This window comes from Hordeum vulgare, chromosome 3H, assembly GCF_904849725.1.
Source record: "Hordeum vulgare subsp. vulgare chromosome 3H, MorexV3_pseudomolecules_assembly, whole genome shotgun sequence".
Taxonomy (NCBI): domain Eukaryota; kingdom Viridiplantae; phylum Streptophyta; class Magnoliopsida; order Poales; family Poaceae; genus Hordeum; species Hordeum vulgare.
The window spans coordinates 605,446,136-605,518,224 of record NC_058520.1 but is presented as its reverse complement, the minus strand read 5'-3'; the positions used below and the strand labels follow the sequence as shown (position 1 = coordinate 605,518,224).

At 46.4% G+C, this 72,089-nt stretch overlaps 1 protein-coding gene and 1 pseudogene across 2 annotated transcripts; one reads left to right on the top strand and one right to left on the bottom strand.

Annotated features, from left to right (window-relative positions):
• Nucleotides 1–38,263: 38,263 nt before the first annotated feature.
• Nucleotides 38,264–41,705, bottom strand: LOC123441045. Of its 2 annotated transcripts, XM_045117570.1 has the most exons (6): nt 41,257–41,705; nt 41,101–41,170; nt 39,844–40,017; nt 39,145–39,336; nt 38,795–38,927; nt 38,264–38,562 (listed from the first exon to the last, which is right to left on the bottom strand). In XM_045117570.1, exons 3-4 carry the CDS (start codon nt 39,988–39,990, stop codon nt 39,220–39,222), a joined length of 264 nt encoding a protein of 87 aa, XP_044973505.1. In that variant the 5' UTR covers nt 39,991–40,017; nt 41,101–41,170; nt 41,257–41,705; the 3' UTR covers nt 38,264–38,562; nt 38,795–38,927; nt 39,145–39,219. The 2 variants fall into 2 exon arrangements, with proteins under 2 accessions (XP_044973505.1, XP_044973504.1); XM_045117569.1 differs by lacking the exon at nt 38,264–38,562 and having other exon boundaries at nt 38,593–38,927; nt 41,085–41,170; nt 41,257–41,281.
• A 4,081-nt stretch (nt 41,706–45,786) lies between these two features.
• LOC123441044 lies at nt 45,787–49,046 on the top strand (annotated as a pseudogene).
• Nucleotides 49,047–72,089: the final 23,043 nt, after the last annotated feature.

The following is a 72,089-nucleotide window of genomic DNA, read 5'->3' as shown; positions in this document are numbered from 1 at the left end:
GGGTCCCCACTAAATTAATCTGATTAAATAATAGTTAATCTTAAATAAAACTTGTGCCTATGACGTTCGGGACCCGCTGGTCAGTTGACCAGTCAAATGTTGATGTCAGCGTGACATCGCGATGATGTCATAATGGGATTTTATTAAATCTTTTAAATATGTTTTTAATTCCTAAATAATTAATAAAACTTTGAAAATTAATATAAAATAATCCGTAAGTCAGATCAAAATAATTTCAACATGAAAGTTGATCAGCAAAACGAGACGAACCCGGATGCACGGCCCGTTCGTCTGTCACGCGTCCCTAGCATAGCAAACATGGAACTTTTCCATCGTTTCCAGTATAACCGGTAGTAGCCCGAGACCCGGAAAACATCGTCAGATATTCTTCCGACCCGTCTATGACGGATGTTGCTGCGTTAGCTCATGTCTAGCCTGCATCTTGCCATGTCATGCTTTGTGTTGCATCGGTGCTATTATTTATTGTTTCTTCCCCCTCTTCTTACCGGTAGACCCCGAGACTGACCCTGCTGCCGGGTACATCTACGACCCTGCCGATCAGTCCTTTGCCGCAGAGCAGCAAGGCAAGCAAATTCCCCTTGATCATTCCTATATCGCCTATGTCTTTCTTCCTACTGCTTGCATTAGTATTTTGCTACTGTTGTAGTTAGCTCCTATACCTGATGCATAGCCTATTTTTGATGAACTGCTAGTTTCAGTCCTGTACCTTTAATCTGCTTATTATAGGTGGAGCAGTCATCCCCTCTGACCCCGTAGTTCAGTTGCCCCGCGTGTTTTCAAATCTCGATCTCTGATCGACGAGCCAGACCCGACACAGCACATTCACCCCCCCTTCGTTGTACGACGCTACAGAGATACTATCGGGTACCGAGGGTGACACCTCACTAAGTACTCCTGATGATATCTCTGTAGTATAGCTAGTCGGTCGTGGTTATCGAGGGTGATTCCTCTTTCACCATTCCCGATGACGTCTCTGTCATGCCCGCCTCAAGTGTGGGACCCCCGAGGGTGATTCCTCTAAGCCCACTTTGACGGGTACATCGTTCGGAATCCAACGAGGGTGATACCTCGGATTCCCCCGATGTTACAATCACACAGTTACTCGACCATGTTACTGGGATCATTGGTGATTAGTTGTAATATGGGTGGATTCCCGTGAGACAGTGTTGCTGGCCTAATTAAAATGCTAATGGATTTGGGTATTTGATCTGGGTTGGTCGGAGACATTTTCGCACTAACCGGCTACGCGGGAAGAATTATGGGTACTCGGCGTCGCGGTATCAGCCGAAGCTTTTCAGATGCTAGCAATGTAGCGGCGCGCGCCCGAGTGGTCCCGAGATGCATCGCGCTTGTGATTAAGGGATGCTAGGACTGACGTCGGCCGCCCACGCCACGTGCAAGAGCGTGAAGGGGAACTGGGCCCACGAACCCTTTGTGCTTAGGATTTAGACCGGCGGGCTGGCCTCTCTGATTAGTCTTAGGTGGGGCTGCGACGTGTCGATATTCCGAGCCCGGGCAGGACCCAGAAAAGTATGTCCGGCCAGAGTGTTATCGAGCGTGACGGGACATGTGGTGCACCCCTGCAGAGATGAAAATTAACTATTCGGATAGCCGTGTCCACGGTTACAGGACGACTTGGAGTTGTGCCCCGATCTTTTACAACTACAGTTGTTACTTAACTGGAATTAGTTTGCCTCGGGATTGCTTCCTCGCAGGGAGTCGAGGGAGGATCTTTAGGCATGACCTCACTTTAATATTGGTGTAACAATATGACTATTATTGTGTTACCCCCTGTTCTACTCTCGTCTATTGCTGCAAGACCCTGAGGATGCTAGTCTTCGATAGGACTAGGCCTTCTCTCTCTATTCTCGCATTGCTGCAGTCAGTCCACATATAAACCCCCTTCTTTGATACTGATGCATAATTAGAATAGTTCTGATGTAAGACTTGCGAGTACTTTGGATGAGTACTCACCGCTGCTTTGCTCCCCCCTTGTCCCCTTGATCCGTTTGCTGCGACCAGATGATGGAGCCCAGGAGATGGAGGTCCCCGCCGCCGACGACTGCTACCCCGACGGTGCCTACTACTACGTGGAGGCCGCTGATGATCAGGAGTAGTTAGGAGGTTCCCAGGCAGGAGGCCTCGCCTCGTTCGATCGTTGTATCTTTTGTGCTAGCCTTCTCTAAGGCACCCCATGTTTTATGTCTGTACTCAGATATTTGTTGCTTCCGCTGACTCGTGTGTTTATCGAGCTTTCGTATTCTAGCCCTCGAGGCCCCTGGCTTGTAATATGAAGCTGATGTTATTTTATTTGTGTCTAGAGTTGTGTTGTGATATCTCCCCGTGAGTCCTTGGGTTTGATCGTACGAATTTGCGTGTATGATTAGCGTACGATTAAGCCGAGGGCGTCACAAGTTGGTATCAGAGCCAACTGCCTGTAGGTAGCCCCCTTTCCAACTCCTTGGCCGAAGTTGAGTCTAGTGTTTAAAAAACTTTACTAACACTGATGTTGTGGCTTACAGGCCCACATCTCAATTGGGTGGTATTAGTATCTTTTACTCCTTTCCTATACTCTGGGCTCTACTTTCTCTTCTCTTTCGGGTCAAAGATTTTACTAACTCTAACATTAGGTTCTCGAATCACATCGATCCGGAGCGCTGGACTATCTACTCTTTTTCTCCTGAATATGTATTACACACACTGTCATTGACATCCGTCAATCTTATTTTCAGATGCGTCCCGCAAGACAGCACGTGCGCCTGACACAGGCCACTGAGACGACTGGGTTCCCGGCCATTTTGGTCGATCTCCTGACCAGGCTGGGATATCGCTGGTACCCCGAGTACACTGTGTTCGAGGATTTCCACGAGTACAACCAGTACCAGTACCAGGCTGAGGTGCGCATCTTCGACCAGAGGGGCGGCGAGACCCTCGAGCGCCACGTGTTCTGTGGTATTGGAGTGTCGGTCGAGATGGCCGTCCATGATGCGGCCTACATCGCCATCACCCGTCTCCGTGGAGCGTACCCTCACCTGGAGGAGAGCCCTTTCAGATACATCCCGCATGCTCCTGCGGGGGATGAGACTGGGTCTGATCTCACTGCCTACGCTTCTGACGTTCGGGAGCGCAGCGACCGTTCCTACGTCGCTGTCTGCGCCCCCTACGTGACGCGTCGCTACGACGCGCGGATTCTGGTGCAGTACACTGAGGCAATGGATCGTGCTTTCCGAGCTCTGACTGTGGAGTTGTATGCTACGCGCGCTCGTCTTTACGACGCGTTGACAGAGCTACAGCCATCACACTGTCCGAGGGTTCCTCCTATGCGCATCCGCGAGCCGAGCAGGACAGAGCTACCATCAGCTCTTGAGTGGACTGATGTTGGGGGTAGAACCCCTGCACTTGGACCTCAGCTGCTCGACTGGATGCGTTACCCTCACCAGAGTCACAACGGGACACAGGGTCCTGTCCCTACCTTCTATCACCGCCAGCTACCAGGATTCGATCGTCCTCTCCGACGTTGATGTAGTCTTATCGCTACATCTCATTGTGGTACTCTTCCACCACGTGCCTGCGCGCCGCCTAGTGAGTCCAGGGTATCGTCAAATGCGTCCGGGCTATCGCCAAATTTCGAATTTGTAATCGTTAGTCTGTAATCGAACTTATGTATGGGTCTGTATGTCGAACTCAACTACTATGGAGTATCTATCGCATTTCCCTTTCATTATGCTTGATTACTTCATGAATGTGTGCGATGCCTTTCAATTACTTTAAGCTAAACTACCCCTGCTAAATATTTAACAGGATGGTTAGACCAGTTGGCCGCCCGCGTGGCCCTACCAACGATGCACCACCCCCGCCTCCTGAGTATATGGCGGGGATGATCCAACAGTTTGAGCTGAACCGCCAGTTTATGCAAGGGCTCATGGATCAGTTCCAAAGGCCGAACCTGAACCAACCGCAAGGCGTGACACTGCAAGACTTCTGCCGTCTCAACCCTGCGATCTACCGCAGCTCAACTCAGCCTCTAGATGCTGATGACTGGCTCTGTGACATTTCTTACGAGCTAGAGTCTGCCAATGTGCCCCTGGCGAGCTATGTCAACTTTGCTGCCTACTTTCTGAAGGGTCCCGCTGCTCAATGGTGGGACAGCCACAGGTGCTCTCAGCCCGATGGAACTATCATCACTTGGGCAGAATTCAAGGCTGCTTTCCGTGCTTGATACATTCCCCAGGGAATCATGGACCGGAAGAAGCGTGAGTTCCGCAACTTGGTCCAGGGCAACAAGACTGTGGATGCTTATCAGCGGGAATTTCTGGAATTATCTCGCTATGCTGAAGAAGACATTGCGACTGATGCACGCAGGCAGGAGAAGTTCCGTGAAGGCCTCCACCCTGATATCAAGCTCACACTCCTCGTTCAGGACTATGCTGATTTCGCCACCCTCGTGAACAAGGCTATTCAGGTTGAGACTGGTCTGCAGAATACAAAGATAGCAGCAAGCGCAACCGTGACATGGGCTCATCTTCGGGCTCATCTGCACAGAAGCGGAAGATCTGGATTCCCAACAACATGTACCATGCACCTGCTCCTACTCCGAGGCCGTCCTATGCTGCACCTCGCCTGCCTCCTCCACCACCTAGGCAGCCGAGGCTCCCAGCTCCACCGCCTCGAGTTCCTCCTTCCCTCCCTGAGGACGGGTTGTGCTTCAAGTCTGGCCGTCCAGGTCACCGTGCTAGAGACTACAGGCAGAATCCGAATCAGCTGGCACTTCCCGCAACTGGCAGAGGCAACAACCAGAACCGCAACTTCAACACTAAGCCTGCTTATGTTCGTGGTCAGGCCAACAACATTGATATGGGTCAGGCTCAAGACCAGCCTGCTACCGTGATGGGTACACTTCTCGTTAACTCAGTACATGCTTCTGTATTGTTTGATACAGGAGCATCGCATTCCTTTATGTCGGAAAATTTTGCATACATGCATGACATTAGGAGCGAAGAGATGAACATCCCGATAGTGGTAAACACCCCTAGGGGCGAATGCCGAACCTCTGTGGTTTGCCCCCATGTTCCAGTTGAAATTGAAGGATTAGAATTCCTTGCCAACCCCATCCTACTAAAGTCATCCAACATTGATCTCATATTGGGGATAGACTGGTTGAAAGCTCATACGGCATCGACCGTTTGTGCCACCAAAACCGTCCACCTCCTACACCCTTCAGATGAACTAGTAAGCTACCATGCGCATCTCGTCCGTAATGCTGAGGCACGACTGTATGCTTTGAATGCATTAAATGCGTCGCCTCTTGAAGGGATTGAAAACATTCCGGTGGTCCGAGAATTCCAAGATGTCTTTCCAGAAGAACTTCCGGGAATTCCCCCTGCTCGAGCTGTCGAGTTTGTCATTGACTTGGTACCCGGTACCACTCCTATTGCCAAGCGTCCTTATAAAATGCCACCACATCAACTCCTTGAACTTAAGCAAGAAATTGACAACTCGCTCCGTCTGGGTTTCATCCGTCCGAGTTCCTCTGCTTGGGGAGCACCTTCTCTCTTTGTTAAGAAGAAGGATGGGACAAATCGATTGGTTCAAGACTATCGTCCTATCAACCAGGCCACTATTCAAAACAAATATCCTCTCCCTCGGATAAATGATTTGTATGATCAACTTGCTGGTTCCACCGTTTTCTCTAAACTCGACTTGAGATTGGGATACCACCAGATCCGTGTTCTCAAGGAGGATATTCCAAAGACCGCCTTTGTTACTCGATCTGGATCATACGAGTACACCGTCATGTCCTTCGGCTTAACCAATGCACCGGCAACCTTCTCCCGACTGATGAATTATATATTCATGGACTACCTCGACAAATTTGTCGTGGTATATCTGGATGATATTCTGGTGTTTTCGAAGAACAAAGAAGAGCATGCTGAACATCTTCGTCTTGTACTGGATAAGCTTCGGGAGCATAAACTCTATGCGAAGTATTCCAAATGTGAGTTCTGGCTAGACGAAGTGACTTACCTTGGTCATGTGATTTCCAAGGATGGTATTGCGGTCAACCCCGAACGAATTCAAGCTATTCTTGACTGGACTCCCCCGAAGAATGTCAAGCAAGTCAGAAGTTTTCTCGGACTCGCCAGCTATTTCCGTCGATTCGTCGAGAACTTCTCCAAGATTGTGAAGCCCTTAACCAACCTGCTTCACAAAGGTGTTAAGTATGAATGGACTGATAAATTTCAGGAAAGTTTCCAGGCACTCAAGGACAAACTGACGTCCGCTCCAGTACTTGCTCCTCCAGATACAAAAAGGGATTTCGTCATATACTGTGATGCTTCTCGTCAAGGAATAGGTTGTGTCCTAATGCAGGATCGCAAGGTGATCGCTTATGCTTCACGTCAACTGCGTGCTCATGAAGAGAACTACCCAGTTCATGACCTCGATCTTGCCGCAGTCATTCATGCATTGAAGGAATGGCGACAATAACTTGTCGGTAATCGCTGTGAAATCTACACCGACCATCAAAGTTTGAAGTACTTGTTCACTCAACCAGAGCTGAACCTGCGTCAACAAAGATGGATGGAGCGTATAGCAGATTTTGACTGTAGTATATCATATACCCCTGGCAAGGCTAATGTAATGGCTAATGCCTTAAGTCGCAAGTCATACTGCAACCACCTCCAGGTTCATCAGGTTCACGATCGTCTGCAAGAGGAATTCCATAAGCTGAACCTCCACATTGTTCCTCAGGGTTACCTTGTCCCCCCTCCTGAAGAGTATCAAAAGGTGAACCTTCGTGTTGTTAATCAGGGATCCCTCAGTAACCTAGTGGTCGAACCAGATCTTGTGAGCTCCATAAAGAATATACAAGACTTTGACTATGATGTCGACAGGATTAAGAGCTATATTGCGAAGGGTAAACCCTCCTTTTTCACTGTTGATGAAGGTGGCGCCTTGTATTTCAAGGGTCGCCTATTCGTCCCAAATAAGAAGGAAAATCTCAGGATGACTGGGAAGGTGATGGAAGAAGCTCATGACACACCACTGTCTATTCACCCGGGTAGTACCAAGATGTACCAAGACATCTGGCAAAGATTCTGGTGGCCCAATATGAAACAAGACATTGCACGCTATGTGGCAGAATGTGATATATGCCGGCGTATCAAAGCAGAACACCAAAAGCCTGCTGGAACTCTGCAACCTATCTCTATTCCCGAGTGGAAATGGGACCACGTTGAAATGGACTTTGTCACTGGTTTTCCCAAATCTCAGAAAGGTAATGATGCTATTCTTGTCGTCATTGATCGACTGTCTAAAGTTGCACATTTCCTGGCCGTCAAAGAAACGATTAATGCTAGTCAGCTGGCAGATCTTTATATGTCAAGAGTTGTTTCACTTCATGGTATTCCGTTGGTAATCAGTTCGGACCGTGGCAGCTTGTTCACTTCAAAATTCTGGGAAAGTTTTCAAAAGGCTATGGGGACTCATCTGTCCTTCAGCACTGCATTTCATCCTCAATCCCAGGGACAAGTTGAACGAGTCAACCAAATTCTCGAGGACATGCTTCGAGCTTGTGTCATTTCTTTCGGTAAGAAATGGGAGGAATCTCTCCCGTATGCCGAGTTCTCTTACAACAATAGCTATCAAGCTAGTCTGAAGATGGACCCTTTCGAAGTATTGTATGGGCGGAGGTGTCGAACTCCTCTGAATTGGTCGGAAACTGGGGAACGATCACTCTTCGGTCCGGATATTATTCAACATGCTGAAGATCAAGTCCGCATTATTCATGAGAATCTGAAGGCTTCTCAGTCTCGTCAGAAGAGTCAGTATGACCGTCATCATCAAGATATGGTCTATCAACCTGGCGAAAAGGCTTATCTTCGTGTCACACCAATGAGAGGTGCACACCGTTTCGGAATCAAGGGCAAGTTAGCTCCTCGTTATATTGGTCCTTTCACTGTTCTCGAAAGGCGTGGAAGAGTGGCTTATCAATTGGAACTGCCGGCGAACCTTTCTCAGGTTCACGATGTCTTCCATGTTTCTCAGCTCCGTCGCTGCTTCAAGGACCCTATTCGAGCAGTGGATCACGATATGCTTGAGATACAACAAGACCTCTCTTATAAAGAGCATGCGGTCCGCATTCTCGACCAAGCTGAACGTAAGACTCGTCGCAAGGTCACCAAGTTCCTTAAGGTGCAGTGGTCAAATCACTCTCAAGATGAAGCCACTTGGGAACGCGAGGATCATCTTCGTGATGAATACCCCGGACTCTTTCCCTCTACCTCTTAATTCTCTGGACGAGAATTCTTGTTAGTAGGGGAGAATTGTGACATCCTCGACTTTTGCAACAGTAATTATTGTAATTAAGCTACAGTGATCAACCGCTAATGATGCCACGTCATCGAATTCCCATCTCAGACCCGCGTTGATTCGAGTCTGTCCGGATCCAAAATTTGAAAGCAAGGGAAAAATACTTTATAAGTTCATTACAAATATTAAGAAGGATATATATAAAAAAGGAAAGTATTACAAATAATAATGATAAAATAAAGTATAATAAAAGAAAGTGTTTAAAAAGAAAAAGTCAAATAGTAAAATAAATAATAAAAGAAAGGAAAGAAATTAGAAAGAAAAAAAAAGAAAAAAGAAAGAAGCAACCCCCCACCCCGTGGTCGAGCTGGGCCAAAAGGCCCAGCTGGCCAGCCCACCCGCGCCCTTGATCCAAACCCTAGTCCCCCCTGGCGAGCAGCCTCTCCCCTCGCTACTCCCTCCCCCTTGAGCGCCGCCGCCAGCCTCCCCCTCGTGGGGGGCCCCACCCTCACCCCCCACGAGAGCCCCCCTCTCTCGGTCCTCTCCCCCACCCCCACCGACACTCCCTCCCGCAGCCCCCATCTCCCTCCCACGACAGAGCCCCTCACCCCCACGACCCTCTCTGCTCCCGCCGCCCCTCCCCCTCAGATCCACCCTCCCTGGTCGGCGGCCTCTCCTCCTCCCGCCGGCAGCCCCCCTCACGGCCTCCCCTGCCTCCCTGTCCGGCGAGCCCCCTCCCTGGCCGGCGCGCCACCTCCTCCCGCCGGCGAGCCCTCGGCCTCCTTCTTCCCGCGGCGAGCCCCGGCCCCCCCTCGGTCTTCCTTCCCGCGGCGAGCCCCGGCCCCCGTCGGCCTTTCTCCCGCTCGGTCCGGGAGGGACCGGGCAGGGAGACGTCATCATCTCGCCGGATCCGGCCGGCTCCCCCTCGCCGGCACGTCACCACCGTCATCACCGTCCCCTTCACCACCGGAACCATGCCGTCTCCTCCGCCCCTTCCCGCGAACTCTGGCTTCATCGGGCCGTCTCGTCACCGTCGGTGAGCCCCTCCTCGGGCTCCTCCCACCATGTCGATCTCCTCACCGCCCCGGTTCCGTTCCGGCAAACAGGGCCTCGATCCGTCGACGGTAGACTCCGGTAGGAAGGATTGAATATTTGGTTCCTCTAGGTTGAGTTGGAGCAGAGAGAGTTCTCTGTCTCTGTGTTAACAGAGAGGGAGATGAGAGTTTTGAGAGAAAATAAAAAAAACAAATGATGTATTAGATGCGTATGTATGTATGTATGTATGTATGAGATGTGATGTATGTATTTGCGTATATGGATATTTAGAGGAATACGGTATTTGCACGGTTAGGTATCTAATAAGAAAATAGATGAGTAAATAGCCTTGGGTCACTTACCGGTGGGGCCAACGCACCCGCTGTCTATGACAGGGAGGCCCCACGCGATAGTTAAAATAAAAATAACAATAATGTTTTTATTAAATAAATAAATAAATAAATATATTAGTTAAATTAATTAATTAGAATAATTAGAGTATGACACGCCGGTCCCCCACTAAATTAATCTGATTAAATAATAGTTAATCTTAAATAAAACTTGTGCCTATGACGTTCGGGACCCGCTGGTCAGTTGACCAGTCAAATGTTGATGTCAGCCTGACATCGCGATGATGTCATAATGGGATTTTATTAAATCTTTTAAATCTGTTTTTAATTCCTAAATAATTAATAAAACTTTGAAAATTAATATAAAACAATCTGTAAGTCAGATCAAAATAATTTCAACATGAAAGTTGATCAGCAAAACGAGACGAACCCGGATGCATGGCCCGTTCGTCTGTCACGCGTCCCTAGCATAGCAAACATGGAACTTTTTCATCGTTTCCAGTATAACCGGTAGTAGCCCGAGACCCGGAAAATATCGTCTGATATTCTTCCGACCCGTCTATGACGGATGTTGCGGCGTTAGCTCATGTCTAGCCTGCATCTTGCCATGTCATGCTTTGTGTTGCATCGGTGCTATTATTTATTGTTTCTTCCCCTCTTCTTACCGGTAGACCCCGAGACTGACGCTGATGCCGGGTACATCTACGACCCTGCCGATCAGTCCTTTGCCGCAGAGCAGCAAGGCAAGCAAATTCCCCTTGATCATTCCTATATCGCCTATGTCTTTCTTCCTACTGCTTGCATTAGTATTTTGCTACTGTTGTAGTTAGCTCCTATACCTGATGCATAGCCTATTTTTGATGAACTGCTAGTTTCAGTCCTGTACCTTTAATCTGCTTAGTATAGGTGGAGCAGTCATCCCCTCTGACCCCGTAGTTCAGTTGCCCCGCTTGTTTTCAAATCTCGATCTCTGATCGACGAGCCAGACCCGACACAGCACATTCACCCCCCTTCATTGTACGACGCTACAGAGATACTATCGGGTACCGAGGGTGACACCTCACTAAGTACTCCTGATGATATCTCTGTAGTATAGCTAGTCGGTCGTGGTTATCGAGGGTGATTCCTCTTTCACCATTCCCGATGACGTCTCTGTCGTGCCCGCCTCAAGTGTGGGACCCCCGAGGGTGATTCCTCTAAGACCACTTTGACGGGTACATCGTTCGGAATCCAACGAGGGTGATACCTCGGATTCCCCCGATGTTACAATCACACAGTTACTCGACCATGTTACTGGGATCATTGGTGATTAGTTGTAATATGGGTGGATTCCCGTGAGACAGTGTTGCTGGCCTAATTAAAATGCTAATGGATTTGGGTATTTGATCTGGGTTGGTCGGAGACCTTTTCGCACTAACCGGCTACGCGGGAAGAATTATGGGTACTCGGCGTCGCGGTATCAGCCGAAGCTTTTCAGATGCCAGCAATGTAGCGGCGCGCGCCCGAGTGGTCCCGATATGCATCGCGCTTGTGATTAAGGGATGCTAGGACTGACGTCGGCCTCCCACGCCACGTGCAGGAGCGTGAAAGGGAACTGGGCCCACGAACCCTTTGTGCTTAGGATTTAGACCGGCGGGCTGGCCTCTCTGATTAGTCTTAGGTGGGGCTGCGACGTGTCGATATTCAGAGCCCGGGCAGGACCCAGAAAAGTATGTCCGGCCAGAGTGTTATCGAGCGTGACGGGACATGTGGTGCACCCCTGCAGGGATGAAAATTAACTATTCGGATAGCCGTGTCCACGGTTACAGGACGACTTGGAGTTGTGCCCCGATCTTTTACAACTACAATTGTTACTTAACTGGAATTAGTTTGCCTCGGGATTGCTTCCTCGCAGGGAGTCGAGGGAGGATCTTTAGGCGTGACCTCACTTTAATATTGGTGTAACAATATGACTATTATTGTGTTACCCCCTGTTCTACTCTCGTCTATTGCTGCAAGACCCTGAGGATGCTAGTCTTCGATAGGACTAGGCCTTCTCTCTCTATTCTCGCATTGCTGCAGTCAGTCCACATATAAACCCCCTTCTTTGATACTGATGCATAATTAGAATAGTTCTGATGTAAGACTTGCGAGTACTTTGGATGAGTACTCACCGCTGCTTTGCTCCCCCCTTGTCCCCTTGATCCGTTTGCTGCGACCAGATGATGGAGCCCAGGAGATGGAGGTCCCCGCCGCCGACGACTGCTACCCCGACGGTGCCTACTACTACGTGGAGGCCGCTGATGATCGGGAGTAGTTAGGAGGTTCCCAGGCAGGAGGCCTCGCCTCGTTCGATCGTTGTATCTTTTGTGCTAGCCTTCTCTAAGGCACCCCATGTTTTATGTCTGTATTCAGATATTTGTTGCTTCCGCTGACTCGTGTGTTTATCGAGCTTTCGTATTCTAGCCCTCGAGGCCCCTGGCTTGTAATATGAAGCTGATGTTATTTTATTTGTGTCTAGAGTTGTGTTGTGATATCTCCCCGTGAGTCCTTGGGTTTGATCGTACGTATTTGCGTGTATGATTAGCGTACGATTAAGCCGAGGGAGTCACAATTCTACGCTCCGAAAACCCGGGGAAGGCTCACCCTTCGATTAAAGGGGAACACGAGAAGACTTTCGGCAGTTGGTTGCAGACACATCTCATGAATGACGACACCGTTGGAGATCAGCTGTACTGTTTGGCCAGGCCACCATCTTTGACTATATGTACTTTCCAAGGGTATGAGATAAATGGGAATACATTTTACACGGTTGCCCAAGATAAAAAGAGCACCAACCAAAATAGTGGTGTCCGCTTTGATGCAACAGACGAGAATGGGCACTGTTTGGAAACATATTACGGGTACATAGAGGAGATATGGGAACTTGACTATGGACCTACTTTTAAGATCCCTTTGTTTCGGTGCAAATGGGTGAAGCTGACAGGAGGCGTGGTAGTTGTAGACTAAAAGTACGACATGACAACACTGGATCTCAACAATCTTGCGTACATGGACGAACCATTTGTCCTAGCTAATGATGTCGCTCAGGTTTTCTATGTGAAGGACATGTCTACAAAAACGAGAAAAAGAAATCAGCAAAAGAAGATATCGTCCGATGAGCGAAAACGCCACATAGTTCTTTCAGGGAAAAGAAACATCGTGGGAGTAGATGACAAGACAGACATGTCAGAAGATTATAATAAGTTTCATGAAATTTCGCCCTTCAAAGTGAAAACTGACCCAAGCATCCTACTGAATTATGAAGATTCTCCATGGCTACGACCCAGAAGAAAACAGAAATAATAGATAGGAATATTGGTGCAATAATGTAATAATGTATTAAACCTTTTATGTAATGCATGTATCGAATGTATTAAATTTCAAACACTTTTCATTTTCATATTTTTGTCAAATTCTCAAATATTCAAAAAGAATTTTAATAAACCTTTGTAAGAGATGAGTTCTCGTTCGAAACGCTGATACTTCGAGAGAGATTGTCCGTTTTGTACACGAAGTGCATCCAGTTTTTTTCATAGCCCTCTCAACTTTTTAACACATGCTATGTGGGTGAAATGATGAGAGCATGCCAACTTTCAACATTTTCAGAGTTCATTTGTAGTGCTTTTCAATTTCAGGGTCAACTAGCTCAAAAAAAATAAGTAAATGCACGAAAAATACCAAATGAAGTCAGAAACTCTTGAAATTTTGTGATGTGCCTTTGAATGGTGCATTTTGAACACACAAAAAGTATGGAGTTCAAATAAGTTCAAAAAAATGAAATCCCATTCTAAGAGATGAGTTCTCGTTCGAAACCTTGATACTTCGGGAGAGATTGTCCATTTTGTACACGAAGTGCATCCAGTTTTTGTCGTAGACCTCTCAACTTTTTAACACATGCTATGTGGGTGAAATGATGATAGCATGCCAACTTGCAATATTTTTAGAGTTCATTTGTAGTGCTTTTCAATTTCAGGGTCAACTACCTCAAAAAAAAATAAGTAAATGCACGAAATATACCAAATTAAGTCAGAAATTGTTGAAATTTTCTGATGTGCCTTTGAATGGTGCATTTTTAACACACAAAAAGTATGGAGTTCAAATAAGTTCAAAAAAATGAAATCCCTTTGTCAGAGATGAGTTCTCGTTCGAAACGCTCATACTTCGAGAGAGATTGTCCGTTTTGTACACGAAGTGCATCCAGTTTTTGTCGTAGCCCTCTCAACTTTTTAACACATGCTATATGGGTGAAATGATGATAGCATGCCAACTTTCAACATTTTCAGAGTTCATTTGTAGTGCTTTTCAATTTCAGGGTCAACTAGCTCAAAAAAAATAAGTAAATGCACGAAGAATACCAAATGAAGTCAGGAATTGTTGAAATTTGGTGATGTGCCTTTGAATGGTGCATCTTGAACACACAAAAAGTATGAAGTTCAAATAAGTTCATAAAAATGAAATCCCTTTGTAAGAGATGAGTTCTCGTTCGAAACCGTGATACTTCGAGAGAGATTGTCCGTTTTGTACACGAAGTGAATCTAGTTTTTGTCGTAGCCCTCTCAACTTTTTAACACATGCTATCTGGGTGAAATGATGATAGCATGCCAACTTTCAACATTTTCAGAGTTTATTTGTAGTGCTTTTCAATTTCAGGGTCAATTAGCTCAAAAAAAATAAGTAAATGCACGAAGAATACCAAATGAAGTCAGAAATTGTTGAAATTTTCTGATGTGCCTGTGAATGGTGCAGTTTTAACACACAAAAAGTATGGAGTTCAAATAAGTTCAAAAAAATAAAATCCCTTTGTAAGAGATGAGTTCTCGTTCGAAACCCCGATACTTCGAGAGAGATTGTCCGTTTTGTACACGAAGTGCATCCAGTTTTTGTCCTAGCCCTCTCAACTTTTTAACACATGCTATATGGGTGAAATGATGATAGCATGCCAACTTTCAACATTTTCAGAGTTCATTTGTAGTGCTTTTCTATTTCAGGGTCAACTAGCTCCAAAAAAAAAAGTAAATGCACGAAGAATACCAAATGAAGTCAGAAATTGTTGAAATTTTGTGATGTGCCTTTGAATGGTGCATTTTTAACACACAAAAAGTATGGAGTTCAAATAATGTCGGGACCCCGATCCTAAGCCATAGGAATACAGCCTGTAACACATCGCATCTCTTTGTGGTCTCACGCACAGTTAACTCCACGGCTGCAGCCTTAGCTTAGCCGGGACCGTTTGTGTCGTCTGACTCACGTATGCGATAGTGTCCATATCCGCGGACGCGGCTATTCGAATAGATCATAACCCTGCAGGGGTGTAGTTCGTCACACACGCTTCCGCCACTTATCGCCATGTGCACGTCATGCACCTCGGCAACCTTCAAGCGGAAGCCCAGCGAGGGAGTCGGCCACGACCGTTAACCACACTAGTACCTAGTCCAGGTTTATCGCCTATCTGAGAGTAACCCGTACGGAAGTCCGGCCGAGGTTTCCGCCACGGCCTCAAACGATGTGCGCAGGGTTCCCAAGCCCACCATCCGGGTGCCACTTGGTACACCGTGCCACTGCCTACCGCATCACGGTCCACCTCTCAGGTCAGCACCATGCACGGCCTCCAGCATTACTATAAACACCAGAAACTACTTGCAACTCCTGGACCGAGTACTACGCGATTAATAGGCCGAGCGGGGTCATATTTCAGGGCCCAGCATGTGGTAGTATCTAGTCTTGGATTACATACACGGAACTCAGTTCCTAAGGATGGTTCCAATGAAACAACCCGCCATGTACTCCTACACAGCCTTTCACCGGTACCTTTACCAAATCAAGTTTAACACCCGACCTTTGCTCACCGAACACATTCCACATTTCTGCTCATCTCCCAGATGACAGACCATACACAACTCTAAGCATAGCATGCATAGCAGGATAAGGCACATCATAGCTCAAGCAACTACCAGGTATGCTAGGTTGCAAGGTTCGGCTATTTATTGTGACAAGGTTAAGTCATGCAAAGGAAGTGGGTTTAACTATCGTGGCAAAAGCAGTTGAAGCATTTGATCCTAATGCATTAAATAGGTGCAGGAGCAAGAACATAGGTGTTATCGGAATGATCAAAAGGTTTGCTTGCCTTGTTGCTCAGAGGAGGAACGATATCCGTCGGACGGATATTCGGTGGAATCCGGGGGTGCGGAGCCTACCGAAATGAATGGCAACATTCAATAACAATCATATGCAATCAAAATGATGCATGATCAAGGCATGAGAATGCAAGTGATAAGTTATTATAATCAAGATGTTTTAGGTTTAGAGTTGATTTGAATCACGTTCGAATAGCAACTCAAACGGGTATTCTCGGATACCGGTTTAATTGATTCGACCTGATGCTCAGATCAACTTAATGTTAACATGCATGAAATGTCATGTTATGGTACTGATTTATATCTAGGGCAGTGTGTGATCATTGCATTTATAATGAAATTTGGATATTTTTGCAATTTCCATTTATAAAGTGATTAAAAGAATTGAATTATTCCTTATTTCACAATTTAGGGTTCTGTAACTTTTTCAAACATAGTTGAAAATAGCATAATCAGAATCCTTGAATTTTTCTGATACTTTTTCATATATAAATTATTCTCATTGGAGTTACAGATTAATTTCTATGATTTTTGCAATTTTTAGCAATTTCCTGAATTAATTTTATACTGGAAATTCCATTTATTGCATCAGGCTGACGTCAGCAGGTCAAACCTGACAGGGGGGCCCCACTGGTCAGCCTCTCTGGGACTAATCCCGCGCTGACCAGCCCCTAATTGGGGTTTGACCAGGCGTGGGGCCCTCTGGCAGCGACTCAGGGGAGGGCGATTAGGCCCTAATGGTCGGCCACGTCGACGGCCACTGGAGGGTGCTCGCCGGCGACCAAACCCGCTGCGGAGGGCTCGCCGGAGGCGACCTAGACGGTGCTGCACGACACGAAAACGCACGCGGTTGGCAGCTACAGCAAGCCCGCGAAGTGGCCGATCTGGCAGGACCATCTGGGGACGCTAGGGTCGCCGGAAGAGGCGTCGGCGACGAGCGGAGCGGCGGCCTAAGCTCGGGCGTCGTCGGGGGCTTTGAATCAGAGGGATCCACGCTTAGATCTTAGCTGCTACGGCATCTACGCGTCGTCCTGGAGCTGCTGGTGCTCTCGGGAGGACGAGCTGGACATCGGAGGGCTACCGGCGACGAGCGGCAGCGGCGGTGCTCGTCGGGCTCCGGTGAAACTAGGGCTAGAGGAGGGGATCGACGGGGAAAACTTAGGGAAAACCACCGCATGCTCACAGGGAGTGCAGAGAAGAGCTCAGACGGCTCGGGGAAGGCCTGGGGGCGACGAATCGACGGGAGAGGTCCGGTGGCCGGAGGAGGAAGACGACGGCGTTGCGGGCGTTGCAGGGCTCGAGGAGGCTTCGGCTTCTGCAGAGATGACCAGGGCGACGAGGCGGATCTAATGGCATGCTCAGGGAGGGGTTCCTATGGCCAGGGGCACGGCCAGCTCGAGCTCAAGCTCGGCTCTAATGGCGGCAGCAGGGAGAAGGAGGGGATCCGGGCGGAGGAGGAGAACCGAGGCGGGGAATGGATAGGGGAGGGTCTGGGGAGCTTATCCCCGTCGTCGCCAGCGCGAACCGGCGGCCAGGCAGGCACGCAGGTGTGTGGCCGCGCCGGAGGAGGCGGCGGCCACCTCCTGCTGCCTACTAGCGCGGGAAGGGGACGAGCGGCGAGATGGGCTGGGCCTGGCTTGGGCGACAGGTAAGCTTTTTCCCATTTTCTCTTTTTTGGTTTTTCTGTTTTACTATTTATTGCTTTGCTAATTATTTCAGCTCCAAAACAAAAATTAAAAACTAATTTTGACCTCCTGAAATAATTGTTATAATATCCCCACTCATTTCCAAGACTTTCAACATTTTTGGAAAATTATAGTTTCTGATTTCAAAATTTTAAATTTGAAACCAGTGGCTTTTGCATTTATTTAAAATGCTTAAAGCGTCAAGAAAATAGTTTTCTCCAATGCTCATTTACTTTCATGATTTATCAGAAAGTTTGAACATTTCTTGAGGCCATTTTGGGTTCATTGATTTGAACTGGGTTGAATTTCCTTTAGTTGAAATGGTGGCTAGGGTTTTTGAGTTTTTCCTTTGCCACTTTGTTGGTTTTGTTGAAACTTCTTGGATGCAAATGCAAAGAAGACATGAGCACAATGATATCTTGCTTAAGGGTTAGGGATGTGACAACTCACCCCCACTCAAAAGAATCTCGTCCCGAGATTTAGAAGTCGTCGGGAATAACGCGGGATATTCAAGTCGGAGACGATCCTCTCTTTCCCAAGTTGCCTCCTTTTCAGAATGATTTGACCATTGAACTTTAAGAAACTTGAGGTTTCGACGTTGAGTGGTACGCTCAGCTTGATCAAGAATACGCACGGGGTATTCTCGGTAAGAAAGGTTATCTTGGAGATCAAGCGTTTCGTGGTCCACTTCACGGATAGGATCCGAAAAGCAACGCCTGAGTTGCGAGACGTGGAAAACATCATGAACCTTGGAAAGATGCGGAGGAAGTTCCAACTGGTAGGCAACTTCTCCTTGTTTGGCAAGAATGCGAAAAGGACCAATGTAACGAGGAGCCAACTTGCCCTTGATACCGAAACGATGGGTACCCTTCAAAGGTGTAACCCGAAGGTAAGCCTTCTCGTCAACTTCAAAGGTCACAGCCTTATGATGACGATCATATTGGCTCTTTTGACGAGATTGGGCTGTTTTCAACTTTTCACGAATAATGCGAACCTGCTCTTCTGCATCCTGGATCATGTCCGGGCCAAAGAGTTGCCTCTCTCCGGTTTCTGACCAATTAAGAGGTGTTCGACATCTTCGTCCATAGAGAACTTCAAAAGGGGCTTTGCCCAAGCTTGATTGATAACTGTTGTTATAAGCGAATTCGGCGAATGGAAGACACTTCTCCCAATTCAGACCGAACGATATAACACAAGCTCGGAGCATATCTTCTAGAATTTGATTCGCTCTTTCTACTTGACCACTTGATTGAGGATGGAAAGCAGTGCTAAAAGATAAGTGAGTCCCCATGGCATTCTGAAAACTTTCCCAGAAACGAGAAGTAAAGATACTTCCACGGTCCGAGTTAATTTCCAGGGGAACACCATGAAGAGACACTATTCGAGAGATATATAACTCTGCTAGCTGGCTAGCTGTTATACTCTCACGAACAGGAAGAAAATGAGCCACTTTGGAAAGACGGTCAATGACCACAAAGATAGCATTATTTCCTTTCTTGGTCTTGGGAAATCCGGTAATGAAATCCATGCTAACTTTATCCCATTTCCATTCAGCAATAGCTAGAGGTTGAAGGGTGCCAGCAGGCCTTTGATGTTCTGCCTTAACTCGACGACAAACATCGCAGTTAGCAACGAACTCAGCAATTTCTCTCTTCATCCTAGTCCACCAGAACCTCTGGCGTAGGTCCTGATACATCTTAGTACTACCGGGATGAATGGTGAGAGGGGAGTCATGAGCCTCCTTAAGGATTAACTGCCTTAGATGTGGGTTCTTAGGAACCACTAAACGATTCTGAAAGAACACCACACCTTGATCATTCTTGGAAAATTCTTTAGCGTTTCCGCTAAAAATATTCTCCTTGATCCGTGATATACCCTTGTCACGCTTTTGGCCAGCTACAATTTGATCCTTAAGAGTAGGCTTCGCCACCAGGGTGGAAAGGAATCCTTGAGGAACAATATGAAGATTCAACTTCCGAAAGTCCTCATGGAGAAGTGGTTGACCTTGTTGTAGCATCAAATTGTTACAATAAGATTTACGACTTAGTGCATCGGCCATAACATTGGCCTTCCCCGGGGTGTAAGTTATCCCTAAGTCATAATCCGAGATCAACTCAACCCACCGTCTTTGCCTGAGATTAAAATCCGGCTGGGTGAAGATATATTTCAGACTTTGGTGATCAGTGAATATTTCGCAACGATTACCCAGAAGGTAATGTCGCCAGGTTTTTAGTGCATGGACCACAGCTGCAAGCTCAAGGTCATGTGTGGGATAATTATCCTCATGTGGACGCAACTGTCGAGATGCGTATGCGATCACATGGCGATCTTGCATGAGAATGCAACCTAATCCTTGTCGCGAGGCGTCGCAATAGATAACAAAGTCCTTAGAAAAATCTGGTGGTAGCCACACAGGTGCGGAAGTCAGGCGTCTTTTCAGTTCCTGAAAACTATATTCACACTGTGGTGTCCACTCGAACTTTTTATCCTTCTTGAGGAGTTCAGTCAGAGGCTTGGCAACCTTGGAGAAATTCTCGACGAAGCGGCGACAATAGCTCGCTAGACCAAGAAAACTCCTAACTTGCTTAACCGATTCAGGTTGAGTCCAATCAAGGACAGCTTGAACTCTCTCGGGATTGACAGCAATACCCTTACCAGAGATTACGTGGCCTAGATAGGTCACTTCTGGTAACCAGAATTCACATTTTGAAAATTTGGCATAAAGGCGATGCTCTCGAAGTTTCATCAATACCAGCCTTAGATGCTCGGCATGTTCTTGTTCATTCTTGGAGTATATGAGAATATCATCGAGGTATACTACGACGAATTTATCCAAATACTCCATAAAGATTGAATTCATCAGTCGAGAGAAGGTGGCTGGGGCATTGGTTAAACCGAAGGACATAACGGTGTACTCATATTGGCCATAACGAGTAACAAAGGCCGTTTTAGGAATGTCCCCGTTCTTAATCTTGATTTGATGGTATCCCAACCTCAAATCCATTTTGGAGAAGACTGAGGATCCAGCGAGCTGATCGTACAGATCGTTGATCCTGGGGAGCGGATACTTGTTCTTTATGGTGACCAGGTTAACTGGTCGGTAATCTACAACCATCCGATCCGTTCCGTCTTTCTTCTTGACGAAGAGGACGGGACAAGCCCAAGGAGAAGAGCTAGGACGAATGAAACCCTTGTTCAAGGCCTCATCTAATTGCTTTTTAAGTTCGGCTAGCTCCAGGGGTGCCATCTTATATGGTCTTCTGGCTATTGGGACAGTTCCCGGAACAAGATCTATTACAAACTCTACATCTCTGTCAGGTGGAATTCCTGGCAGTTCCTCTGGAAAAACATCCGGGAAGTCACGGACTACCGGAATGTCTTCAAGTTCCGGAAGAGGGTTGGCATTTAGGGAATAGAGCTGGCATTTGGCAACTCGAGTAGAGACATTTACTATCTCACCCGAGGGATGGGTAAGCTGGACATTTCTAGATTGAGTATCAATCTTGGCATAGTGAGCTGACATCCAGTCCATGCCCAAGATGATATTAATATCCGAAGATTTCAACGCTATCAATGAGGCTAGAAAAACTAGCCTGTCTACTAGAATTTCATTGTCATAGGTTATCCTAGAGGTTTGCCATTTACTACCAGGGGTTTGAACAACCAATGGGATTGGCATATCACAAAATGACATGTTATGCAACTGTGCATAACTTTCTGAAATGAAGGAATGAGAAGACCCAGTGTCAAAGAGAACGGACGTTGGGTGATGATTAACAAGAAGCGTACCCAGCATGACGTCGGGATCCTCTGCAGCTTCTTCTGCTGACACATAGTTCACACGGCCACGTGCAGGAGTTGGCTTCACATAAAACGCTTTGCCCGACTTGGCCTGCCCGACGGACTTTCCGGGTTGCTTGGCACCCACATTCTGAGGACACTCACGGGAATAATGCCCTGGTTCTCCACACTTGTAGCATATCACCTGGTTGGCACGTGGTGCAGCATTGCTAGCTGGACCACCATAAGCTTTTGCGGGAGGGTTGGCCTGATTCGTCTGAGGCGCCACGTAGGATGGCCTCGGAGTGTATCTTGGCGGCAGAGAACTGTTTGGAACCCACAGCCTGCGTTTTGGAAACGCGGAACCAGAAGACGAGCCAAAGTCACGGGAGTGCATCCTTGTGGCTTCGAAGTCAGTATGACCAGTCTCCGCACTGATCGCTTTGTTGACCAGGGCTTGAAAGCTTGCACACTCATGGAGGCGCAGGTCTCGACGGAGCTCAGGGCTCAGACCCTTACGGAATCTTGCTTGCTTCTTGGTGTCAGTAGACACCTCCTCTGTTGCATAGCGGGCGAGGTTACCGAACTCGCGGCTATAGGCATCCACAGACAACTTGCCCTGAGTGAAGGCACAGAACTCCTCTCTCTTTCTGTCCATCAGGCCCTCTGGAATATGGTGCAGACGGAAAGCTGCGCTGAAGTCTGCCCATGTGGCCACTGGTTCAGCGGGACGCATAGCTTCAAAATTCTCCCACCATAGATTGGCGGGTCCCTCCAGGAAATACGCCGCAAAGGTCACCTTGTCGGCCTCAGACACATTCGCAGAGCGAATCTTGCGTGAAATGTTGCACAGCCAGTCATCAGCGTCGAGGGGATCGACGGAATGATGAAACTTTGGAGGATTCAGCTTCACAAAGTCATTGAGGGACACTGCAGCATTCCTAGGCTGCCGAGCCGTATTCTGCTCAATACGCTCTAGCAGTCGGTTGATCTCCCTTTTGTTTCTTTCTGCCTCAAGCATCACCTCTACCAGAGAAGGTGGGTGAGGCAGGTCTTCCTGCGACGCTTGACTACCCTCACCTTGCTCATGAGCAGGGGCACGGTTCAACCTGGTGAACACCATCCTGACAAACAAACTCATAGCTTAGACCAATATCATATCAATACTAACTATGGATGAAGAATGTACTGAACACACGGAATGCGGAAATGAATATCCGAACAACATGGTAACAAGCAACTGCTATATATACACCATGGTTCATACACACCCTTACATAGTTCAGTACAAACTTACTCGAAGAGCAAACTACTGAAATGGTGGAACTACTCATCAGAGGCTTACAAGCTTCCTATACATTATTTATCTAGGCCTCCGGAATTTCGTTTCACATTACTACCATACTCCACAAGTCACGCAGGACTGTGAACATACGGCTACTACCATACTATCCTTCCGCTCATAGCTCAGGCATCCACATAGAACATCTGATAGAGGTTACCTCCATGACCCGGAAGCTCAACCTGCGGATCAGGGAACACTCTAGCCTGAGATCCCTGGGATCCATAAGGACACGGATGTGGCCTTGGTCCCCTGACTGGTGGTAAGAGGGGTCCCCGAAGAAGTGTGACTCCTCCTATAGCTGGCCAGTCAACGTGGGCCGGAAGATGGGTCCTAACAGGGTTCAGCATCTCCATCTCTCCATACCCTGTCTGGACTACCGGTGCCAGCTGCGTCAAAGCTGTCCACAGACGGGCACGGGTAGCATAAAGCTCCATGCGGAGAGCACGAGCATCCCTGTCTCTGTTCTCTAGCATCTCAACAGTGGACTGCAGAAGTGGGTCCTCCATAGAGGAATCAAAATAGACTCCACTGAGGTATCCCTCTTCGCCAGACTGAGAGGCCGGAACATAGCAGAACTCTGAATTCTGCAGCAGTGCATGTCTCGCTCTCATAATAGTCAGCATTGAGTAGGCAGCATCTTGTACTGCCATGTCAACAGTGACTCCCAACCCATAGGACCAATGGATTGGCTTCTCCGCTCCAGGGTAGTCTGGAAATACCCTAACAGTGCAAATGTACTGGCTCTGGTTGATGTCTCGGTACTGTTCCTCCACTGTGTACTCGGGGTACCAGCGGTAACCGCACACCGACATCACCCTGACCAGCATGGCCGTATGACCCGGTACATCAATGCACCTGGTCAAACGTACCACCTGACGAGAAGGACGACCAGGCATGTGTAAATAGAGAGTAATGCAGAAAGCATTAGAGCTCTGAATGCAAAATTGGGCAGCATAACGGCTGTAAATGCTCAAAAACAAATTTTGAGACAACCCAAAAATGGAATAACGTAACCACTCAACTATCAAGTTCAATTCTCTGGTCACCAAACTTACTTCCTGCTTCCTAGGAATAAAAGAAACCCAATATCTCTCGACCCGTAGTCCTATAATCTACCGATCAAAAATCCGAGCCTAGGAGAAGATGAGTAACCTAGTCCTTAATTCCCGCAGAAAAGACGAGGATGACCAGAATAGAATATCTTGAGAAGAGAACAAGAGTGTTACGTTCCCTTCCACAAACAATTCCCTTATATATAACTAAAGCAATTCTAGACTCAACTTCGACCAGTTTGGCTTAGTAATCCTACAGTCAGTCAGGCTCTGATACCAACGCTGTCGGGACCCCGATCCTAAGCCATAGGAATCCAGCCTGTAACACATCGCCCTTTGTGGTCTCACGCACGGTTAACTCCACGGCTGCAGCCTTACCTTAGCCGGGACCGTTTGCGTCTTCGGACTCACGTATGCGATAGTGTCGCTAGCATTCCAATGTCAAAGAACCCGGATTGACATGTCTAGTCATAAACCAAAGTGGCAGTTCCGCACAAGGACAGGCATACATGACCCAACAAAGCAGGTGTCGGTCATCAACGAACGTAGACGAGTCGTAGCAAGCTACAAGGACTCCATTACGTCGCGTGACATTTCCCCAAAGGGGACAGAGACAGCAGCTAAGAAGGACACATGCCGGTCAACCAATGTGTCCGGAGCAGTAGCGAACTACCAAGGCTCATTGGATCACAAAGGGGCATTTCCTTGTAAGGAGTGCTACTAAAGTTCACGACTAGGTATTCGAACCCCATACATATCAAGTAAGACACACGTACGCATGGCATACCGATATGTATAGATACATCGATGGCATCACAACATAACCATAAACATACAAGCTTTATTTAAGAGGCTCGGAAGAGCCACACACATGTTATTACACATTAAGGGTCTCACGACCCATAATAGAAGTCATACAATACAAGCCAGCGAAAGAGTTATAAACTGTCTGGGTACAGACAGAGCAACTAGAAGGCACATGGCCTGACTATACTACAGAGCCGACGTAGGGCCAGATCGTAGCTGGGACACCAGCTACTCATCGTCGTCGATGTCTACGAAGAACCCTCCATTAGGGTCATTAGCAACCTCTGCAACATTTATTAAGCAACCATGAGTACGAAGGTACTCAGCAAGACTTTAGGATGACTAACTACTCATGCAAGGTATCAAGAAGGTATTGTGGGGTTTCATGCGGAAAGCCAACATTTGACTCGTGGCTAGACAACTTGCTTTTGAAATTAGTTTTGACAACTTGATTTCTCGCACACGAGTCCACTAACACCACAACAATACACTATCGTGGAATCATTCCGTCTCCATACGGAAATGCCGTCCACGACACTCACGCTTATCTTGACAATTTTATGAGTAGCCATTGAAGTTATCTATGAACAACATATGTCTCCAAGTAGTCCATATCCGCGGACGCGGCTATTCGAATAGATCATAACCCTGCAGGGGTGTAGTTCGTCACACACGCTTCCGCCACTTATCGCCATGTGCACGTCATGCACCTTGGCAACCTTCAAGCGGAAGCCCAGCGAGGGAGTCGGCCACGACCGTTAACCACACTAGTACCTAGTCCAGGTTTATCGCCTATCTGAGAGTAACCCGTACGGAAGTCCGGCCGAGGTTTCCGCCACGGCCTCAAACGATGTGCGCAGGGTTCCCAAGCCCACCATCCGGGTGCCACTTGGTACACCGTGCCACTGCCTACCGCATCACGGTCCACCTCTCAGGTCAGCACCATGCACGGCCTCCAGCATTACTATAAACACCAGAAACTACTTGCAACTCCTGGACCGAGTACTACGCGATTAATAGGCCGAGCGGGGTCATATTTCAGGGCCCAGCATGTGGTAGTATCTAGTCTTGGATTACATACACGGAACTCAGTTCCTAAGGATGGTTCCAATGAAACAACCCGCCATGTACTCCTACACAGCCTTTCACCGGTACCTTTACCAAATCAAGTTTAACACCCAACCTTTGCTCACCGAACACATTCCACATTTCTGCTCATCTCCCAGATGACAGACCATACACAACTCTAAGCATAGCATGCATAGCAGGATAAGGCACATCATAGCTCAAGCAACTACCAGGTATGCTAGGTTGCAAGGTTCGGCTATTTACTGTGACAAGGTTAAGTCATGCAAAGGAAGTGGGTTTAACTATCGTGGCAAAAGCAGTTGAAGCATTTGATCCTAATGCATTAAATAGGTGCAGTAGCAAGAACATAGGTGTTATCGGAATGATCAAAAGGTTTGCTTGCCTTGTTGCTCAGAGGAGGAACGATATCCGTCGGACGGATATTCGGTGGAATCCGGGGGTGCGGAGCCTACCGAAATGAATGGCAACATTCAATAACAATCATATGCACTCAAAATGATGCATGATCAAGGCATGAGAATGCAAGTGATAAGTTATTATAATCAAGATGTTTTAGGTTTAGAGTTGATTTGAATCACGTTCGAATAGCAACTCAAACGGGTATTCTCGGATACCGGTTTAATTGATTCGACCTGATGCTCAGATCAACTTAATGTTAACATGCATGAAATGTCATGTTATGGTACTGATTTATATCTAGGGCAGTGTGTGATCATTGCATTTATAATGAAATTTGGATATTTTTGCAATTTCCATTTATAAAGTGATTAAAAGAATTGAATTATTCCTTATTTCACAATTTAGGGTTCTGTAACTTTTTCAAACATAGTTGAAAATAGCATAATCAGAATCCTTGAATTTTTCTGATACTTTGTCATATATAAATTATTTTCATTGGAGTTACAGATTAATTTCTATGATTTTTGCAATTTTTAGCAATTTCCTAAATTAATTTTATACTGGAAATTCCATTTATTGCATCAGGCTGACGTCAGCAGGTCAGCCGACCTGTGCAGGTCAAACCTGACAGGGGGGCCCCACTGGTCAGCCTCTCTGGGACTAATCCCGCGCTGACCAGCCCCTAATTGGGGTTTGACCAGGCGTGGGGCCCTCTGGCAGCGACTCAGGGGAGGGCGATTAGGCCCTAATGGTCGGCCACGTCGACGGCCACCGGAGGGTGCTCGCCGGCGACCAAACCCGCGGCGGAGGGCTCGCCGGAGGCGACCTAGATGGCGCTGCACGACACGAAAACGCACGCGGTTGGCAGCTACAGCAAGCCCGCGAAGTGGCCGATCTGGCAGGACCATCTGGGGAGGCTAGGGTCGCCGGAAGAGGCGTCGGCGACGAGCCGGAGCGGCGGCCTAAGCTCGGGCGTCGTCGGGGGCTTTGAATCAGAGGGATCCACGCTTAGATCTTAGCTGCTACGGCATCTACGCGTCGTCCTGGAGCTGCTGGTGCTCTCGGGAGGACGAGCTGGACATCGGAGGGCTACCGGCGACGAGCGGCAGCGGCGGTGCTCGTCGGGCTCCGGTGAAACTAGGGCTAGAGGAGGGGATCGATGGGGAAAACTTAGGGAAAACCACCGCATGCTCACAGGGAGTGCAGAGAAGAGCTCAGACGGCTCGGGGAAGGCCTGGGGGCGACGAATCGACGGGAGAGGTCCGGCGGCCGGAGGAGGAAGACGACGGCGTTGCAGGGCTCGAGGAGGCTTCGGCTTCTGCAGAGACGACCAGGGCGACGAGGCAGATCTAATGGCGTGCTCGGGGAGGTGTTCCTATGGCCAGGGGCACGGCCAGCTCGAGCTCGAGCTCGGCTCTAATGGCGGCAGCAGGGAGAAGGAGGGGATCCGGGCGGAGGAGGAGAACCGAGGCGGGGAATGGATAGGGGAGGGTCTGGGGAGCTTATCCCCGTCGTCGCCAGCGCGAACCGGCGGCCAGGCAGGCACGCAGGTGCGTGGCCGCGCCGGAGGAGGCGGCGGCCACCTCCTGCTGCCTACTGGCGCGGGGAAGGGGACGAGCGGCGAGATGGGCTGGGCCTGGCTTGGGCGACAGGTAAGCTTTTTCCCATTTTCTCTTTTTTGATTTTTCTGTTTTGCTATTTATTGCTTTGCTAATTATTTCAGCTCCAAAACAAAAAGTAAAAACTAATTTTGACCTCCTGAAATAATTGTTATAATATCCCCACTCATTTCCAAGATTTTCAACATTTTTGGAAAATTATAGTTTCTGATTTCAAAATTTTAAATTTGAAACCAGTGGCTTTTGCATTTATTTAAAATGCTTAAAGTGTCAAGAAAATAGTTTTCTCCAATGCTCATTTACTTTCATGATTTATCAGAAAGTTTGAACATTTCTTGAGGCCATTTTGGGTTCATTGATTTCAACTGGGTTGAAATTTCCTTTAGTTGAAATGGTGGCTAGGGTTTTTGAGTTTTTCCTTTGCCACTTTGTTGGTTTTGTTGAAACTTCTTGGATGCAAATGCAAAGAAGACATGAGCACAATGCTATCTTGCTTAAGGGTTAGGGATGTGACAAATAAGTTCATAAAAATCAAATCCCTTTGTAAGAGATGAGTTCTCGTTCGAAACCCTGATACTTCGAGAGAGATTGTCCGTTTTGTACACGAAGTGCTTCCAGTTTTTGTCGTAGCCCTCTCAACTTTTTAACACATGCTATGTGGGTGAAATTATGATAGCATGCCAACTTTCAACATTTTCAGAGTTCATTTGTAGTGCTTTTCAATTTCAGGGTCAACTAGCTCAAAAAAAATAAGTAAATGCACGAAGAATACCAAATGAAGTCAGAAATTGTTGAAATTTTGTGATGTGCCTTTGAATGGTGCATTTTGAACACACAAAAAGTATGGAGTTCAAATAAGTTCAAAAAAATGAAATCCCTTTGCAAGAGATGAGTTCTCGTTTGAAACCGTGATACCTCGAGAGAGATTGTCCGTTTTGTACACGAAGTGCATCCAGTTTTTGTCGTAGCCCTCTCAACTTTTTAACACATGCTATGTGGGTGAAATGATGATAGCATGCCAACTTTCAACATTTTCAGAGTTCATTTCTAGTGCTTTTCAATTTCAGGGTCAACTAGCTCAAAAAAAAAAGTAAATGCACGAAATATACCAAATGAAGTCAGAAATTATTGAAATTTTGTGATGTGCCTTTGAATGGTGCATTTTGAACACACAAAAAGTATGGGGTTCAAATAAGTTCAAAAAATGAAATCCCTTTGTAAGAGATGAGTTCTCGTTCGAAACCGTGATACTTCGAGAGAGATTGTCCGTTTTGTACATGAAGTGCATCCAGTTTTTGTCATAGCCCTCTCAACTTTTTAATACGTGCTATGTGGGTGAAATGATGATAGCATGCCAACTTTCAACATTTTCAGAGTTCATTTGTAGTGCTTTTCAATTTCAGGGTCAACTAGCTCAGAAAAAAAAAGTAAATGCACGAAATATACCAAATGAAGTCAGAAATTATTGAAACTTTGTGATGTGCCTTTGAATGGTGCATTTTGAACACACAAAAATTATGGAGTTCAAATAAGTTCAAAAAAATGAAATCCCTTTGTAAGAGATGAGTTCTCGTTCGAAACCGTGATACTTCGAGAGAGATTGTCCGTTTTGTACACGAAGTGCATCCAGTTTTTTCGTAGCCCTCTCAACTTTTTAACACATGCTATGTGGGTGAAATGATGATAGCATGCCAACTTCCAACATTTTCAGAGTTCATTTGTAGTGCTTTTCAATTTCAGGGCCAACTAGCTCAAAAATAAATAAATAAGTAAATGCACGAAATATACCAAATGAAGTCAGAAATTATTGAATTTTTGTGATGTGCCATTGAATGGTGCATTTTGAACACACAAAAAGTATGGAGTTTAAATAAGTTCAAAAAAATGAAATCCCTTTGTAAGAGATGAGTTCTCGTTCGAAACCGTGATACTTCGAGAGAGATTATCCGTTTTGTACACGAAGTGCATCCAGTTTTTGTCGTAGCCCTCTTAACTTTTTAACACATGTTATGTGGGTGAAATGATGATAGCATGCCAACTTTCAACATTTTCAGAGTTCATTTGTAGTGCTTTTCAATTTCAGGGTCAACTAGCTCAAAAAAAAGTAAATGCACGAAATATACCAAATGAAGCAGAAATTATTGAAATTTTGTGATGTGCCTTTGAATGGTGCATTTTGAACACACAAAAAGTATGGAGTTCAAATAAGTTCAAAAATATGAAATCCCTTTATAAGAGATGAGCAGCAGCAAACTTCTGAACAAGATATGTGGCCGCATACTTAGAGCCAAAGTGCTGTTTATATACATAACACAGGGCAAATGTTAGAATGACACACTTTTCATTATCATAGTTTTGTCAAATTCTCAAATATGCAAAAAGAATTTTAATAAACATAGTTTTTAATTGAAAATAACAAAATAGTTAATAGTTTGGATAGTCAAAATAATTACTTTTGAAAATAGAAAATAGTTTTGCATAATTTATTCAATTTCAAACACTTTTCATTATCATAGTTTTGTCAAATTCTCAAATATGCAAAAAGAATTTTAATAAACATAGTTTTTAATTGAAAATAACAAAATAGTTAATAGTTTGGATAGTCAAAATAATTACTTTTGAAAATAGAAAATAGTTTTGAATTATTTATTCAATTTCAAACACTATTCATTACCATAGTTTTGTCAAATTCTCAAATATGCAAAAAGAATTTTAATTAACATAGTTTTTAATTGAAAATAACAAAATAGTTAATAGTTGGGATAGTCAAAATAATTACTTTTGAAAATAGAAAATAGTTTTGAATTATTTATCCAATTTCAAACACTTTTCATTATCATAGTTTTGTTAAATTCTCAAATATGCAAAACGAATTTTAATAAAACATAGTTTTTAATTGAAAATAGAAAAAATGAAACTATATGAGAATTTGTAAAGAAAATTAAACCTAAATTCAAAGTGACCTCACTTTGAATTCAGGTTTAATTTTCTCCACAATTTCAATTATAGTTTCAATTTTTTAATTTACAGTCAGTTTAGGCCCGTAAGCCTGCTTTAGAGAGGAGATCGATGGAGTAGCTGCGACGGGGCTTATAAACAAGTGTTAGTCCCCCTCGTTGGGCGAGGTGGGACTAAACTTATCGTGCAGCCGAGGAGGGGCTATAGTCCCGGTGCGTGGCTCCAACCGGGTCTAAAGACACCCTTTAGTCCCGGCTGGAGCTCCGCACCGGGACTAAAGGCCCGTGCTTCCCGCCTTCTAGTCTGCCCGAAAAGAGGCCTTTAGTCCCGGGTCGTGGCTCCACCCGGGACTAAAGGGGGTCTTTAGTCCCGGTTCGAACCACGAACCGGGACTAAAGATCCACCTATATAAGCGGGAGTTAGAAAAATTCCAACCCAAATCGTTGGTTTCTCTTCTTCTTCCTCTCGTTCTCCTGCCCGGCGCGGCACACCGACGACCTCGACGACGCCGTCAGGCTGCCCGCCGTCCTCCTCGCCGCCGCCTGCCGTCGTCGTCGTCCTCGCCGCGCGCCCCCGTCCTCCTCGTCGCGCATCGCCGTCCTCCTCGCCGCGCGCCGTCGACACCTCCGGCCGGTAAGCCCCCCGCCCCCTCCTCCCCAACACTCCGGCCAGTAGAAGAAAAGAAGAAAAAGGAGAAGAAAAGAAGAAAAAGGAGAATAAAGGAAGAAAAAGGATAAGAGAGGAAGAAAAAGGAGAAGAAAGGAAGAAAAAGGAGAAGAAAAGAAGAACAAGGGATGGAGAAGAAAAGAAGAAAAAGGAGAAGAAAGGAAGAAAAAGGAGAAGAAAAGAAGAAAAAGATTTTTTTGTCATTTACTTCCTATTATTATTAGGTTTGTGCTAGATTATTAGGGTTAGTAATATTTAGAATTAGGAAAAAGGAAAATAAGAAGAGGAGGAGAAGAAAAGAAGAAAAAGGAGAATAAGAAGAGGAGGAGAGGAGAAGAAGAGGAAAAATAGAAGAAGAGGAGAAGTAGAAGATGAGAAAAAATTAGAAGAGGAGGAGAGGAGAAGTAGAAGAAGAGAAGAGGAGAAGTAGTAGAAGAAGAGGAGAAGTAGAAGTAGAAGAAGAAGTAGAAGAAGAGGAGAAATAGAAGAAGAGAAAAATTAGTTTAGGGTTACAAGAAGAAGAAATATTTTTTTGTCATTTAATTTTGCTATTGTATAGTGTATATTATTAAGTGTTAATAGTGTTTCTTAGATTATTTCTTAATTTTGCTATTGTATATGCTTAAGTGTTAATAGTTTAATTTTGCTATTGTATATGCTTAAGTGTTAATAGTTTATTTTTAGCAAGAAAATTAATAGAACTAGTTTATTTTTTAGCTCATTTTACGATGTCTATCCCGCATCCTCGTCGTCGACTCGGCGAAGGACACCTGCTTGATCAGAGGGGCCCTGTCCGGGACTGGGCTCCGCCCGGCTGGTATTGGGAGGTGCTACCTTCCGGGGGGCGTAGGTTGGTGAGGAGCGAGCCCGTCGTTGACCCGATCCTTGTTTGGTGGCGGTCGCGTGGGCCAGTGAGGGTGCCGAGGCTTCCAGACACCGCGGAGGTGGTACGTCACCGTGTCAGCGAGGAGGATGAGCACGTCCGTCGCTACATGGTTGCGTTGGAGGGCAGGTTCGAGCATACCTGGCAGGTTCTTCGGGGATCTCACTGGAGCTATGATCCTGTGATGGTTCCTTCTCTTTGGGTGTCCACTGCCCGCGCTGATACCCGTCGTGCGCTACGGTTCTAGATGTATCAGTGATGCTATATGTATGATAGTATTCGAGGAGTATTAGTGATAATATTCGACGATGTACGGACAAAAGAGATGATGTATTTGCTTATAATTGAATGCATGCTAATTTGAGTACTACTTTATTTTACGATTTGGTTTTGCTTATTGAATGCTCAAATTGGAAAAGTACTCCTACTTTGAATACTATGCAAAAATCTAGGAGTCCCGGCTGGAGCCACGACCCGGGACTAAAGTTGTTTTGGAACGGAGTTCCTGATAGAATAATTCTTTTTTGGTACAAAGGTTAAGAGAATCCGTTAGACATATTTTAGAGTTTAGGTTCTAGCCAAGACCCAGGACTAAAGGTCCTCCTATATAAAACGACACTTCGAAGTTTCCAACCCCTCTTACATAGTTTGTTAGTTTATTAGTTAATCAAATGTCCGTTTTTTGCAGAACTATGGATCCACATATCAGGAACCTCGAAGAGGAAGAACTTCTCGAAGATATAATCAAAGACGGCCCCGACGTTGAACCAGCTGAATCTCCGTCGTCATATCTAAACCCCTCCGGATATGGAATGGAGGTCGACCGACACGAAGATGAAGCCGATGGGGCAGGAGATAGGTCCAGTGACGGAGAAGGTGATAGCTCCATTGATGGAGAAGCCGGTGGAGAAGCCAGTGAAGAAATAATAAAGTCCGGCGAGGTATACATATGAAGTTCGACAATCACTTGTAATATGTGAAAAATATTGGAGATAGCTCTATGTTGTATACATATACATTCATTTGACGAATGTTTCTCCCTCTTAGGCCTCCACATCGAGCAAAGCTACGAAACGAGGCCCCACTAGAAAGTTGGATGCACGGACGCATTACACCTTTGAGGTGATATTGCCTACGGGCGAACCCAAGCTTCCTAAGAATGTTGCTGACACATTCAAGAAGCAATGCGGAGTTCTCGTTAGGGATCACGTCCCGATCAACGTTCGGGAGTGGAACAAGCGCAAAGGGGCAGCCGATAGTGACTATGTCGCCAAAAGGTACAAAGATAATCTTTGGAATGATCTCATGTCACATTTCAACCTGCCAGAATGTGAGAATGAAGACGCCGCAGACAAACTGAGGGCCAAAGTCAAGCAGTGGACTCTAAAGAAGATGGCCGAACTGTTCCGTAGCTGGAAGAAGAAGCTATGGAAAAACTATCTGAAGACAAAGAAAGTGCCAGTATTCGAGGGGTATCTAGCCAAGCAGGCGAATCACTGGAAGGCATTTCAAGAGTCCAAGGAGTCAGAAGATGCCCAGGCATTATCAGAAAAGAACAAGATAAATGCCGACAAGAAGAAATATCACCACAAGCTGGGGCCAGGGGGCTATGAGACTGCCATCCCAAAGTGGGATAAGAAAGAGCAAGATCTGCTAGCTAAAGGCATCGTACCTGAACCACTCCGTGATGAGTGGGAATTGAGAGCAAGAAATTGGTTCCTTGCGCATGGTGGTTCGTACGACGAAGAAACAGGGGACCTCATTTGCAGTGACGGTCTTAGGATACCCAGGGAGAATTGGAAAAGGATAGTGAAAGAAATTAAGGAGGGAAAAAGAAAGTTCACTACAGATAGAGAGAAAGATTTGCTCACACTGGTCCTCGGCAATGACGAACATGGAGGACGAACGCGAGGCTTCGGTCCTTCTTACCCGTGGTGGCTTGGGTTTGCCAGAGACCAAGACACTTATAGAAGCCGAGAGAGAGCAAAGAAGCGGCAGCAGGATGAGGAGAATGACAAGTTCAACCAGTTGCTTGCCAGGATTAACGAGCAACAGAAGCAGATTGATGAGCTTAGAGGAGTAGCGTGCCAGGAAGATCCTGCATTTGATATTACCGACGCCCCATCTAAGCGGAAAAGCAGCGTGGCTGAATCTGAGGCCCCGCTCGATGATGCACGAAGAATGATAGAGGGCGGTCCCGGCTACCCCGTGGATGCAATCAAGGAGTCAACATCATGTGAACTCCATCAGAAATTCAAGAACATATCCATGAAGGTGGCCGTCGGACAAGCTTTACCTTCTGGCCCTGATGCACGCTGGCATGGGCGTGAGATTCTAACTGGCTTTGCTAAAGTCGGGGTGGATGAAATCATGGCGGGGTTTCATGATATGGAGCTCGACATAGCTGGACCCGAAGATGAGAGGACACTCGGAGAAGTACCGGGGGGAGTCATCCTATGGGACAAGAACTACATCAAGCTTCCAGGCTCAGCCCCAAGGACAACACCACCTCCGAGTCGTCGCAGGTCACCTACACCTCCATTACCTCCAAGCCCTCCACATGACGTCGGCCAGCACAACACGAGTCCATCTCGATCACCGCCGCCGGACTTGGGTCGTCTGTCTCCGCCGCCGCCCGCTCCGGATACTAAGCGGAAGCGTGCCAGCAAGAACGCTCCGCCGACGATTTTTAAGCGACGGAGCCCCCCAAAGCGCAAACGGTCGCCCCTCCCAAAGGTACCTCATGCTAATCTTCCTATCAGACCTTATGATCGTACCCCCGAGGAAAACGCCAGGATAGCAAAGGAACATCATGATGCGCAGATGAAAAAGAAGGAACCCGCGCCCCGCCCGGAATACACCGAGAAGCAAATAGCATTTGCAAAATACTTCACGACCCTTCCATCACAGTATGACTTACACCATAAGCCTGATGACTATACACGCACATTGCAGAAGGAAGTGAAAAAGAGCAGATCACGTGCTAAGTGCAAGTGGGAGCAAATCAAGTTCAACTACAAGCAAGAAAAAATCAGACGTTCCTCAGCTTGGACAACAGGCCAAACAGTCGATCCCACCCCTCAGGGTGTTAACCGAGAATGTCCCCCCTCCGGTGCAGGGGCAAGATTTCGAATTAGCAAAGAAGTGGGCGGCTGAATGGGGTATCCCGGTTGAAGACATTCTGGCTTCCCAAGACGACGGGTTACCCAAGGCCGTGGTAGCCCCTAAGCCACAGTTTGTCATGGGAGCGCCTTTGATCAGCAAAGATGATCTCCCAACAAATATGCGTTACTTGCATACATGGTACTTAAGTGAATCAAAGAATGGAAGAACGATGATCGTGGTGAGTGTCCCACGGGAGTACTACGGCCGCCCCGAAGAAATCCATATCGACTTTGATGAACTCTTCCAGATGTACAATGGCGACGCCCTCGACAAATCGCTTATGAGTTGCTATTGTCTGTAAGTTTTTCAATTCGTTGTCTACATATAACTTGTTTAGTTATTTCAATTCATTGTCTATATATAACTTGTACTCTATTATGCAGAATGAAGATTCTGGATTGTAAAAGTAAGAGCATCCTAAATATTGGGTTTATTGACCCAGATAAAATACATATAGCGACGCTAACTGATAAACCCAAGGAGACGGAGGAAAACCTTCTAAGGTTTCTAACAGTTCAAAATTTCTGTGACCACATACTGTTTTCATACAACTTCAGGTGAGGGTCTTTACTTTGTTGTGTCCATTCACTTATAAGTGTAATTGATAAGTTACTCACACACACACACACACACACACACATATATATACATATACATGTGCAGCTTTCATTGGATTCTGTTGGACATTCAAATTGATAAGGGAAGAGTTGATGCCTTCGACCCATTATCAAGACCCTTAGAACAGTTCCAAAGCCTGCAGGACATGCTCCAAGGGTAAGTTCAATCATTCTTGCGCTCTATCGGTCTCTTTCGATGATTTTTTGATATATCAATTAATGAAAAACTTAGCAAATCATTATCCTTGTCGGGCAGGGTTTGGAAGCGGTTCAAGTGCGTGACTCCCGGTATCGAGCCTGAGAAGCTGACCTTTAGAGCGGCTCAGGTAAGTAGTAGTATGATATACTTCTATTTTCAATACATTTATGATGCTAGATTATTATTTTGATCATATATATTCTATTCTCGTAAAGTGCGACCAACAGCCACGGGGAACACATATATGCGGATACTATGTTTGCGAGACCATTCGCACGTTACCTCTGAGCACAAGGATCACAGATTCGACGTAAGCAATGAACATTCACACCTTTATTTTTAGCTGTCATTTTTTGTTATCATGATTGATATTCATATTCATCTCCTCTTCTTATATAGTACACGGCCATGAGGACGAAGGTCCTATCAGAGCAACGCGCGATTGCTGTTGCAGAGGAGCTTGCGACCTTTCTGAGGACAGAAGTTATAGATGACAAAGGACGATTTAGTGTAGCTAGGGGCCATTACTGATGTCCGTCCATGTAATTGAATAGACGGGCTCTAGTCACGATAATTCAGATCTCCATATAATTGTATATATATATGCTCGCTTGTAAGATAAGTTAATCTTATATATATATATATGCATAATTATTTCTATTTAAATTACATAAAAACTAATTACCGAACACCAAACGAGGCATCACGTTAATCTCCCAAACACCTAAACCCTAAAACCCTAAAACCCAAAAATAATTTCATTAAAAAAAACCCAAAAATAAACAAAATCTGAAACTCTTTAATCCCGGTCCATGTAACGAACCGGGACTAAAGGGCCTGCCCCTGGGACGCTACGAGGCGTCCACGTAGAACACCTTTAGTCCCGGCTTGGAGCCTTTAGTCCCGCCCCTTTAGTCCCGGTTGGTGAACTGGGACTAAAGCCCTTACGGGCCGGGGCTAAAGGCCCCGTCCCCACTAGTACGGGCCACCCTACTGCTGTGATAAGCCCCCTCCTTTACCAACTTCCTGCTAATTATCCGGCCTCTGTAATCTCCACAGCTCTGTTGCCCCAACCCGGCCTGGATTTAGTTCACGCTCCGCCACTGCGTGGCTCCCGTTTATAAGCGAACGTGATGGCAACATAATGTGCCATATACTTCTTTCATTTCTAAATAATTATAGTTAGGAAGAACTAGGAAGTATATATGATTATGACTAGTCAGAATAAGGGAGAACTAGGGAGTATATATGATTATGCTAACTTTTGACTAGTGAGAATATAGCTACAGATCCGAACAACTTTTTATATGCTTGGTTTAACTAACCTGCATGCATGTGTAGTGTGCGTGCCTCTATATGCATGCCCATATGCATATGTAATTATAATTCTTATTTAATATTACGAACTAGGAAGTATGAATTTTCGTGTTTTTTGGAGTATTTGCAACTTGAATTGTAGGCCCACAACTCTAGCTAGATGGACGGACCATCGTGTTTCTAGCACTACAGGAAAAAACTTATAAGCCGAGTGCCCGAAACACTCGGCTTACAACGGTTTACACTCGGTTTATATATAAACCGAGTGTTTTCCCCGGCTTATAACACACGCCTTACTAAGGACCGGCTTATCCGGTGTAAGCCGAGAGCAATAGCGAAAACACTCGGCTTACATATAAGCCGAGGATCCCCATGTAAGCCGAGTGCCAACGGGCACACGATTTATATATAACGGCAACGTGGTACTAACGGCAAGCCCCGTGACAGTTTATATAAGCCGAGGGCCTACAGTCACACGGTTTATATGTAAGCCGAGGGCCGAGCCCGGACACACGGGTTATATATAAACCGAGGGCTTAGGCTAGACACACATAAACCGAGGGCCGAGCCCTCGGCTAAAATTGTAAACGACCAAGCCATGGATGCCCTATAAGTCGGGTGCCTCCCAAGGGACACACGGCTTACAGCCCCAGATGCCCTATAAGCCGGGTGTCAATGCCTGGGACACACGGCTTATAGCGCGCAATAGCATTTTTTTTGTAACAACATAACTATATATATGTAATATATATCCATATATCACAACAACAACAGTATATTACATATCCAATAGATCACAACAACAATATAGTTTCACAAAAGCATGCGTACATATGCAACAAGATTTCACAACCGAAACGGTCATGCATACATATCCAATATATTACAAGTTCACAACAAGAACAAACCGATGATGAGTTCGAAGTCCACACACTCATACATATCCAATATAGTTCCACAAAAGAATGCATACATATTCAAGGAGGGTTCACAACAACATTACATATGCAACAAGAGTTCAGAAACGAAAGCATGAGTTCAACCTACAATATGCAATGAGTGTCCATCGCAGCATGTATGCCCACCATCGACGGCATTCGTGATGCAAACCTGTAAGTTCATTACCACACGCATGAGTTTCCAAAGCTAAATTGCAAATGATCGATAAGGCACAAGAGTCAACAAGCATCAACATATAAGTTTCAAATTGAAGCTAAGAAGTATGAATAATACAAGGATCAACACTTTGGGCTCTACTATCAGCAATGCACAAGTTGGGAATTGAGAGACACAACCAACGACAAGACACAAGCATGAATAATGCACAAGCATAGACAACTACCTCGAGTGATCATTGTGGCGTGCAGGTCGAAGCATCTTGAGCCGCAGTGCGTGTCACTTGGCTTGCTTGGGCAGGTGTAGATCCACCAACCATAAAGTTATTGGAGCCTTCTCCTGACTGAGGACACTTCAAGCTGATAGACAAGGACAAGAGTTACTTCATCACGATACACCGCTATAAACAAGAAATAACAGTTGTTGCATGAATACCAAAATAACGAGAATGGTTCTAGATGTCGTTGAATGCATAACATGATTCAATCTTAGATGGTTCATTGAGCACACGCGAACTAAGTCATCGGCTTGATGACCGGTACCATCTCAGAGAAGGAGAGAAGACCAAGGTCTCACCTGAACCAAGGAAACAGATGGTGAGGTCCCACAAAATTCATCCTTTGGGCAATGATAAGAGCTTGGCCGTCATCGTCAGCACCACAATGCAATGACCACCGTACGACCGATTGTCCTTGAGCCCGTCTCTATCAACTTCAAGGTAGAGTGGCGCCCTTTTCCCTTCAATGTAGAATGGCGAACCCTAAGAGGCTGAGACAATAGGCAGAGCAAAGTGGTCAGTGCTCGACTCAGACTACCACCATGCCGGTACCACGAGGCTCCCTTGTCTTCTTGTACCAAGAGACATCGATTATTATTTGCCACATCAATAGCAGGATTTCTAACAGAGTCGATTTCACCAACTACAAGAGCAAGCAAGGACCGGTACAGAGCTTAAGGTATTCATATCAAAACACAGGCATGGTGCCCAAGTATAGTGTGCAACTTCAGGAGCATGATCATAAACCACAACAAATCCATAGCAACTAAAACAACCAGTGACAACTACACTACTTATATTACCCACAAAAGTCAATACCTATGCCCATCACCATAATAATTGGTAGACAATCTATACATGAGAAAGAAGCCATGGAAAAAAATCATGTACTGGTCTCAAACAAAGGGCACTTAGACCTTTCGCGTTGATGTAATCCAGACTGCAATGACACTCTAGTATATGTAGAAGCGTCTACCCAGAAGACATGGCAGGTATACCTGAATCATACTGTGACGAACTTCAGCGAAATCGCCATTGTACTGCTCAATTTGGTTCATGCAGCAGTCAAGCAACTTGAGAAGGCACCAACAGCATCGTGGGGTGATGACAAACAGGGCTACCAGATGGCCGAAGGACAGATCCATGTAGCCACACACCCATGATGCAATGTCCTGTAGACAAACAAAATGACAATTTCAGCATCTGTGAGATATTTAATTTATGAACAATGATAAAATTTATGAACACCGACGAAAACGCTGGCCAACAGTCAAACTAACCAGCAGTCCAAAACACAACACCAAGTCTAGCATCCAACCGAAATAAGCAAATCAACGTATTCCTGTAAGACCGCGGATTCATTTTTACCAAGAACATTCAAAGTCTATCCAGTACCGCTAGATGAGATGGTCATGGACTCAAAACAGTACACTTATTAATGCACTGGACTAACATGGATAAGCACCTGAAGTTCCACAAGCGCACATCATATAAAAAAATATCACCTTCAGAGGTGACAAAGATTTTTGTTCAAGAAGTGTTAGTACTACTTGGTATGAGAAAACAAGACCATATAATGATTATTAGCTAAATAACAACCAAAATGTTGGCCAGCTGTCAGACTAACCAGCAGCCCAAAACATAATGCTAAATCTAGCATCAAACCAAAGTAAGCAAAGCACCATAACCATGTAAGATTGAGAACTCGTTTTTACTAAAAACATTCAAAGTCGAGCAAATGAAACATGTCAGATCAGGTGCTGGTATCTGACATGGTTGTGCACTCAAACACTGCACAAATTAATGCACTACACTTACATGGACAGGCATATGAAGTTCCACAAACACACATCTATATGAAAAAATTCAGCTTGAGAGGTGATAAAGATTATTTTTTCCAACAGTTAGTACTAATTGGTTTGAGAATGCAACTTTTATGCACCTATTCCAGTCAAACAGAGTTGAACAAGCCATCAGTGTCTTTTCCTTTTTCACCCAGGAAGAAGACTAGTACAAGTTGGAACATTTGTGCTCCTCTTCACTTATTAGGCAACAACAAGAAAGAGCAGGCAGCCTAACAAGCTCATTAGCAAGCACATGACCAGATTGCTTAAGTTATCAAAACCAAACCCTGTAGCTTGCATGGAGAGCAAAAGAAGGGCCCATCACAGTATGACCAATTCATCAACAATAAAGACCACGGTTACAACCACAATCAAAAGTTCAGAACTAGACGAACATATTGCAAACTGGACCAAATCCACATCCTCCTCGGATATACTGAAGTTGCAGACGAGGAGCACCTTGCCGCCGGAGCAGACGGACCTGGTGAACAGGGAAGAATATGGTCAGATTCAGAGAGAGATAGAGATAGATAGATAGAGAGAGAGAGAGAGAGAGAGAGAGGGTACCTCCCGGTGGATGAAAGGTGGCGCGGCGGAGCAGTTAGGGGTCGGCTCGGGCTAGCGGATGGGGAGGGGCGGCGGCGCTGATGGGAGGGGCGGCGGAGCCGATGGGAGGGCCAGCTCGGGCTAGCGTACGGGGAGGGGCGGCGACGACGACGGGGGGCGCGGCACGGAGGAGCAGGCGGCGACGCTGGGAGCAGGGCGGCGCGGAGGAGCAGGCGGCGACGCAGGGCGCAGGGAGGCGCAGAGTAACAGGCGGCGACGCTGGGAGCAGGGCGGCGCAGAGGAGAAGGCGGCAGCGCTGGGAGCAGGGCGTCACGGAGGAGGGGGGGCGGCCGGGGAGCAGGGCGGCGTGGGCAAGAACATGGTGAGGGCGGCGGTGGGGCGGCGCGGAGGAGGGCAGCACGGAGGTGCAGACGGCTCGGGGAGGAGCACACGGCGCACAGGACGCGCTCTGTTTTGGGGGATTTATGAAAAGGGGGCCTTTGACGGTCAATTTTTATCTTCGCGCCTCAAATTTGGATTTCGATGGTCTGTTTTCATCTACGCGCTCTATTTTTTGATAAGACCCGCGCACACGGTAAGCCGGGTGTTATAGAATAAGCCGAGTGTTGATTACACGGCTTACCCTTTTTATATTTTTCTACACAAAAAGTTCATCACTTTATTTTTCAAATTTTGTCTGTTTTATTTTGTTGTATTTTTATTATACTTGTTCTTTTATTATATTTTAATTTCATTGTCTTTATGTTTTTGGGATTCACCCATCCGTAGGGTCAGCACGATCTACGTCTTCAATTTGACCGGACTCGAGAGAGGTTTGACCGTAGATTATCCTTGTGATGTATTAGCGACATGTGTCTCCGTTGTGCAGAAAAGGAAGGGGCAGTTCTAGCCACGAGGAAGCGCAATTACTTCGGCGGCATGCATGACTCGTCCAACCGTTTAAATCAACGGGAAATCGTATGATACCGAAAATTCACGGGATCTGGCATATGGCATCATCACATGGCACCTATAGGGTGTGGTAAAAGTTTGGGGGCATTTCGAATAGGCCTCACCTCAGGTCGCTGGTAAAACGCACCATCTTTCATGTAGTCGCTGGTAAAAGTTTGTGATGTATTAGCTACATGGCCCCTGTAGGGTGTCATAAAAGTTTGGGCGGATTCCAGGTGGGCCTTGCCCGAGGCCGCTTGTAAACTGCACCATCTTCGAGGTAGTCTCTTGGCATCGAGAGGGAACATGTCACGTTTGTGAAGGAAGTGTTGGTCATGTTGCTCCGTTGGTATCGAAACTCCCCGTGCTCTCAAAGGAGGCCATCGAATGACACGTGTCAGGCGCCCGCATTTTTCTGACCCGCCTACAATATTTGAGACATTTATTGCATTTCTAGGGTTTTGAGCGCCGAAAATTGCAGATCTGCAAGGCGACACATGAAACCATGCCCATAAGCAGCATGGAAAATCCTATGTGATGTATTTGTGACATGGGTATGCCTTGTGCAGGCGTGGGAGGGGCGCCCCACACATCAGGGGTACGAAATCACCTGGGCGACATACCTCATCCAACCGTTTGAAGCCTCGGAAAATGGTATGATGCCAGAAATCCTCAGGATCAGGCACGACATCATCACATGGCCCCTATAGGGTGTCCTAAAAGTTTGGGCACGTTCCGGGTGGGCCTTGCCCGAGGCCGCTTGTAAACTGCACCATCTTCGATGTATTCTCTTGGTATCGAGAGGGAAAGTGTCAGGTTTGTGAAGGAAGTGTTGGTCAAGTTGCTCTGTTGGCATCGAAACTCCTCGTGCCCTCAAAGGAGGCCATCGAATGACACGTGTCAGGCCCCCGTATTTTTTTGACCCGCCTACAATATTTATGGCATTTATTGCATTTCTAGGGTCTCAACGCCGGAAATTGCAGATCTACAAGGCGACACATGAAACCATGCCTAGAAGCGGCATAGAAAATGCTATGTGATGTATTAGCGACATACATCTCCCTTTTTCACACGAGGGACGGGCAATCCCGGCCATCAGGGGGCGAAATTACTTCGACGACATGACTCGTCCAACCGTTTTAATCCACGGAAAATCGTATGATACCAGAAATCCACGGGATCTAGCACGACGTCATCACATGGCCCCTGTAGGGTGTGGTAAAATTTTGTCCAATAGGCCTCACATGAGGTCGCTTGTAAAACGCACCATCTTAGTCTCTTGGCATCGAGAGGGAAGGTGTCAGGTTTGTGAAGGAAGTGCTGGTCTTGCTGCTCCGTTGGCCTCGAAACTTTCCGTGCTCTTAGGCGAGGCCATTGAATGACACGTGTCAGCCCCCCGCATTATTCTGACCCGCCTACAATATTTGAGACATTTATTGCACTTCTAGGGTTTCAGTGTGGGAAATTGCAGATCTGCAAGACGACACATGAAATCATGCCCAAAAGAAGCATGGAAAATCCTATGTGATGTATTTGTGACATGGGTATGCCTTGTGCAGGCGTGGGAGGGGCAGCCCCAGCCATCGGGGGTACGAAATCACTTGGGCGACATGCCTCGTCCTACCGTTTGAAGCCTCGGAAAATGGTACGATGCCAGAAATCCTCAGGATCAGGCACGACGTCATCACATGGCCCCTGTAGGGTGTCATAAAAGTTTGGGCGCGTTCCGGGTGGGCCTTGCCTGAGGCCGCTTGTAAACTGCACCATCTTCGAGGTAGTCTCTTGGTATCAAGAGGGAACGTGTCACGTTTGTGAAGGAAGTGTTGGTCATGTTGCTCCGTTGGCATCGAAACTCCTCGTGCTCTCAAAGGAGGCCATCAAATGACATGTGTCAGGCCCCCACATTTTTCTAACCCGCCTACAATATTTGAGACATTTATTGCATTTCTAGGGTTTTCGATGATCTTTCTACCCTCCCTCGCACGGTTTTCGATGATGCACCAGACCGTAGAGCCCACACGGTCTATAGTCGACATGAGAGACATTCCTGTGGTAAAATGAATAAATAAATAACATTCAAGTATTAAAGATAAATGCAAGGGAAATCACTTTAGAACTTTTTTGAATTTGAAAATCTATGAAATGTAAACCGAGTGCTTTTGCGGAACACACGGCTTATAGTGTGTGTAAGTCGTGTCCACTTGCCAAGCACACGGCTTATAATGTGTGTAAGCCGTGTGTACTTGTCAAGCACACGGCTTATAGCTCAAGCCGCGACGGCGCCGTCAGGCACCGCTGTTGTAGACACGTGGCAGGTACCTTTACCGGGTGGCGCGCTATAAACCGAATGCTTTCTTCATATATACCGTGTGGCATCTATAAGCCGAGAGCTTTTTGTGGGCACTCGGCTTATAGGATAGCAAAAGCCGAGTGCATTGTTGTTACCGGGTGTTTTTCTGTGTGTACACGGCTTAGATTCAGATAAGCCGAGTACCCGAAAAAAAGAACACGACTTATAGCTTGCCACACGGTAAAACGTGATTTTCCTGTAGTGTAGCTAGATGCCATACTGGACTACGACGTTAGTTTCATGTCATGTACAGCAACGATGTGGTCTCCGTTGCTTTTTCTTATTGGGCACTATCTGACAGATCCACCTCCTCTCCCGGCGCCCCGTAGATGTCGGCACAAAAATAAATAAAGCTACTGTGATTTTCTTTTCAGAAATACACGACAATTCACAAATATTAGGGGCACACTCATTTGAAAGTAATCCAAAAAGTTACAAAATAACTCATACAACTAAGTATACAGTCCTTGAAAAAAGAACTGAGAATACAATCAACGCTTTTTTTTTCCTGCAGAAATACAATGAAATCTTGAAGATATCTTCTCTGTGATACTAATCTTTGCAAGATAAAATACCACCAAACTTCAGAAAGAGAATGCATTTATATCGAAGCATCGGAATTGCACCTCGTTCACCAGCACGAACTTGCTAACCAATAAGGATTTATCGAGTTACACTGGTGGAAAAACAGGCTTCCGTCCAGCCCCATAAGTCGCGAAGCTGTAGGAACCGTGACTAATGGGACCTTTAGTCGCGGTTCTGGAGGTGAACCGCGACCAAAGGCCTGGGCCCAGGGCGCTCGGTGGCCAGCTGGTGCACGTGAGGGGCTTTAGTCGCGGTTGGCCAGGACAACCGCGACTAAAGGCCTTCGGGCACCTTTAGTCACGGTTTGCCAGGCCAACCGCAACTAAAGCCCCTCCCCTATATATACCCATCCAGCAGCCAACACTTAGCCATTTGGAGCCATTCTCTTCACACTTAGGGTTTAGGTTTGCTTTTGGTTCCTCTTATGCACATAAGGTGTTTGATGAAATGCCCCAAGAGCATGAAACAAACATGACATGAAGTGTTGGAGCCACACTCCTCGATCGCGGTTAGCAACTTGATGAACCTTTGATGTGTCATTGATAAAATATGCATGTGTGTAGTTCATTGTTTAATTTATATTGTTTGTAGCTAGTTAGTTTAACAAATGCATGATGGTTAATTATATATTTTATATTATAATAATGCAGATGAATCGGCAATGGATGTACGTTAACCGACTCTCCGGCGAGTTCACTACGGGTTTGAAAGATTTCCTCGTAGTGGCTAATGCGAACAAGCGGGGGGGTTTTGTTATCTGTCCATGTGTTAACTGTAAGAATCAGAAGGGTTACTCTTCCTCAAGAGATGTTCACATGCATCTGCTTCGGCACGGTTTCATGCCAAGCTATAATTGTTGGACCAAGCATGGAGAAAGAGGGGTTATAATGGAAGAAGATGAAGAAGGGGATGATTTCATCGATGAAAGCTATCTTGCTCATTTCGGTGATACTTTCATGGAGGATGCTGAAGGTGAAGGGGAAGGTGAAGAAGAGGCACGTGATGATCCCGTTGATGATCTTGGTCGGACCATTGCTGATGCACGGAGACGCTGCGAAACTGAAAAGGAGAGGGAGAATTTGGATCGCATGTTAGAGGATCACAGAAAGGCGCTGTACCCCGGATGCGATGATGGTCTGAAAAAGCTGGGCTGCACACTGGATTTGCTGAAATGGAAGGCAGAGGCAGGTGTAGCTGACTCGGCATTTGAAAACTTGCTGAAAATGTTGAAGAATATGTTTCCAAAGGATAACGAGTTGCCCACCAGTACGTACGAAGCAAAGAAGGTTGTCTGCCCTCTAGGTTTAGAGGTTCTGAAGATACATGCATGCATCAACGACTGCATCCTCTACCGCGGTGAATACGAGAATTTGAATGAATGCCCGGTATGCACTGCATTGCGTTATAAGATCAGAGGCGATGACCCTGGTGACGATGTTGAGGGCCAGAAACCCAGGAAGAGGGTTCCCGCCAAGGTGATGTGGTATGCTCCTATAATACCACGGTTGAAACGTCTGTTCAGGAACAAAGAGCATGCCAAGTTGTTGCGATGGCACAAAGAGGACCGTAAGTCGGACGGGGAGTTGAGACACACCGCAGATGGAACGCAATGGAGAAAGATCGACAGATGGTTCAAAGATTTTGCAGCTGACGCAAGGAACATAAGATTTGCTCTAAGTACGGATGGCATGAATCCTTTTGGCGAGCAGAGCTCCAGCCATAGCACCTGGCCCGTGACTCTATGCATCTACAACCTTCCTCCTTGGTTGTGCATGAAGCGGAAGTTCATTATGATGCCAGTGCTCATCCAAGGTCCGAAGCAACCCGGCAACGACATCGATGTGTACCTAAGGCCATTAGTTGATGAACTTTTACAGCTGTGGGGTGGTGTCCGTGTGTGGGATGAGCACAAACAAGAGGAATTTGACCTACGAGCGTTGCTTTTCGTAACCATCAACGATTGGCCTGCTCTTAGTAACCTTTCGGGACTGTCAAATAAGGGATACAATGCATGCACGCACTGCTTACATGAGACTGAAAGTGTACATTTGCCAAATTGTAAGAAGAACGTGTACCTTGGGCATCGTCGATTTCTTTCGAAAATTCATCCAGTAAGAAAGAAAGGCAAGCATTACAACGGCAAGGCAGATCACCGGCCGAAGCCTGCGGAACGCACTGGTGCTGAGGTATTTGATATGGTCAAGGATTTGAAAGTCATCTTTGGAAAGGGTCCTGGCGGACAATCAGTTCCGAAGGGAGCTGACGGGCACGCAGCCATGTGGAAGAAGAAATCTATATTCTGGGAGCTAGAATATTGGAAAGTCCTAGATGTCCGCTCTGCAATCGACGTGATGCACGTTACGAAGAATATTTGCGTGAACCTCCTAAGCTTCTTGGGCGTGTATGGGAAGACAAATGATACAAAGGAAGCACGGCAGGACCAGCAACGTTTGAAAGACCCTCATGACCGGCATCCGGAATGGTTTCAAGGTCGTGCCAGCTACGCTCTGACCAAAGAAGGAAGGTCATCTTTTTTGAATGCCTGAGCAGTATGAAGGTCCCGTCTGGATTCTCGTCCAATATAAAGGGAATAATAAACATGGCGGAGAAAAAGTTCCAAAACCTGAAGTCTCACGACTGCCACGTGATTATGACGCAATTGCTTCCGATTGCTTCGAGGGGGCTCCTGCCGGAAAATGTTCGAGTAGCCATTGTGAAGCTATGTGCATTCCTCAATGCAATCTCTCAGAAGGTAATCAATCCAGAAGTTCTACCACGGTTACAGAACGATGTGATCCAATGTCTTGTCAGTTTCGAGTTGGTGTTCCCGCCATCCTTCTTCAATATTATGACGCACCTCCTGGTTCACCTAGTCGAAGAGATTTTCGTTCTCGGTCCTGTATTTCTACACAATATGTTCCCCTTCGAGAGGTTCATGGGAGTATTAAAGAAATATGTTCGTAACCGTGCTAGGCCAGAAGGAAGCATCGCCAAGGGCTATGGAAATGAGGAGGTAATTGAGTTTTGTGTTGACTTTGTTCCTGACCTTAAGCCGATTGGTCTTCCTCGATCGCGGCACGAGGGGAGACTAAGTGGAAAAGGCACGATCGGAAGGAAATCAACGATATGTATGGACGGCCATTCTCTGACTGAAGCACACCACACTGTACTGACCAATTCCAGCTTGGTGGCTCCGTACTTTGAGAAACACAAGAATATTTTACGCTCTGACAACCCGGGGAAGCCTGAATCCTGGATTAGGAAGGCCCACATGGAGACTTTCGGCAGTTGGTTGAGAAAACATTTAATGAATGACAATGATGTTGTAGATCAGCTGTACATGTTGGCCAAGACACCATCTTCGACTATAACGACTTTCCAAGGGTACGAGATAAATGGGAATACATTTTACACGATCGCCCAAGATAAAAAGAGCACCAACCAAAACAGTGGTATCCGCTTTGATGCAGCAACCGAGAATGGGCAAGAGGTCACATATTATGGTTACATAGAGGAGATATGGGAACTTGACTATGGACCCTCCTTTAAGGTCCCTTTGTTCCGGTGCAAATGGTTCAAGCTAACAGGAGGTGGGGTAAAGGTGGACCAGCAATACGGAATGACAATGGTGGATTTCAACAATCTTGGTTACCTTGACGAACCATTCGTCCTAGCGAAAGATGTCGCTCAGGTTTTCTATGTGAAGGACATGAGTAGCAAACCGAGGAAACGGAAAGATAAGAAAACGATCAGTACATCATGCGATGATCCAAAGCGCCACATTGTTCTTTCAGGGAAAAGAAACATCGTGGGAGTGGAGGACAAGACAGACATGTCAGAAGATTATAATATGTTTGCTGAAATTCCGCCCTTCAAAGTGAACACCGACCCAAGCATTAAGTTAAATGATGAGGATGCTCCATGGATACGGCACAATCGTAAGCAAGCAGGGACACAAGGGAAGAAATGATGTGTAATAATTTATTGTACCAAACTTTGTTGAATGGATCATGTGAATTATATTACCCGTGATGTGTTTGGTGTCCATTTTCGAATGATTCGAGATACCACTGATGATACATGAAATTTGGAGTGATTTAGTCATACTCCTGCCTAGGCGTATAATATGCATACTCGTAGTCTTCATAGCCGCCGTCGTCGTTGTACTGGTAGTCGTCGCCTTCTAAGTTGCCGCCGTCGTCGTCGCTGCTGTCGTCGCTGTCGTCGGGCGGCGCTCGTGGCTCGAACTGAGGGTAGCGCAGGCGGGGGATATCGCCGGCCGTGATGTAGTCCATGACGCTCTGCAGAGTCCGGCCGTACCACCATAGCCGACGGCCGGCCTCGTGGAAGTTCCCAGGAGGCAGACCGTCCTCCTCATACCTGGCGAGCGCCCTCTCACGCCGATTGATGAAGAAGGCGTCCCAAGTATGCTGGTTATCGGGATGCCAGCGGGGATTCATCCGCTGCTCCGGCGTGAGGTCGAGGTAGTAGTGGTTCGTGATGGCCGCCCGGCGCGCAGTACCCTGAGGGACGGGAGGGACCGGCACGCCGCCGGCGCTTAGGCTCCAGCCGGTGGGGACGCGGTAGCCCGGTGGACAAGGGTAGTTCGAGGCGCAAAGCTCCTCCACCTGCTGGTAGGTTAGAGTGGGTGCGGTGGAAGCCATGAGAGAGTGATGAGAGATTGTAGAGATGTGATAATGCTGGCCAAGCCGGGCTACATATATGTAGTGAGAAATGGCGGGAAAAATGGGAGCGGGAAGACAGGAGGCGGGAAGACAGGAGGCGGGAAGAAAGTGGCGGGAAGAAAGAGGCGGGAAGACAGGGAAGAAATGGCGGGAAGAAGAGGAATCCAGAGCTGGTCATCTAACCTTTAGTCCCGGCTGGTTGGTGCAACCGGGACTAAAGGCCAGACCAACCGCGACTAAAGGTCGTTGCGCGCGGGGAACGCAAAAACGACCTCTCAGCGGGCGGATAGGAGAAGAAAGGGCGGCGCGCTCACGGCTCGGGCGAGAGGCCTCTCAAATGGAAGTAGCAACCACCTCCGGCGCCGAGGTATATATATACATTGAACCTCTGGTGATACAAACTAACTGATTTGAATAAATATGTGTGTACTAACGCGCGCGACTCTCTTTCTTATTTTAGCCCTCGGCCGGATCGTCGAAACAATCGAGTACGTCGTCAAAGCGTGGCGCAACCAAGACGATGAAACAAGGAGAAACATGCACCATCGAGGTTGTCGACAGTGCAACCGGCAGGCCGCTGGAGCCCCGCAAGAACGCCACCAAGTTTGTCAGCCAATGCGGAGCCGTTGTTAGAGACAACGTCTCGATCACCGTCCAGGAGTGGAATGAGCCAAAGAAGGCACGAATTGCGGCAGGTTTCACTTTTGTCGATAAGAGAACAAAAAAAGATTGCTTCAAGAAGCTTATGGAACATTTCGTTCTACCTCCGGAATACAACAAATTCGATGAGGAGGGTAACAAGATTGAGGAAAACAAGGAGAGGAGGAGGCTAGTCAAACAGTTCGCTCTTCATAAGATGGCCGACGCATTCCGGAAATTCAAGCAAAATCTAGCCCATGACTTTGTCAAGCAGAACAAGACTCCGGATTTCAAAGGACAATATGAGAAACTGAAACATGATTGGCCAGAATTTGTGAAGCAAAAGAAATCGGAGCAGTTCATTCAAATATCGAAAAAAAATAAGGAAAATGCGGCTAAGAAGGAGTACAATCATATTATGGGGCCAGGAGGGTATCGCATTTTGTTGCCTAGGTTGGAGAAGATGGAGAACGAGCTGAGGGCGCGAGGAATCCGTCCAGGTACGGAGGGATGGGACCCAAGGGCCAAAAGCTGGTGGTACGGGCATGGGGGAACGCTGAACCCGGAGACAGGGGAGTGTGTTTACCGGGGCAAATTAATTAAACCCACCCAAGCCCTTATTGACGCAATGAGGGATGCTCAAGAGGGGAAGATCAAGTTCAACAGAGAGAACGACGCGCTGACAAAAGCCCTCGGGAATCCTGAACACGGAGGACGTGTACGAGGCATGGGGCACATTCCGTGGAAAATAGGGTTCCCCCAGAACGATGACCCGTACGGTTACAGAAGCCGTAAGAGAAAGATGGATCGGGAAGCAGATGTTGTGGCGCGGTTGGCATCGGAAATGGATGTGATGAAGAAAACCATGAGTGTACTAGTAGCCGAAAGAGATGCAGCTCGGGTGCAGCATGAAGATCATCCAGCGGATCTCGGAAGCCAGCAGCGGAGAAGCAGCGTGGCTTCCACAGAGGCCCCACCGGCTGGTGCAGATGCAACGACGATCGAAATTAATGCACCGGAGCCTCTGGTGGTCGAAATTACTGCACCGGAGCCTCTGGTGGTCGAAATTACTGCACCGGAGCCTCCTCGCTACCCCGTGGACGATATAAAGGAGATGAAAGAATGTCATCTGTATTATCCTATCGGGAACATGTCCATGAAGGTAGCCATCGGCAGTGCTTTACCATGTTTACCTGGAGCACTCCACCACAACAACCCCATTCAAGATGGCTATGCTCGTGTCACGGTGGAGGACATAGTCCAAGGGTTTGAGGACCTGGAGATTGACATTGCTACACCTGAAGGGGAGAAAAGACTTGGAGATGTCAAGCGCCATTTCATTCTATGGCAAAAGAAGTTTATCAAGTTTCCAGGCGAGGCGCCAAGGACAACAAGTCCACCCCCCTACGGTGGTGGTGGTGGCGGTGGCGGTGGTGGTGGTGGTGGTGGTGGTGGCGGTTCACCTACACCTCCGTCACGTCAGCCGACGCCCCCCAGTCCACAACGTCCGGCGGGTGATCAGACGCCGCCCCCCAGTCCTCGTCCGGCGGGTGATCAGACGCCGCCCCCCAATCCACCTCCGGCAAAGAAGCAGAAGCAGAAGCAGTCCTGGATTATTAACCCGGACCCTTATGTACCTAAGACCACAAAGGTACCGGAGCCATCACTGAAGCCTCTCCCCACAAGGCCTTGGGAACGTAGTGCCGAGGAAGTCGACGCGGCCGCGGCTGCTGATTTGGAGAAATGGAAGGCGGACTGCAAGAAGAAAAGAGAGCCCGAGCCCAAGCCAGTATTTTCTGATGAGCAAAAGAAGTGGGCTAAGTCATTTTTGAGCACACCGTCCCAAGCCGCGAAGAATCTGCCTGACGACTATGCACGTGAACTTCGCAGGCAGGCACTCATGTTCAAGGAGAACAAAGAGCGGGAGAAGGCCGAAAGTAAAAAAAGCGGGAAACAAGTTGCCCAGCTCGGGGAACAAAGTAAACAATCGATTGCCCCGCTTATAGTGGAAGCCGCCGGTCCGGATGCCCCCGAGATCATACAAGCTGCGGCAGCACAGGGATTGACTGCAACGAGTGCCAGAGAACAAGCGGCCAACTTAGGTATTACTCTTCGTGAACTGTTAGGCCTTGATGAGGCGCCAGTGAAGGAGGTAGTAATTACATATGTCAAGAATGGGCCTCTCGTCGAGCCTGCGCAGGAAAAGGATCTACCTCCACAAATGAAAGGTCTGCTGAAATGGTACAAGGGTTACATAAAAAATAAAAACGCCAAAGATTATATTTATGCGGAAGTTAGACATGAGCATCACTTCAAACATTACTATGTACAAATTGAACTGAGTGAATTGTTCCAGCTTTTCAATCTGCGCGATCTCGACAAATCTATCATCAGTTGCTACGTTCTGTAAGTGATTTATTTCTACCCCATCTCGTTCATATTGCCTGCACTATATATATGTCCTAACTATATTGTTGTGTCCGCTATTATACATGCAGAATGAAGATTAAGGAATGCAGAGTAAGGAACATCCATGATGTTGGGTTCATTGACCCACACATCGTTAATGGACATGTGTTGGAGCATCACCCCGCCGACATGGAGGCAGACCTGTGGCAGTTTCTTACAAAGCAGGAACTCAAAAGTGATATTCTATTTCCTTACCATTTTGGGTGAGTGTTTCTGTCTTGAGCACATTCTTTTTTGTTTACTCCATGCATGGTATGTGGCCGGCTAATCGATGAGTTATGCATGACGTACTGTGCATGTATCGTGTCCGCAGGTTCCACTGGATTCTGCTAGTAATTAAAGTTAACACCTCAGAATGTCTCGTCCACGACTCTCTGAATATGGATCCAAAGGTTTGGGGCGGCATGAGAAGAATGCTGCAGAAGTAATTATTTTCATTCATTTGCGCTCTATATCGATCGGCCTATTTCGTTCATTTCCTAATATCAAGTAACTAATAACTCTCTTGTTCATTTAATTTTCTTTGCCTCGTAGGGTTTGGAGACGGTTCGTAGATACAAAGGTCGGTGAATTCAAAAAAGAGCTAGAATTCAAAAGGTCAAAGCCTAAGAATGCTGGGGATATTCAGCCAGCGGGGACCAATCTATGTGGATACTATGTCTGTGAGATGATCCGGAGATACACCTCTGAGCGGGTTCCGAGTGATACCAATGCTCAGAGGAATAACCTCCGGATGATGCTTAGTCCAGAAGCTCGCTTCCGACCACTTCAAGAGGAACTAGCTGGATGGTTCAGCAGGGAAGTCCTCCATCCTAAAGGAGAACACCATTACGAGGACGTAGAACTTTATATGCATTAAATTATGTATGGAAACTTGTTCAAAATTGTATATGGTCATCCGATGATATTGAATATATATTGTATATTCCTCTTGAATTCTTTTTGGTTCTAATTTCAAATTTGTTTGAAATTGTACATTCATATGCATGTATGTAGTACCGTAGAATATATGAAATTCCTTCAAAATTAAAATAAAGCACAAAAGAAATAAAACAATACAAATTAAACAGAAAACAGGTTTAGGGGGGGGGGGGGGCGCGCGCTAAAACCCTAAACCTGTGGCGGCCTTTAGTCGCGGTTGGCCAGAAGAACCGCGACTAAAGGTCCTCCGCCCCGACGGCCGCCTGGCGCCCACGTGGACGGGCCTTTAGTCGCGGTTCTTAAGAAACCACGACTAAAGGTGGGGGGCTTTAGTCGCGCTTAGTTGGTCGCGGTTGCGCAACCGCGACTAATGGCAGTTGCGAACCGCGACCAAAGGCCTTTTTTCCACCGGTGTTACATATCCAAAACGTGGAGATGACATGGATGATAAAGGTCCTTAAGCCGGGATGATCCCTTAGAAGTGCTCGCCATCAAACCACAAATTGTTCATCATAATGTTGTGAGATAATAGGCTCTACAAGGATGCATACCTCCATGTCATGCCGAAAGAACCCAAGTAAGATTATTGACAAAAGACCGGAACAATCACTGAATACTGACAAAGACTGATTTTTTTTTATTTTTTATCTTTTGGAAAATCTGAGGTCCTCCGTCCCCTCAGCGAGAAAATGGCATCTGGAGGCAAGGGGCCAAAAATTGTCCTTGAGATGGGGTCTAAGGGTGCTACTGTGTGAAGATGCCCTGGCGATAACAGTCCTTTGGGTTTTAATTGTGTAGACCAAGAGGCTGTCTCATTGTCTCATTGCATTCGAATGGATGTATGCGTGCAGTGCATATCAGTTAGTACTCTTCCATGATTAGTCATGGCATGCATAAGACTCATATACTTAGGAACTAAGGGAGTAATAAAGTAGTCATGTTATGCTTTCACATACTAGGGCTGCTTCCTCATAGGAATATGTCTGCTAGTCATCAATCCGTGCTCTCCATGGGCTAAGGATTTCTGGAAGTTTATAATTTTGTATATAGGAAGTTTTTATATATGTGTTATTTTCTTTCAATACTATCTCCTCGTTCACTGGTATGAGATGTTCAGATCAGGTCCTTAGATTTCAGGGCCCTGCGCTAGACAATATAAAGGGGGGCCCAATGCCGCATAAACATATGAGTAATTTTTTCCCTATTTTAACTGCAAATAAATACTTAGTAACTATAACTTATGTTGCCTTGTCATCCCAACTATCCGTAAACCAGCCGTAAACACTGTCATTAAAAGTTGGGGGATCTTATCTTGGACACATATATTTTTTGTATTTTTATTCGTTGAAATCATAACACTTTCGTGCTTACTCGATATATTCTCATCCTGTAATTTGTCGCCAGTTGTTTTTCCAACAGTAACTAAAGCTAATTCCTCAGGTTGCGCAACAATAGAAGTTTTCATATTTGTCCTAGAAAAATTCAAATAGCTCCTTTTAAGGTCTCAATCAACTCATTCATGTTTTTTCCTCCTTACCAGATGGATACCAGCAATCTTGCTAATTGGTACACAAACATATAATGCATGAAATTACGAAGAGAGATAATTAAATAAAAAATGAAAAATATACATGGAACAACGTACCTGGATAGCTAGAAAATTATAAATTTCAAGATTTTGACACGGCGTAGGACTCGCGAATGTGTTTTCCAATCCCAATCAACACAAGAAATTAGAGTGTGAGAAAGAGATGTGTACAGGAAGATCTTCCTGAATGAATGAATGATCTAACAAGACTAAAAGGTGATTTGCTTTAAAGAGCAAGGTGATGGGAATTTGAAAAATCACAAAGCCTTCTTCTATTAGGAACTATTAGCAAGGTGATTTGCTTTGTCGTGCCCAACAGCGGAAAGTAACAATTAGACGATACACGCGGGTGCCGTTGACCTTGGCGTTGCTGATTTGTTATCTATTGGGAAATATGATGAATAGAAGCTGAGAAGACTGAGCGTGTGACAACCCATGAAGTAGTCTTTTTTTGCCATACAACCCGCAATATATAGAAGTAATCAATCTGTCAAATCTTTTTTTCCTTCTTTGAGAACATACCGATCTGAGAAATTTACATCTACTAGCGAGTTCTTTTGGACGCTTTAAAAAATTCTCCGGAAGGTAAAAAAATAAATTGCCTCTTAAATTTATGAGGTTTATGTGCCATAACTAATTCAAAATCCCCACGGAATAAGTGAGGCAGATTATCAAAAATAATTAGCAGAAGGCGGCTTATTTTGTGCGCCGACAAAAGAACCGGCCTTACTTATAAAATCGTGAGTTTGATGAATCTAAATGATTCAAGTCATCTGACCGCCTATATCCAATGTATCTTGCTGCTTCAATGATGTTTCCATCAGATCATCAATAAGTTGAAAACATGTTAATTGCATATCATAATTTGGAAACAACATTAATTGTATTGAACACAATTTAATTTTGGAGTCAACATTAATTATCGTTAATCTTGAAAATAAATTTACTATAAAACAGGACATGCATGCATGTACACGATAACTTGTGGCTATAAAAGATGACACACTGATAGCAAACTGGGCCAACATTGGCCCTTCATTCTTTCACTACTAAGGAAAGCACTACTGCTACAACGTTACCGCTAGTATTTAGCGCGCGGTAGGGCATTTTCTGTCCAGCGCTACTCCTAATTCTGATAGCAGTATCGCTTTGCTACAGCCAGCGCCATTAGTAACTTTCGTAGCAATAGTGCTTGTTTTCTACCCAGCGACACTACCATGCGTTTGTATTTTTTGTGTGCATTGTTATACAATGTTTAATACAACAACAACGACGAGGTAGTGAATGAAACATCGAATGATATAACAACTCATCATCATATTATGATAACTCGTCGTCTAGCATATCACAAGTTATCAATACTAACTAATTGTTATCATACGAGTTAAAACACTGCTCATCATTCTAGCAACAAACTAGCAAGTGACCAAGTTATCATAAGTTAAATAACAAGTTACCAAGTTATCACAAGTTACTAACACTAATTATTGATCTCTCCTAGGTAAAATGGCATAAAAAAGGTGAACTCCGGCATCTCCGCATTGAAGAATACAGCTCAAGCTATCTCCATCTTGTGAGATGTGCATATAGTCTTCAAGTGGTTGCGTGGGTGCTTCTATTGCGTTGCTCCATCATTCGATTTTCAAGATTTGCTTCCTTCTATGCGTGACCGTAGAACTGGAATAGTGTGATCCACATGAACCCAAATTTCGATATTATTATCACGAACATTTTCATGACCAATTTCGATGGTTATATCCATGTCCTCCAGAAATCCGTACACCTTGCATAATACTTTCCAAGTAGAACAACCAAAATATGTGTGATCCGCTGCATTTTTTAGCTTAACATCAAAAGGGAAAAGGTTCGTGTTTAGGTGATCTTTCTTAGTCTCCGGACTCTCCCTATCTTGAAAATGGAACTTGTCCAAGACATGAATTCTTGCATGGAAGGAAATGAACAAGTCGAATTGTACAAAAGAAAATTACAGGTTAATTATAGCAAAAAAGCAAACGCCATGCTTCATTACAAAAAACATCCCATCTTTACATACCATAATATTTTCGTAGTCGTCCTTTAGCTTGACGGTGAAGGACGTAACATTTTCTAGGTGAGGATAACGGTCGCATATACCACTGTCGTCGGTGCACCTATCACACTCAAGGATCCCCTTGTCGTGAGACATTTTTTGTGTTCATGACTCAAAGATTAAAAATCAACGGTAATTATACCAGAAACGGGTATAATAATACCAAAATCATCGCATTGATCACTATTCAGCATGGGTTGTCTTTCAGTCTGTCGAGTCTCCATTGAAAAACTCTGATCTCAGGTGATGTATATGATGGGCACTCCCTCAAATTGATATCACGATCCCCGGTAATGGTCGCTCGTCTCCTTCTTGTCGTGCATTGTTAATGTGTCTATCATGACAAAGGATGACAAACGATCCCCAGGACAACAATCAACAATCTTCCTCATTGGTATAATGGACACTCCCTCACATTGATATTACGACTTTCGGTGCTGCTCGCTCCTCCATTCGTTCCCAAGTGCATTACAAAAATGTCTAGCACACGAGATCGAAGAAGAAACGACCCCATGACAACAGTCGGGGATTCGGTCTTCTCCCCTCGCTGAATGTGTCACACAAGTACCCCAAATAGACTCAAAGTCAACCCAAACCATCAATTGTTTAACATTGGAAATATCGAGTAATGAACTAAGTTTCAGCGTGACCTTTTCTACAGACGGTGCATATATCGAGCACCTGAAATTTATTGGAACATAAATGAATTAATATTTTGACAAAACATACGCACTCGTAGGTGTTCTCGGCACAATTATACTTAAAATGCTAAATTTTCTAAAGGTGTCAATTTTTTCCATAGCAATATTATCATGATGAAGTACTTAACCACTCAATCAAAATAAACTTCGTCTCATTGTTCTCTCTTTTATTTCATCCACCAATCTATCTATGTAATAACAAAGTAAACGAGATTCTAAAAAAAAGCGAAGTACATCATGATCCATCAATCCATCTAACCATATATCCCTGCATCCATCCATCCATCCATCCATCTAATATCCATCTAAATGCATCCATCCATCTAAAAAAACAAAACCTAAAACTACTCATTGGACGAAAGCTAGGAAGGGGCTCACGGTGGGGGCATGGACGAGCCGGAGAGGGCGCGCGCAGGGCCGGCCGACCCTCGCGGGGAGGGCCGGGACGGTGGAGAGTCGGGCTGTCCGGATACGTCCTTGGACGAGCCCGGACGCGTCCGCGAACGTATAAAGCGTCGAATTTGCCCAGCCCAGCTGTTGGTGCTCTAACTACCCAGGTTGTAGTATGGATTTTTCATTTGTCTTTGTCTATATATATAATCATGCTAACTTTTGACTAGTCAGAATATAGCTACATTTCCGAACAACTTCTTATTTGATAGGTTTAACTAACCTGCATGCTTGTGTAGTGTGCGTGCGTCTATATGAATGCCAACATTTAGTTACAATTGTTATTTAATATTATGTATAGATATAGGCTATGTTTGGATCCATGGGTTAGAGTTAGACTTTGTTAGATTGAACCAAACTATCCCCAAAACATCCACACAGGAGGTTAGAGTTGGTTAGATGCATCCAATCCATCCAAAAAATAACCAACCCAAGAGGTATTTATTTGGGTTAGAGTTAGGTGGGGCCAGAAAAATTACTTTTCCCTTTACCTCCACCACACCAAATCCTGGTTAAAGAAGTCAAATGATTGGAAAAAGCGATTTGACTGGCAATCTAACCCTGTCATCCAAACATCTCTTTGGTAGAGTTAATTTAAGGTTGGCCTAAGGTTAGAATATAATTCTAACATCTAACCGACTTAGAGTATCAAACAAGGCCATAGATAGATTGGTCGAAGCATTAATTCAGTACTGTGCAACTTGACTTTTCTTTCTTTTGGAGTATTTGCAACTTGACTTGTCGGACCACAACTCTGGTAGATGGACGTACTACTGGACCATCATAATTCTAGCTACAAGCCATACTGGACTACGACGTTAGTTTCATCTTTCATGTCAGGTACAGCAACGATGTGGGCTCCGTTGCTTTTCTTACTGGGCACTATCTCCCGCCGCCCGTAGAGGTCGCCACAGAATGTAGGGGACCCGATGGAAAGTGTTGGCCGCTTCCTTATTGCCAAATCGTGTGCTTCTACACACGGCTAGTTTTGTGAAAAATAAAGAAAGCTACAGTGTACTCAGAAACACACATGATTTGCAAATATTATAGGTGCACGCTACTTTGAAAGTAATGCAAACAACTAAGAATATAGTCCTTAAAACCAAAAACTGAGAATACAATCAAAGCTTTTTTTTCTACAGATATACAATGAAATCTTGAAGACATCTTCTCCATGGTACTAATCTTTGCAAGATAAAATACCACAGACACTTCAGAAAGAGAATGCATTTATACCGAAGCATCGGTATATATTGCAACTGATTCACCAGCACGAACTTGCTAACCAATAAAGATTTCGGGAGTTACCCATGCAAAACGTGGAGATGATGAGGGTGATAAAGGTCCTTGAGCCGGGATGATCCCTTGGAAGTGCTCGCCGTCGAACCACAAATTCTTCATCATAAAGTTGCGAGATAATAAGGCTCTCTCAGGATGCATACCTCCATGTCCTGCCCAAACAACCAGCGTAATATTATTAACAAAAGACCGGGACAATCACTGTATACTGACAAAGACTGATTTTTTTTAAGATGGCATCCGGAGGCAAGGGGCCAAAATTTGTCCATGGAAAGGGTCTAGGGGTGCTACTGTTAAAGATGCCAGGGCCGTAGCACTTCTTTGGGTTTTAACTTGTGTAGATCAAGAAGTCCATGGGCTCGTTTGAAAAATCAACGTATACAAGAGGCCGCCTCATTGTCTCATTATTAGTCATGGCATGCATACGAAATTAGGGGGTGTTTCTTTCCAGGGACTTTTTGGTGTAGGGACTACAAAAAGTCTCTTTTAGTCCCATGTGAAAGAAACAGGAGAGACTTTTAGGGACTAAAGTGGGGTAGTTGGGACTAAAGGAAGAAGTCCCTATGGGAGGGACTTTTTGGGACTTTTTTGGCTCTTTTCCTAACAATGCCACTACTTTTAGCATGCTATTTAATAACTTGTAGTATATTACTAGGGGTAACATGGTCTTTTTACATGTCATTTAATGACCTCTAGTCTATGTTTAGTCCTTGGAAAAAAACAGGTAGGGACTAGAGACTTTTTAGTTGGGACTAAAAAAAGTCCTAGGACTTTTTAAAGAAACAGGGCCTTACTCCCTCCATTCCTTGAACAAAGGGGGTAATGAAGTGGTCCTGTTATGCATTCACATAGTAGGGCTGCTCCCTCATAGGAATATGTCTGCTAGTCATCAATGCGTGCTCTGCATTGGCTAAGAATTTATGGAAGTTTATGATTTTGTACTCTATTCGTCTCAAAATAAGTGACTCAAAAATGACTCTACTTTATACTAAAATTAGTATAAAACTGTGTCATTTTTGAGTCACTTATTTTGAAACGGAGGGAGTATATTGGAAGTTTTTATATATGTGTTATTTTCTTCAAATACTCTCTCCTTGTTCCCTTGTTTGAGATATTCAGGTCAGGTCCTGACATTTCAGGGGCCCTGCCCTAGACAATATAAAGGGTCCCTAAAGCCACTTAAACATATGAGTATTTGTTTTCCTATTTGAACTGCAAATAAATACTGAGTAAAGTATAAATTATGTTGCCTTGTCATCAACTATCCAAAAACCAGCTGTAAACACTGATATTAAAAGTTGTGGGATCTTATCAATGGACACCTATATTTTTTGTATTATTATTTGGTGAATTAGTAACAATTTTGTACTTAATCAATATATTCTCGTCTTGTAATTTGTCGCTAGGTTGTTTTTCCAACAAGAACTAAAGCTAATTCCTCTGGTTTCGCAGCACTAGAAGTTTTCATATCTGTCATAAAAAAATTCAATAGCTCCTTTCGAGGCCTCAATCAACTCAGTGCATGTTTTTTTCTCCTTACCAGATCGATACCAACAATCTTGCTAATTAGCACACAAACATATAATGCGTGAAATTACGAAGAGTGCTAATTAAATAAAACTGCAAAATTTGCATGGAATAAAGTACCTGGATAGCTAGAAAATCGGAAATTTCAAGAATTTTACAATGCTCAGGAAGCACGATGAGGTGACTGAGCAGCACAGCGACGAGGCCAAAGAGGCAGACGTCGACGGCTCCGACGGGTTCGCGTGGCCAATGACGACGAGGCAGGCGGTTCCGGCATGGTAGTCATCAACTCACCTCCGGTAGGGAGTAGGTAATATTTTTGGTTTGTATTGTTTATTAGCAATCATTTGCATCGTAACAAAAATCCATTGTTAAGAAAATCATTAACTGGTAGCTATTCGGTTGGATGACGAGTCGAAGATTAATAAGCTAATCGGCAAGTTAATCGATCATTTAATCAATTAATTGGATGATTTATCAGTTTATCGGCTATTCGATGACCCTACGAATAGGAAATAATTGGCAAGTTAATAATGGATGAATTTTTAAACAGGCAAAAATCTATTAACTAGTAAAATAGCTCAGTTTCCGCCTAGTTTGGAGAATACGGTTGGATGGCATCCGTCATCCGACATCCTAGTTTATCAGCTACTTTGGAAGCATCCGTTTGATGAACACCAACGATGCCCTTACAATGGTGTGAAAAAATTGTTGCCGCCCGTCTAGGCAGAGGGTCCTCAGGCGCAGCGGGCGTCCGCTCCCCATTGTGTCTAGGAAGATGGCCGTAGAGCACGCCACGACGATGTGGCTTGGGAGGCGGCGGCTACAATGGCCGTGCGATCCTGTCGCCAAGGTGGCGAGCGACGCCACGACGCAGGCGGCCCCAGGGCTCGTACTCCGGAGGCTTTGCCGGCCCGCACGGAGTAGCGTCAGGAGGCGGCCACAGAGCAGGCCCCGGAGAAGGTGAAGCCGCAGACAACACAGCCAGCGGCGGTGGAGGAGGCGGGGCTAATAAGCCATATGCATGCGTACGACCACAGAGTTTCGACTAGTTGTGTTCATTAATTGGCTAGATGGCTGTACTTGGCCACGATGGTCTCGACTAGATGGTCGTGCTGGGCTCAATTGGCTGGGCTATGGCTGCTGCTTAAGGTCACGGAGATCTGAGATGTGAGGAATATCATCCAGTATGAGGGCATCCGCTGCTGCTGTTTGACGTGCAAGGGATATCTCTTGTATATACGAGCATCAGTTGTATTTGTGCTGACTCAAGGCATTCAGGAGCCTTCAGTTGTTGAAGCGATAGCTTGTAGGGAGACTTTGGACCTTGCATTTCATCGTAATGTCCGACGAGCAAAAATAGTATCTTATTGTCAAGTGATGGTGAACAACATTAACAATGTAAGCATGAGCATCTACAACACGATTTTGAAGGAGATCAACGATCGTCGTAAGGAACTAGAGCATACTTCATATCCCTTTGAGACTAGAAAATCGAATACGGAAGCGAATTTTGTTCCTAAACTTGCGCTTTCATTGCCGATTTGCCGGCATGACTGGTTACTCATTTTCAGACTTCTACTCATACCCCAAAATATTGTGATTGAATAAAATGTCAGCTGCCTCGAGCTAGAAACTCGCTGGTGGAATTCATCAATCTTAAAGTTTTACTCATGCGTTTTGAAGCACTGTCGGGTTTGAAAATAAATTCTGAGAAAAATGAGGCGTCTGATGGGAGGGGATTTGGAATCCCAACATAGCGCGTGATATATGTGGAATTGTGAACTAGGGTTTACCCCAATCAAATATTAGGGGATGCCCATCTCGGTGAGTGCTCTCTCCATTTTAAACTTCGACCCGGTGGTGAGCAAAGACGCCGGCCCAATGGAGCCTTGGCAAGGAAATTTGTTGGCTTCCGCTCGTAGGCTAGTCCTTAGTAACGGATGCCTCGCCAATAACCAGATGTTTGTAATATGATTTTAGTTACTGCAAGATGGGGTTTATGACAAATTGGATGAGGTGACGTCCAGGTTTTTTTAGGCAAAGGAGCAAGGACAACAAAAATATTTGCTCGCCCAAGCAAGTTAGGGGGTTACGGGTAATGAAATCCAAAATCGTGAGTTGGTACCTAATGACGAAATGGGCATGGAAAACTCTCACAGGCCAAGGGGGCTTGTGGTTACAAGTCTTCCGCAATAAATACCTAACAAGTGAGGGGTTAGACATACCTCAAAATATAAAAAGATCCCAATTTTCTAAAGCGGTGATCAAACTTAAGCACATGTTTAGATCTGACACAAAATTCAAGATCCATAATGGTAAGTTAGGACAACTTTGGTTGGACCAGTGGTGCCACGACCGGTTGCTTCAGAGCAAGTACAATAGTAGAGCCGGTTGCCGGCTCTAAGCTCATGCCATGTCACCTATAGCCCATCTTATAGCTAACATGTATAATAGTTGGTTAGAAGAGTGTACTACTTATTTATTATATGACCCACCTTTCATTCTCACAAAGTGCCTAGGAGCACGTGTTAGAGCTGGCTCTTAGCTAAGAGCCCGCTTACCTTCTCTCTCCTCTTCTCTCTCCTCCAACTAAGCAAAAATATACTATTTTATTCCTTATAGCCAGCTGACTCAGCTCTATTGTACTTGCTCTCAGGAGACTTTTCCTATGCTGTTTGCCATTAAAAAAATGTCGCTACAATCGCTGGATGTATGTTGATGGTCAGTCGGTTCCTCATTTGATAAGGACGTTTGGGGCAAGGGTTGTCATAGGCTCTACGTGACAGGCACTTCTATACTACTACTATTAAACAAGCAAATAAAAACTTTTTTAAATGCATTCAATAAATTGACACACAACTAACCAGCATCACATGATTAGTCTAATAAATCGAAATCTAACCGTTATCATTAATCTAATCACAGTCTGGTATACGTTTAGCAATTTATCTTGGCTGACCGTACTTCATCAAAAGGAAAATCACGCATCCGTAGCCCCTCCCATCGCGCGATAGTTGCAGGAAAAAAAGGAAACTGGCCTCCCTTCACCCGTATCCACGACGCCAGGCAGCCCCATCTCCTCCCTATCCTCCATCGCCACCATGTGCCGCACCGCCGAGTACGCAGACGTTCCTCCAAAATCATCCTGTCGTCTCGCCTATTCGAGATCCGATTGTCCTCTGGCATGTCGATTCCCCGCAACATTGCAAGCCCGTCACGCTGCCCTGCCTGCCGTCGTCACGGGAGCCTATCGCCGTTGTCCGACGAGTTTGCCTTTGCTGAGGACGCTGCCACGCGAGCCTGTCATCGCCACGCCAACCGGCTTCCGCTGAGGCCTCCGCTTCGTGAGCCCGCATCTCCTGCACCCGCCGCCACCGTACGATAGCCCTCCGACCACGCGAGCCCACCTCCACTGCGGCCACGTCCGTGTGAGAGCCTTCTCCCACCATGATCCATCCTAAATTGTTCGCCCAACTGACGACGCCGCTACATCGGTAAACTGATTTATGAAAAGTAGCATCTGCACTGTAGCGTGTAATAACAAATTATATATGTTACGTGTGATGTTTTGTTTCTTCCGGTGCAACGCACGGGCAATTTTCCTAGTATCAGAAGGCCGAGATATTATCTTATGGAGGCTTGAACCCTTGGTCATGTTCTCCACATGATCGCTTTACAAGAAAGTATTTAGGGCCCTCCTCCGTATGATTTGCGGGACATTTCGAAAGCCCGCGTCCCGGAAAAAATCAACAAATTACTAGGGAAGGTGGCTAGGAATCATATCCCAAGTGTAGACTACGTGCTTAAACGGCACAGGTCGAGCGACAACCAATGTGTTTGGTGAGACCAGGATAGAAACAGAAACCATATTTTCTTCAGACGCATACTGGATAAATTTACATTGGTTGTTTCACGGGAGGCCATGGGGCGTTCATGGAACCCTACTGCTTTTTCAGTCTTTCTTAAGTTGGCTTAGCGCACTAGATGCAAGGACCGTAAACTGGCATTGGTGGGCTTCGTTGCCCTTGCATGGACCTTATGCACATCTCGCAAAACAAAGTGCTTATAGAGGGGAACTGTTTCGACATCCGACTGACCTACTGTTTAAACTAATGATATTCTTGCAGCTATGGAAATTTTTGGCTGAGACCATAGGACCATCCTTAGGTGGAGTTGTTCACGACTCATATCTGATGCTGCTGCACTGAGGTCGCGGCTACCGACCAGGAGGGACATCATGGACAGGGAGGCGCCCAGTCTCAGTCGGAAGCTACACATACGTCATCATTTGACAGCTTGAGCCGTGTCGTAACGTTCGGCCATTACTGGTAGTATCCAACTTCTTTGTTTTTCCGTTTCCGCTACTCTAGTTTAATACTACCTTGTAATTTGATATAGTGTACATTTTGATACAGAGATGGCATGTTATTAAGGGCCTTATTCTAATGTCGCGTGTTGCACTGAGGTTGCAGCGACCGACGAGAAGGGACATCACGGATAGGGAGCCGCCCAGTCTCAGTCGGGAGCTACATGTGTCATTATTTGACAGCTTGAGCCGTGTAGTAATGTTCGGTCATTGCTGGTATCGAACTTCTTTGTTTTTCCGTTTCCGCTGCTCTAGTTTAATACTACCTTGTAACTTGATATAGTGTACATTTTGATACAGATTGGCACGTTATTAAGGCGGCCTTATTCTCATGTCGGGTGTTTGCCTCCGGTCTAACAAAAAGATGATTTGAATGGAGCATGGGATGTCCGGCACATGTACGTAGGTCGTCAATTTGACCAACTTAGTGAGAGACATATATTATAAAAATATATCATTAAAAACTTTAGATTTTTATTTTTATTTATATAATTTTTATGTTAAATAATATATTTTATATGAATCCAATTGACGACCTACGTACACGTGTACGCCTTCTAAATTGTGACGAAGGGAGTATAAAAAATTGAAAGAGGAAGAGGGGGCATTTGATTACTTAGAGCATGTTCGGCAGCCTTCCACTCGTTACGATTCAACCCTCAACTACATATAGATGCGGAGGCGCATAGAGCTTCACTTTGGCAACTCCAAGAAAATTAGCCCGCGGTCCGCTCCGCTCTAATTGATCATAGTGTTTCAATCTTTCATAATGAGGATACTTAGGACCTGTTCGGCAACCCTTCGGTTTCATGAAATCTGAGAATCTACGTCTTGTTCATCTCTGCAATTTTTACCTGCTGCTCCTCCTACTCCGGGAGTGGAGATGCAGAGTGGAGAAAATCCGAACAGACATTTAATCAAGAAGATCTGCAGCCAATTGATGTGTCCTCGGATGAGGAAGAGAGATACAAACCGAGACAAAACCCACCTAGGGTTGGGGGGAGGTTTTGGGTACTTGCAGGAGAGGACGACGACGAGGTGGAAGAGCAGCCATCACCGCATGAGGAACCACTGAAATTGCAGGACCGATGGCTGCCACATGAAGGTCCTAAACTATCTGTCAAACCTGCTATGATGAGAGTACGGGTCGATCAACAGAAGAAGTCAGATATGATTAAGCCTTGGAAAGGTCTGTCATGGGTATAAGCCTGACAGTAGATGTATAGGGTACGAAAAGGACGGGCAGAGTCCCAGCTACGGCGAGGATGTATGAGTTCAGGCCCCTCTGTGGTGGAGGTAACAGCCCTACGTCTCAGTGCTCAGGGAGCTTTGTTGTCGAGTGGAATAGAGAATACAATGAATTGCTAACCCCTTTACCAGTGGGGGAGGGTGGCTTATATAGAGTACGCTGCCCTCCACAACGGTTCCGGTACAGGGGTGGAGTAGTGGCGATTGAATGTGTACGTTACAGGTAACGTACGCCCTTAATGCTAATAAATGCACCTGGAAACGTACGACCGTTTCCCTCCAGGGGGGTTACGATGTACCAAGTGGTATACAGTCGGTTGACTCGATGTCCTCCGAATGCTAGTCGCCGACTGGAGGACCGAAGGTATGTTACCGACTGGAAGACAGGGATTCCTTAATTCAGTCGGAGTTAACTAAGGGTCTTGTCCTCTGTGAGGGGTAGTCCCTGGGTAGGACCTATAGGGCAGGCCTATGACCCTACCCTAGGACTATAACCCCATCATTAGTCCCCGAATGGATTGAGGTTGGAACGACGAAGCGATGTTTGAAGTTGAATCCGACTGGAACAGATTCGGCTTGGCCGTTGCTTGCCTCGGTCCATTTTGACTTTTCTGATCGACGATCCGAGTGGAAGTACTCGCGGAACAGACTGTCGGGAGCCGAGTGCTTCGGCGGCATCTTCTGACGTGACCGGTCAACTTACAGCGGCGGATTTTCCGGGATCCTCAAATTTCGGTTTCCGCGCGCCCAGCGGGGATGACGCTAGCGCGCTCGAGTAGCGCCTGACGCCTCGATTCTTGCGCCTTCAACCTCTCCACTAATATCGCCGAGGTGGGTTGGGGGGATAAGGTTTCAGGGCCACCTGCCAGCGACCCAGTCGGAACCCTATTTAAATCTCGGCGGCGAGGCTTCTCCATTACGCTCGCCGAATCCCTTGCTCTCGCCTGCTCCGCCCTTCTCGCCACCTCCAGCGCTCCTATACTCCTCCCTTCTCCTTCCTCCCGAGGGGCTCGCAGCCGCCGCCATGACCAAGGGCCAGACCAGCAAGATGGAGGCGAGGAAGAAGAAGGGGAAGACGGCGGCGCCTGCTCAGCGGCGGCAGCGGCCGCTGCCGGCGGGATGGATCCAGGGCGACTTCCTCCCCTCCACGGTGACGGAGGGGGACCTGCTGCAGCTGGTGGAGCACGGGATGATCGTGCACAAGTCCTGGAGGCTGCTGGCGGAGAACGAGGTCGAGCCAGCACCTCGGGAGGGGGAGCGCGTCCTGCTGCTCAGCCACGTCCACCGAGGTTTTTCTTTGCCCCCGCATCCTTTCTTCAAGGGCATCATGAATCACTTCGGGGCCCAACTTCACCATTTACCTCTGAATGCCATCGCCCATCTTTCTGCCTTTATTGTTTTGTGCGAGTGTTTCATCGGCTGCCCTCCCCATTGGGGTTTGTTCAAACACATCTTTTCCGCCAGATCCCAAACCATCAAACGACTTAGCCAGTCGGATGATAAGACGCATCTCCTCCAGCTCTGCGGGGGCTTAGGTTTCGAGAAAAAGAGTCGGAGTAGCTATCCTGCTCTCCAGTTAAGTGAGTCGGTTAGGAACTGGCAGTCGACGTGGTTCTACTGCCAGGATATCGCCTGTCCGAATGCGTCGACTGGGCTACCTCCTTTTAGTCTACATCGGCCCGCCCCGCCTAAGCAGCTCGCGCTCTCGAAGGCGGAGAAGAACGACACCCAGCCCTTGGTTTAGGCACTCGTGGACGTCGTGAGGAGGGGGGTCACCGGCATAGACTTGCTGGAAGTCTTCCTTGGTCGGCGGATCCAGCCTCTGCAGGCTCGCGACCATGCCATGTGGCATTACACGGGGCCCGAAGACTCCACTCGGACCAACATAGTGGGCGTGACTGAGGAGAGGGTGACCTCGTGGGTGCTCCAAATCACGGGCCCCTTCGAGAATCCCAAAGGAGCTCGGCGAGTGAAGCCTTACAGCGCGGATCATCCTCCACCGAATCAGGTGAGTGGCACTTGTCGAGTGCACTGAACTGTCTTAATTCCTGTCATTTGTCTATATCTCCATGTGATGTCTGATGTTACCGACTAAAATTTATGCAGGCGTGGACCAACTGGTTCTCCCCCGTCTCGAATGGGAATCCGGCGGAGGAAGAGGAGGAAGGCAGCCAGGAGGGCAGCGTGGAGAGCGCCGAGTACGTCTCCGACGGCGGGGAATCGGAGGAGGAGAGCACCGAGGAAGAGGAAGAAGACGAGGAGCAGGACTCGCCACCTCCGCAACTAGAGCATCGGACCAAGCGCCGACACGAGCCCGCCGTCCCCTCGGCTCCTCCCGCGTCTTCGAGTGCTCCGCCTACTGCTCCGGTGGTCCCAAGTGTTCGAAGCACTAGGAGGACCAGAGATGCCACCGCTGAGCCCGCGGGCCAATCTTCTAAGGCGCCCAAGCCGAGTGGGCCTAAGCCTCGGAAGGCTCTGCCAGGAATGAGGGTTGTTGTCCCTGTCACCTCCACGTAAGTGTATCCAACTTTCAATTCTTTCTGATGTCCGAGTGAACTTCTGTTTACTGGTCGAATGGATTTCACTCGACAGGGTCGCTACTTCTGCCACCTCTCCGGCGCGCCAAGGAGACGATCCCATGGACACACACAACGTCGTTTCGTCCCAGCCAGGTGCATTGTAGGGACATCGAGTGTTTTATACCATCGCGTCTCGAATTCTATCATAGGTCCTGCTTCTTTCTTTTTCTGAGACCTCGTGTCATTCGGCTTGTCAGGGGCGATTTGCCTGGACGAGGACGACCAGGGGAGAGCCGACCCAGCTGTGGAGCCTGTTCTTGAGGCTGCTCCTCCTGCCGCCGCTCTCGCCGCCGACGTGCTGCCGACTGAGGCGCTGCCATAGACTGAACCAGTGCTGGTGGATGAGGAGCCGACTGGGGCGGACCTTGGGATGCCTCAGGAACCTCCGACGATTCCAGGCTCGTCGAATGCTGAATTCAGCATCCAGCGTCTTCTGGAGGAGCAGGTGGGAGCGGCCAAGGGGGCTATGGTGCAGGCGGAGCTGATGGCTGGAGAAGCCAAGAGGGCCTACGACTCCGTTGCGGCCTTGTACCAGCGGAGCTTGGAGCTGCGAGATGATATCCGAGTAAGTGGTCTAGTAAGTATTTACTTTTCTCCTGTAACCCACTGGGTGTTCTTGAATAGCAGGTGTCTTTTGCAATGGGTTCACTCTGAGTGAACCCAGTGGGTGTAGTCCCCGAGACTTCTGTCGAGTGCTTGCACCGACAGTTGTCTTTATACATATTGTCTTTACTTTGTTGTGTCTGTAAATAGTATGACCGAGTACGAGTAGTTGTTGCAGTCGTAGTGCATTTACGGTAAGAGTCCCCGAGAGTAAGTTGTACTCAGGTCGGGTAGTATTGGCCTCGTAGGCATAAGTTATAACATGCATCTCAATAGGGCAGGCCTGATTGAGCTGCATGCCAGTGGGGTCACTCTCAGTGAACCCACTGGGTGTAGTCCCCGAGACCGTTGTCGACTGCTTGCGTTGGCAGGGGTCTAAAGAACTTAGACCTTTAACTGTTGAACTTTCTGATTGTCCCTTGGTGCTTGGTGGCAGAAAACTTGTGAAATGGGGACGACCTATGAGGCGCTCAGAGCGGAGAGGAACCAGTTCGCTGGTGAGCTTGATGCGGCTATGCTCGCCATGGCCGGCATGAAGGATGCTCTGGAGGGACGAGAGAAGTCCTTGGAGGAGGCTCGTGAAGCGAACAAGGTGTTGACTGAGGAAGTGGAAAAAATGAAGAAACAGAGGACTGCTCTCACGAATCAGATGGCCGTCCTGAATAGACGATGCATAGCTCAGGAGAAGTATGTCACCGACTGGGCTGGGCAGATGATGACGCGTCTGGCTGGTAAGTCGTATGTTATGCTGAGTGCTTGTACCGTGTGCGTTACACACGGTGTTTATTGTATGCTTGCCCTTTTGTTGCAGTTTTTTGCGTTGATGCTGAAGCTGAAGCAGCGGACGTGGAGCGGTCCATTCGCGACAACGTGCCACTCGGCGAGGACGCCAATCGGGATCTGCTCCGGGCGCATATCCGCGTAGGCAAAGTGGGTCCTTTCATCGGTCGACTGAGAGAGGTCATCGGCCGAATTGACAAGGAACTTTGGCCAGAAGATGAGTCGCGGCAGGAGATGGAGAGCCTGATGGCGCGATTGGAGGAGATTCTGAACCGAGTGCAATCGTGGAAGAAATCGGCAGCGCATTGCGGTGCCGATGTTGCCCTGTCCTTGGTCCGAGTCCATTGCAAGGAGGTGCGGGAAGAGAAGCTGAAGACACGGAAGGTCGCCAACACGAAGAAGCTTCGATTTGAAGACTTCATGGAGACGTTCCTTGAGAGTGCTACCTGCATCGCTGACGGAATCGACTTGGACACCTTCGTGGAGCCTTCCAGTCCTGGTGCCGACCCAACTGACGCGTAATAAAACTTTATCCTCGGTATGCCGAGTGTTTATCTGTAAGGTACTTTGGCCACTTCTGTTGGCCGCACTACAAGGAATATGCTAATACACGACGCTATATTTTCGTCGCTACATCGTCACAGTTTTTAGTTTACGACGATCTCACGACGAAAAACCAAGCGTCGAAAACGGAGCGTCAGAAATGAACAGCACCGACGTTTTGATCGAAATCGTCGTAACTTCTACGACGATTCCTGGATCGTCGTAACCTTTACGACGATCCTAAATCATCGTTGACAATATAACCCGGTCCTACGTGGCAGTCCTACGTGGCAAAATTACGACGAAATCAAAACATCATGGTTAAAATCAGCCCAACCCATTTCAATTGATCACATGGGCTGATTTTATTTTTTGGGGCTTTTTCTTATTGGGCTTTTTTTGGGACCTTAGCCCATTTATAGTCACTTTTAGTTTTTCTTTTTCGAAATTTTTTTTGGGCCCTGACCTTTTAGTGCCC

Excerpts from the sequence above, each read along its gene's own strand:
- LOC123441045 (XM_045117569.1), bottom strand. The coding sequence starts at position 41,111 with ATGTGGATTTGGTCCAGTTTGCAATAT. Across the intron at positions 40,018-41,084 it reads TTTGGTCCAGTTTGCAATAT|GACATTGCATCATGGGTGTG; the intron begins GTTCGTCTAGTT and ends GTTTGTCTACAG. Across the intron at positions 39,337-39,843 it reads TTCGTCACAGTATGATTCAG|CCTCTTAGGGTTCGCCATTC; the intron begins GTATACCTGCCA and ends CTATTGTCTCAG.